Here is a 71240-nt window from a genome sequence, read left to right as displayed (position 1 = left end):
GGATGTGTGGTTCGATGAGACTAACGGCTCACAAAGAGAGCACCTGTCAAATGTGCTAGATGAAGTTCCGTCCAGTGAATCAATCAGACTTATGGGAACTGGAGAAATCATACCATCTGAATCTCAGCCTGAAGAGGAACTTATCATCTCCGCACCTGATCAAACTGAAGACAATGCTCAGCCTGAAGACAATCCTTCTAACGATGACAATGATCAGCAAGAGCAAAATCTTCGTCCTGTACATCCTCGTGTTGCAAATGAAGTACAGATTGAGAGAATAATTGATAGCATCAATGCACCAGGTCCACTCACTTGTTCAAGGGCAACACAGCTAGCAAATTTCTGTGAGCACTTCGCATTTGTCTCAATATCTGAACCCAAGAAAGTTGAAGAAGCCTTCATGGAACCCGAATGGATTCAAGCTATGCAAGAAGAGCTTCAACAGTTTGAGCTGAATAATGTATGGGAACTGGTTAAGTGTCCTGATCCTCGCAAGCACAATATAATAGGCACCAAATGGATATATCGCAACAAGCAAGATGAGCATGGTCAAGTTGTCAGAAACAAAGCTCGTCTCGTTGCTCAAGGGTACACTCAAGTTGAAGGGATTGACTTCGATGAAACATTTGCTCATGTGGCTAGACTTGAAGCCATACGCATACTGCTGGCCTATGCAAATCATCATAACATTCTTCTGTATCAAATGGATGTGAAGAGCGCTTTTCTCAATGGCAAGATTGAAGAAGAAGTGTATGTTGCACAACCGCCTGGCTTTGAAGATTCAAAACATCCTGACATGGTGTACAAGCTCAACAACGCACTGTATGGCCTCAAACAAGCCCCTCGGGCTTGGTATGACACACTCAAAGACTTCCTGAAGAGCAAAGGCTTCAAACTTGGTTCCCTCGACCCCACTCTCTTCACGAAGACATATGATGGTGAACTATTTGTGTGCCAAATATATGTGGATGACATTATCTTCGGCTGCACCAATTAGAAATACAGTGAAGAGTTTGGATATATGATGCAAGAGCAATATCAGATGTCCATGATGGGTGAGCTGAAGTTCTTCCTTGGTCTTCAAGTACGTCAGCAACGCAACGGCATCTTCATATCTCAAGAGAAGTACCTCAAAGATTGCCTGAAGAAATTTGGGATGCAAGATTGCAAAGGCTACACGACGCCAATGCCAGCCAAACATCATCTGGGTCCCAACGATAATGGTAAAGAGTTTGATCAAAAGGTATACCACTCCATGATTGGTTCTTTACTTTATCTATGTGCATCTAGGCCAGATATTATGCTTAGTGTTTGCATGTGTGCTCGATTCCAAGCGGCACCAAAGGAATCGCATCACTTAGCTGTGAAGCGAATTCTTCGATATTTGGCTTACACCCCAACATTAGGACTATGGTATCCAAAGGGCTCAGAGTTTGATCTGGTTGGATTCTCGAATGCTGATTATGCTGGTGACAAGGTGGATCGCAAGTCTACATCAGGCACATGTCATTTTCTGGGACGATCACTTGTATGTTGGTCTTCAAAGAAGCAGAACTATGTATCTCTCTCCATTGCTGAATCTGAATACATTGCTGCTGGATCTTGCTGCGCTCAACTTCTATGGATGAAGCAAACACTCAAAGACTATGGCATTCATCTGAAGCAAGTGCTGATGAAGCTATGTACCTGGGGTAGGAGCACGGACCCGTCCCAAAGAGTCCTACCCAAGGACATCCCTAGAAGAAATCACCCATCAATCGACTTGAAGGCACTCCACTCGACGGGTTCAAGACACTCGACCAAGAAGCTACCACTCGACCATGAAGCTATCCACTCGACTGCCAGGAGATCTACAGTCACTCCGTAGGCAAACGGTCAGTTGTTAAGTAGTCTTCATGGTCATTACAGCACTTTATTAGAGGTGTTACCAATAACGCCCCATCTTAAATGTACTTTAAAACCCTGCATTACTGAGGGCAGGAGGGGGTCGGCGAACTCTATATAAGCCACCCCCCTCCTCAGTAGGAAGGGTTCGCACCCCTGTAATCTATACACGCATAATCCAGTCGACCGCCTCCGGGCTCCGAGACGTAGGGCTATTACTTCCTCCGAGAAGGGCCTGAACTCGTAAACCTCGCGTGTAACAACTTCCCAATAGCTAGGATCTAGCCTCTCCATACTCACCCCCTACATCACTTTCAGAGTTAGAACCACGACAGTTGGCGCCCACCGTGGGGCAGGAATCTTAGCGCTTAGTTGGAGAAGTTGTGATTTTTCTCGATCCCTTTGATCATGTTTTCTTGCGGAGTTTTGGTGGAGGACCACGAGATCCGTCTCGGCGCGCTCACCTTCATCGTCGACGACTCCGCCTGGCTTCAGGAGGCACCGCTCGACATCGACGCGCTCCCCGCCCGCGGTGCGACACATTTCCGCGCATGCGTTCGTGGCGTCCTCCTGCGGCAACCGTCGACCCAATATGGGTCGGCCCCCGTATCGTCTCCCCGCCCTGTCTCCCACCAGCGCAAGCGCTCCGGTCGGTCAAGACTTCAGCGGTGGGTGAGGCACGCCGTGGCCCGCCAATCGGCAGCCCCGCAAGTCGCGGCCATCGAGCCCGTCGAATCCCTCTACGGCCTGTTCGACCTGTCGACTGGCTCCGTGGAGACCGCATCCGAGTGCGACAGCAGCGATCCAGCGGCTGAGGTTCTAGCGGTCGATGGAACACACAGTCCCCCTGGTTTCCCTCGCACTGATGGAGGCGCGGGTGGGGGCGATCCGTCGCATCCCCACGACGAGTATCTCCCCGAACCTCTCACGTCATTGCAGCGAGAGGAGCTTCGCCGCTGGAACATGGACGCGCTCCGCACTCCTATCGTCGGAGAGACCCCCGAGGCCCGGGCCTTGGAGGACGCGCGTTTGGCCAACTTGGCCGAGCGCACTCGACTGGAGAATCTCCAGCGAGCACTCGACGAGCAAGCGCGTCAGCGGGCTCCCGAGTCTAGTCGATGCCAGCTCTTCCCGCCGACGCAGGTATATCGAACCCCAGTTCAGAATCTGGCCGCCGCGGCCCGTATAGCAGAATCGATTCAGCCCTCCCAGTCGGAGGCTGGCAGGGGCTTGTTACAGATCAGAGCATTGCTCCGGGCGGCGGGAGACCAGAATTCCGCTGTCTCACAGTCGCGGAATAGGATCCACAGTCGGTCTGTCGCAACAGATACAGTCGAGTCAGCTCACAGCCCGAGATCATCCCCGAGGCGTGAGGGACATGGTGGCCAGCATGATCAGTACAGGAGGAATGAGCAGTATGATCACCGATTCGACCATGATGATCGACGTCGAGTGCCAACCCCTCCCCCGAGGAGTGGGTCGTATGCGCCTCGACGGCAAGATGACAGACGCCCTCATAGTGTTGGGCAGAGGATTCCAGTCGACCCCAGAGACCCAGGCTTTGATGCGAGATCCATCCTCGTTCAAGGTTTGGTTGACAGGAACAGAGCTCATCGAGAAGGCCACAACAGAGATGCGCCTGCCAGCAGCAGAGTACGCGCTTCAGGGCCAGAGTGTTTCAGTCGAGCCATCAGAGCCGCAGTGATACCTCCCAATTTCAGGTTGGCGACTGGAATCGGCAAGTTCACTGGTGAATCTAAGCCTGACACCTGGCTCGAAGATTACCGAGTGGCTGTACAGATTGGCGGTGGCAATGACGAGGTGGCCATGAAGCATTTGCCTCTCATGTTAGAGGGCTCGGCCAGAGCATGGCTAAATCAGTTGGCACCCAGCAGCATTTACACTTGGGAGGACCTCTCCCGAGTGTTTATCAAAACCTTTGAAGGAACATGCAAGCGACCTGCAGGCCTAACCGAGCTGCGGTCTTGCGTGCAGAAGCCGAATGAAACTCTGAGGGAATACATCCAGAGGTGGATCACGCTGCATCACTCGGTTGAGAACGTGCCAGACCATCAAGCAGTTTGTGCCTTCAAGGAAGGTGTTAAATACAGAGAGTTGAATCTGAAGTTCGGTCGAACTGGAGAGATGTCTCTGAATCGGATGATGGAGATTGCCACCAAGTATGCTAACGGAGAAGACGAAGATCGACTCCGGAGTGGCAAGCAGAAAGCAATCGCCCAGGAAACTGGAGGCAATTCCAGTCGGAAGCAGAAGCGGAAGGCCGAGCCAGCCGCTCCTGGAGAGGCCCTGGCCGTAGCCCAGGGAAACTTCAAGGGAAAACCCAAGGGCACCTGGAAGCCCAAAAAAGTCAAGGATCAAGACGGAAATGATGTTTTGGATCTGCCATGTCACATCCACACCAAGAAGGATGAAGAGGGTAATTTTATTTACCCAAAGCATACCACTCGACAGTGCCGGCTCCTGATCCAGCAGTTCCAAGGAAAACAGTCCAAGGATAAGGAAAAAGAGTCGGACAGAGTCGAGGACAAGGAAGACAGTGACGATGGATACCCCCAAGTCAATTCCACCCTGATGATTTTTGCCGATGTCGAAAGCAAAAGTCGACTGAAAGTCATTAACCGAGAGGTGAACATGGTTGCCCCGGCAACACCCAGTTACCTGAAGTGGTCTCAGACTGCCATCACATTCGACCAGTCTGATCACCCGACGCACATTGCCACCCCTGGGAGGCAAGCTTTGGTGGTCGACCCAATTGTTGAAGGCACTCGACTGACTAAAGTCCTGATGGATGGAGGCAGTGGCCTGAACATACTGTATGCTGAAACATTGAAAGGAATGGGCATTCCGATGTCCAGACTCAGCACCAGTAACATGAGTTTCCATGGAGTCATTCCTGGGAAGAAAGCCCAATCACTCGGCCAGATCGCTCTTGATGTGGTTTTCGGTGATTCAAAGAATTACCGCAAGGAAAAGTTGACATTCGAGGTCGTGGACTTCCAAAGTGCTTATCACGCCATTTTGGGCAGGCCAGCTTACGCACGCTTCATGGCCCGGCCATGTTACGTGTACCTCAAACTGAAGATGCCTGGCCCCAAAGGTGTGATCACTGTCACAGGCAATCGGAAGAAGGCGGAAGAGTGCTTTCAGAAGGGCTCAAAGATTGCAGATGCTCAGATGGCAGTGGTCGAGCTGCAAGAGTACCAAAAGACTGCCGACCCAAGCGAGTTGCTACGAGCCAAGAAGCCTGCTCCAGAATCAGCTTTTCAGTCGTCCGCCGAAACAAAAACAGTCGACATTCACCCGACCGACCCCGACGCTGCCCCGACTCACATCTCAATGACGCTTGACTCCAAATAGGAAGAAGCGCTCATCCAGCTCCTCCGTGAGAACTGGGACATCTTCGCATGGAAACCCTCTGACATGCCTGGAGTTCCCAGGGGGCTGGCTGAGCACCGTCTACGGGTCGACCCAAAATTCAAGCCTGTGAAGGAACATCTTCGACGGTCCGCCGTCCAGAAGAAGCAAGCCATTGGCGAGGAGGTGGCTTGGCTCCTAGCAGCAGAGTTCATCCGAGAAATTTACCACTCCGAGTGGCTCGCCAATGTCGTCATGGTCCCCAAGAAGGACAAGTCACTTCGCATGTGCATTGATTTCAAACATATCAATCGGGCCTGCCCGAAAGATCATTTTCCTCTCCCTCGCATCGACCAAATAGTCGACTCGACTGCGGGGTGCGAGAGATTGTCTTTTCTAGATGCTTATTCCGGGTACCATCAGATCCGTCTGTATGGACCCGACGAAATCAAAACAGCTTTCATCACCCCATTCGGATGCTTCTGTTATGTCACTATGCCGTTCGGCCTCAAGAACGCCGGAGCCACATTCATGAGAATGATTCAGAAGTGTTTACTCACTCAGATCAGTCAGAATGTGGAGGCATACATGGATGATATTGTGGTCAAGTCACGCAAAGGTTCCGACCTGCGAGCTGACCTTGCCGAAACTTTTGCCAACCTCAGGAGGTATGATATCAAGCTCAATCCATCAAAATGCACATTCGGAGTTCCAGGCGGAAAGTTACTCAGTTTTCTCGTTTTCGAACGAGGGATCGACGCCAATCCTGAGAAAATTGGCACCATACTCCGGATGAAGCGTCCTGTACGCGTGCACGATGTCCAAAAGCTTACAGGCTGCTTGGCCGCTTTGAGTCGATTCATTTCTCGCCTCGGTGAAAAGGCGTTGCCTCTCTACCGACTGATGAAGAAGTCTGACAAGTTCGAGTGGACTCCAGAAGCTGACGCAGCGTTTGCAGAACTCAAAGCTCTGCTCTCCACCCAGCCGGTGCTTGCTGCCCCAATCAGCAAAGAGCCTCTGCTGCTGTACATTGCGGCCACGGGACAAGTTGTCAGTATAGTACTCACGGTCGAGCAGGAAGAAGAAGGAAAGGCCTCCAGAGTTCAGCGCCCAGTCTATTATCTGTCTGAAGTTTTGACCCCTTCAAAACAAAGATACCCTCACTACCAGAAGCTTGTATATGGGATTTACATGACCACGAAGAAGGTTGCACATTACTTCTCTGACCACTCCATTACAGTCGTCAGCGACGCCCCACTGTCAGAGATACTGCATAACAGAGATGCAACTGGTCGAGTGGCCAAGTGGGCGATTGAACTCCTTCCCTTAGATATCAGGTTTGAAGCAAAGAAGGCTATTAAGTCCCAAGCAATCGCAGATTTCGTCGCCGAGTGGATTGAACAGCAGCTTCCGACTCAAGTTCACTCGGAGCACTGGACCATGTTCTTCGATGGATCTAAGATGCTGAATGGTTCCGGTGCTGGGGTAGTTCTAGTCTCCCCCCGAGGAGAAAAGCTCAGATACGTCCTCCAGATTCACTTCGATTCCTCCAACAATGAAGCAGAGTATGAAGCACTTCTGTATGGGTTGCGCATGGCCATTTCACTCGGCGTCCGTCGCCTCATGGTCTACGGCGACTCAGATTTGGTGGTTAATCAGGTAATGAAGGAGTGGGACGTCAGAAGCCCGGCTATGACTGGTTATTGCAACGCAGTGAGAAAGCTAGAAAAGAAATTCGAGGGGTTAGAGCTTCATCACATCCCCCGACTCAAAAATCAAGCAGCCGATGATCTGGCAAATATAGGCTCCAAGAGAGAAGCCATTCCCAGCAATGTGTTTTTGGAGCACATCCGCTCGCCGTCAGTCCAGGAGGATCCTTTCACAGAAGAAGCCCCACAACCGAAAAGTGCCACAGATCCGACTGAAGTCGAAGTTCCTGCTGTGGTCAACCTGATCATGGAAGTCTTGGCCATCACTCCCGACTGGACGATACCATACATCGCGTATATCCTAAGGAAAGAGCTCCCAGAGGACGAGGAAGAGGCTCGACAGATCGTCCGCCGATCCAAGGCCTTCACAGTCATAAAGGGGCAGTTGTACAGAGAAAGCGCGACTGGAATCGGTCAGAAGTGCATAACTCCGGAAGAAGGTCAGATGATCCTTGATGAGATCCATTCGGGAACCTGCGGTCACCATGCGTCCTCCCGGACCATTGTGGCCAAAGCATACCGAGTGGGATTTTACTGGCCAAAAGCAAATGAGATGGCAAAGGAGATAGTTGACAAGTGTGAGGGGTGTCAGTTCTACTCCAACATGTCCCACAAGCCCGCATCAGCCCTGAAGACCATTCCACTTGTCTGGCCCTTCGCTGTCTGGGGACTGGACATGGTCGGTCCTCTGAGAACAGGCAGGAGCGGTTTCACCCATGTGCTTGTGGCAATCGACAAGTTTACCAAGTGGATTAAAGCTAAACCCATCAAGAACCTCGATGCTGGCACTGCTATTAGTTTCGTCAGAGGACTAACATTCAGATATGGAGTCCCTCACAGCATCATCACTGACAATGGGTCAAACTTCGATTCAGACCAGTTCAGAGCCTTTTGCGCCTCTCAAGGCACTCGTGTCGACTATGCGTCAGTCGCCCATCCCCAGTCGAATGGACAAGCTGAAAGATCAAATGGTCTGATCCTCAAAGGACTAAAGCCTCGGCTAATGCGTGATCTCAAGCATGCAGCAGGTGCCTGGGTCGACGAGCTTCCGTCAGTTTTGTGGGGATTAAGGACCACCCCTAACCGGTCGACTGGAAGAACCCCGTTCTTTCTTGTTTATGGAGCCGAAGCCGTTCTGCCAAGTGATCTCCTTCACAACGCTCCCCGAGTCGAGCTTTACACCAAAGATGAAGCAGAACAGGCTCAGCAAGATGCAGTAGACCTCCTGGAAGAAGAAAGAGAGATGGCCATGATCAGATCGACCATTTATCAGCAAGACTTGCGTCGATTCCATGCCCGACATGTGAAGAGTCGAGCCTTCCAAGAAGGAGATTTGGTCCTCCGAGTGGATCAACAGAAACCACACAAGCTTGCTCCTACTTGGGAAGGCCCCTTCATCATCACCAGAGTCCTCCACAACGGAGCGTATCACCTCTACAATGTTGATCGCCAGATTGACGAGCCGCGAGCTTGGAATGCGGAACTACTCCGCCCCTTTTACACTTAAGTTCCTTCCCATAAAGATGTAATAAGAGAAACTTCCGCAGTTCATTTTTATCAAAGTCAAGAGTGTTCCAATGATTGCTGTCACTTCTGTTTACATACGAGAACCCCCAGTGGGTGACTTAGCCGCGAACCCGTTTCGCCTAAGTTCAAAAAAAATCCTACCGAGTGGAGAGCAAACCTCCCACTCGAAGGCTTAGCTGCAGTCCAGCACTCGCCTAAGTTCTCCTACGCAGAGACTTAGCTGCAGTCAGCACTCGCCTAAGTTTGAAAAATCCTACCGAGTGGAGAGCAAACCTCCCACTCAGAGGCTTAGCTGCAGTCCAGCACTCGCCTAAGTTCTCCTACGCAGAGACTTAGCTGCAGTCAGCACTCGCCTAAGTTTGAAAAATCCTACCGAGCGGAGAGCAAACCTCCCACTCGGAGGCTTAGCTGCAGTCCAGCACTCGCCTAAGTTCTCCTACGCAGAGACTTAGCTACAGTCAGCACTCACCTAAGTTTGAAAAATCCTACCGAGTGGAGAGCAAACCTCCCACTCGGAGGCTTAGCTGCAGTCCAGCACTCGCCTAAGTTCTCCTATGAAGAGACTTAGCTGCGGTCAGCACTCGCCTAAGTTTGAAAAATCCTACCGAGTGGAGAGCAAAACTCCCACTCGGGGGCTTAGCTGCAGTCCTGCACTCGCCTAAGTTCTCCTACGAAGAGACTTAGCTGCGGTCAGCACTCGCCTAAGTTTGAAAAATCCTACCGAGCGGAGAGCAAACCTCCCACTCGGAGGCTTAGCTGCAGTCCAGCACTCGCCTAAGTTCTCCTACAAAGAGACTTAGCTGCGGTCAGCACTCGCCTAAGTTTGAAAATCCTACCGAGTGGAGAGCAAACCTCCCACTCGGGGGCTTAGCTGCAGTCCAGCACTCGCCTAAGTTCTCCTACGAAGAGACTTAGCTGCGGTCAGCACTCGCCTAAGTTTGAAAAATCCTACCGAGCAGAGAGCAAACCTCCCACTCGGAGGGTTAGCTGCAGTCCAGCACTCGCCTAAGTTCTCCTACGAAGAGACTTAGCTGCGGTCAGCACTCGCCTAAGTTTGAAAATCCTACCGAGTGGAGAGCAAACCTCCCACTCGGGGGCTTAGCTGCAGTACAGCACTCGCCTAAGTTCTCTTACAAAGAGACTTAGCTGCGGTCAGCACTCGCCTAAGTTTGAAAAATCCTACCGAGTGGAGAGCAAACCTCCCACTCGGGGGCTTAGCTGCAGTCTCGCACTCACCTAAGTATGAAACACTTCTCATTTCCCAAGGACGACGAGGGGCAGGTCGACCGCCACCTTCTCCTTCGGAGCTGCACCACAGACACAAAGTTATTTCGAGTGAAGATCAAATCCCACTCGACGGGTCATCCACAAAGAGATTCAACGACAAATCAAGTTCAAATAAAGCCTAAAATATCCGAGAGACCTCAGATCAAAGTACTCGAGCCATAGCTCGGCAGAGTTTAACTGGTACACTTCCACTCGGCATTCCGAGGCAAATTTAAGGCAGAGTTTAACGGATTACAAAATACACTCGGCATCCCGAGGCAAGTTTTTTCATTCCTCAGGAGGAGGAGGACTGGCAGGGGCGACAAACTCATCCAAGTCGATCCCATCTGCGATGCGGGAAGCAGCAGCAATAAATGTCTCCATGAAGTCCTGGAAGTTGTGCTTCCTCGTGTTGGCAACTTGGATGGCGGCCAGCTTCTCCTCCCGCACCTCCTTGCAATGGACGCGGACCAGAGACAGAGCCACGTCGGCACCACACCGAGCTGAAGACTTCTTCCACTCTTGCACTCGGTCAGGGATTCCGTTGAGTCGAGTCATCAGAGACTCGAGATCGTTCTGGAGCGTGGACTCTGGCCAAAGCGTCGGGTCGATCCGCGTCATGGCGACCTTCAGTCGAGCCAAGTAATCCACGACGCCGTCAACGCGGGATTCCAGTCGGAGCAGGTTCATGGCAGCTTCGTCTTGCACCGGAGAGTTGATTGGATCCAAACCTGTTTCGATCCGCCCGGTCTCCTCTTCGAAGTTCTGGCAAAGTTCTGCATGCACGACCCAAAGATAAGTCAAATTTCATAAAACTGAGTCGACACAAAAAGAACCAGTCGGAACTGATTGTGCACCTTCGAGCTTGATGTACAGCTTCTTGGCAAAGCTCCTCAAGTAGCTCTCCAGGTCGTCTCTCCTGCGAGCGATGCTTTCCATCTTCTCGCTCAGGGTGAGGTGCTCCTTCTTCCAACGCGAACACTCCCTGTTGGCTTCCTTCAGAGCGGTCTTCAACTTGGTGTTCTCCCCTTCTAATTGGTCGACCGAAGCCAGCTTCTGCGCGGCCAGAGCGGTCTTGTCATCAGCCTCCTTACGGGCAGCAGCCAAGTCCTGATCCTTCTTCGCCAGAGCTTCTTTCAGTTTTTCTGCAAAAATGATGATTGAGTCGGAGAAAGCGAAGAGATACTCAAGCCTGAAAACTAACCAGTCGACAAAGGCGTCTTACCTGCGGCGCCGTCTCTGACCTTCTGCAGCTCCGTCCTGGCCAGCTCCAGATCGAGGTTCATTTGAATTTGCTGCTTCTCCAGGTCAGCCAAGCGGGTTCCAAGATCAAAGACTTCTGAAGTCGAAGGGGAGGAGTTGCAATCTCAGTAAAAAAAGAAGAAGAGCAACAAAGACAATAAATACTAAGACTACGGTCGACTGCCAACAGTCCACCATAGTCTCGGGGACTACACCCAGTGGGTGCACTTAGCGTGCCCCCACCGGTTCCTATCCCACCCGACCGACCCCCGAAGTCGAGTCAAAGACCACCCGACCGACCCCTGAAGTCGAGTCAAAGACAAGTTGCTTCCGAGCAGCTGAGAGACAATAAGCCTACACCCAGTAAAAAAAAGAGAGAAAGGCGTCGACTTCCCGCAGTCGACTTCCATTCGACATGGCCCGATCAGACAGAGCGAAGAAACTCAACTACGACTCAATTTAAAGACTACAGCCGACCGCCAGAAATCGACCGTAGTCTCGGGGACTACACCCAGTGGGTGCACTTAGCGTGCCCCCACTCGTCCAAAAAAAAACACCCAGTGGGTGTACAAACTTAAAGATCTTCGGAAAAGAGATTCTTCAAAGAACATACCAAAACAGACCAAGTGTTGAAGTCGACTGACCTGGACATTGCTCTGAAGAGCCGAGCTTGCGTCGTAAGCCACCTGGCAAGCCTCCCGAGCCACTTTTACCTGCTCCATCATGACTCCAGCCTGGCGTACAGCCTCCTTCGTAGCAGCCGCTTGGTCCTCAGGGACGGGGTACGCAGCAAAAAGCAAAGACGGATCTGCAGTCGACGCTGAAGGCTGCACACTCGTCAAAGGAACAGCGAAAGTCACGGAAGCCCGAGTGGGTTCGCCATCATCCCGAACTGCAGCCTCAGGCGCGGGAGTGGATTGTGGAGCCTTGCCAGCCAACACCTTCTTCTTCCTCTTCACCCTCAGTGGTGTGTTGTCGTCGTCGTCCGGGAGGTCGATAACATGAGGAGGAGCTGCAAGGAAAACATTCAATCGACCAACGCTTCAGTCGACTCGTAAGCAGGACGGCAGTGATCGTACCAGGGTTGGAGGTGACAGCGTCCTCCATCTCTTGGTTGTCGTTCCTGGCGAAGACCTCAGAAGTTGCACCACTGCAAATCTCGAAAGTTAGTCAGTTGGCCCAGTGAATCGACCAAGGATCCGTCCACAGTCGACAAAGGAAAGCAAGTGTTGTTGTTACCCCGAAATGGTGGGAACAGCTATCTTCATTTTGGGCAAGGCCTTGGGCGGCTTAGATGGCGCCGTTCGTGGGTGCTTGGGAGCCTTCCCGGTCGGCGGAGGAGAAGAAGTCCGAGGGCGTTTCGACGACTGCCCAACAGGAGCGGCCGCCTTGCCACGTTCCTGCGCTGGATCGTGCGCGAGCTTGGACCGTCCCTCCGGGCGGGAGGGTTCAGCCTCCTCCTCCTCCTCACTGGAGAAGATGTCGTCGCCCTCCTCTCCCTCACCGTCGGACTCCCACTCGACCTGGTCGTCCCCGCTCTCGCCTCCGCTCCCCTCACCTTCCTCGGTCGGCCCTTGTGCCCTGTTGGGCGTCGAGTACATCTCAGTGGTAGCCTGGAGGACAACGGACAGGACGAAAGTCAGTCGACTTACACAAAGAAGACTAATACAGAAGGCCAGATATCCGACACAAAGACATACCTGATCCACTTCATATGAGTTGTCGAGTGGAATCACCCTTCTGGCTCCTCGGGGGTTGTCTTTGTTCCCCGTGATGCTTGACAGCCACCCCTCCAGCATCTCATCGGTGACCTCCTCCGGGTGGATCCGAGTGGTGTCGTCAAGACCATAATACAGCCACATCGGATGGTCTCGCGCCTGGAGCGGTTGGATGCGCCTCTGGAGAAAGACCTCTAACAGGTCCATCCCAGTCACCCCCTCACGGACAAGTTCAACCACTCGACCCGCCAATACCTTGACTTGGGCACTTTCCTCCGGCGTGACCTTCAGAGAGATAGGCTTCTCGGCTCGGTCGAGTGAAAAAGGAGGAAGACCGGTCGACTGCCCGGGGGTCGCCTGGTCCTGGCAGTAGAACCAGGTCGACTGCTAGCCGCGGACCGACTCCGGGAAGGTGATAGAGGGGAAACAGCTCTTCCCCCTCGTCTGGATCGCCAGACCCCCGCACAACTGGATGACTTGCGTCTTCTCGTCACTCGACTTGGCCTTCTTCACCGACTGGGAGCGGCAAGTAAAGATATGCTTGAAAAGCCCCCAATGCGGACGGCAACCCAGGAAGGCCTCGCACATGGAAATGAACGCGGCAAGGTAGACTATGGAATTGGGGGTAAAGTGATGGAGCTGCGCTCCGAAGAAATTCAAGAAGCTCCGGAAGAATGGATGGGGAGGCAGAGAAAACCCTCGGTCGATGTGGGTGGCGAGGAGCACGCACTCACCATCGCGGGGTTGCGGCTCAATCTCCCTCCCCGGGAGACGCGCGGCCTCGTGGGGAATGGCTCCTCCCTCGACTATGTCATCGAGATCTTCCTGCCGGAGCACCGATGGCATCCAATCGCCCTGAATCCAACCCTTGGGCAGGGTGGTCCGGGAGGAAGATCCACCTCGCGAAGACTTCTTTCCTTTCCCCGCCGCCGCCTTCTTCGCGCGCTCCAAAGCAGTGGTCTTGCCCTTCCCCATCGTCGCCGGCGAGGTCTCGCACGGGCTAACGGCGCTAGGGTACGGCCGAGGGTCGCAGGAGAGCTGGCGAAGGGAGAGAGGAAGAAAGAAAGAAGGAAGCAGAAGAGAAGCGCGCGGCTAGGAAACCCCGAGCCGGCAACTTATAAGGGGCTGCTCCCGAGTGACTGATCGGTAGGCCCAGGCAGCCCAGTCAAATCCCGCAACAGACGCGCGCGCATTACGTGGCAAAAAAGGCAACGCGAGGATCGAGGAGTTTCCGCTTTTTCACTTCCGATTACTGCGGCCACTCCCGTCCCGCGCGCTTCCCAAAATCCAAATCCCGTGAGATCCGCGGGCCGCAGAACCGCTTGCCAAAAACAGAGTATCCCGCTTGTACCAACACTCGGCATGTCGCGAGCAAGGATATTCACTCGACGAAGGGCCTGGAATGGATCAAGGCGACTGAAAGAGGTTGGTGACGTCGTCCGCGACAACTGACCCTAAGCGAGGCACTCTTACAACCTTGAAGAACCGGTCGGAAAGGATCCCCAACTCTTCCCCCACTCTAACCTAGATCCATTCGGGGGCTAATGATGAAGCTATGTACCTGGGGTAGGAGCACGGACCCGTCCCAAAGAGTCCTACCCAAGGACATCCCTAGAAGAAATCACCCATCAATCGACTTGAAGGCACTCCACTCGACGGGTTCAAGACACTCGACCAAGAAGCTACCACTCAACCATGAAGCTATCCACTCGACTGCCAGGAGATCTACAGTCACTCCGTAGGCAAAGGGTCAGCTGTTAAGTAGTCTTCATGGTCATTACAGCACTTTATTAGAGGCGTTACCAATAACGCCCCATCTTAAATGTACTTTAAAACCCTGCATTACTGAGGGCAGGAGGGGGTCGGCGAACTCTATATAAGCCACCCCCTCCTCAGTAGGAAGGGTTCGCACCCCTGTAATCTATACACGCATAATCCAGTCGACCGCCTCCGGGCTCCGAGACGTAGGGCTATTACTTCCTCCGAGAAGGGCCTGAACTCGTAAACCTCGCGTGTAACAACTTCCCAATAGCTAGGATCTAGCCTCTCCATACTCACCCCCCTACATCACTGTCAGAGTTAGAACCACGACAAGTGCCACTCTATTGCGACAACGAAAGCGCCATCAAGATTGCCAACAACCCAGTTCAGCACTCGAAGACAAAGCACATTGAAATTCGTCATCACTTTCTCAAAGATCATGTTGTGAAGGAAGATATTGATATCATACACGTCAACACTGAAGAGCAATTGGCAGATATCTTCACCAAGCCCTTGGATGAGAAGAGGTTTTGCAAGTTACGGTGTGAGCTAAATATCTTGGAATCCTCAAATGTCCTATGATCAGGCACACATCCTAACACTTATGCATATTGATGACTTAGATGTGCAACACATGAAGTAAAGTATATCTTCAATCAATGAAGACTTACATTCTAAGTGTGAATACATTAATGTGGAATTTGACTTTGGAGCGCCACGATAATTGTGCGTAGTGTCTGGGTCTAATACTTCCTATACGGTGGGTAACGCCACCACCAAATTTTTCTGTTTGAAGTGTTTCACTCATGGCGTTACGTTTGGTATGTCTTCACATTTGGTTTGGCTTCAATCTCAACTTGTCTTCATGATTATCTTCACTATGTTGATTTGATTGTCTTTCTCATATATATATATACTAGTGTTCTATCCTCTACAGCATTCACTTATAGCTATGTCTTCTTGTTGAATCTTTTGAACTAAGTGAATGTGATCGGACCCTAACCTCTCTATGCTTTCTATCTCAAACTCTATCTCTCCAAATCATACGCATTCTATTGAAACTGTCGAATATCTTCTCTGCGTCCTTGTCAGAAGAAGATACAGAGACAAACATTAAGTCTGTTTTCAATGCTAAATCCTTTCACCTGAAACCCGGAGAAGTGGGAACGACCACCCGACAATCCAGGCGTGCGTGGGAACGTGGAACAACCTCCGATATGTTGCATGATAGCCACGTGCCCTTCAGATGTGAATCGCCAGGGGCACCTGTGTAATAACACTGTGCCGTCCCTGTCCCTATAAATACACGCCTCACCACAGTCATTATCCTTTCTTCCACTCTCGCACAAACCCTAGCGCCACCGCTAGCCCTCGACGACGCCGGCGACGAAGCGCTTAGCTGTCGCGACCTCACCGACGCCGTATTCACGCCGGCCGCGGACATCGTCCTCTCCGCCGTCGCCGTAGGTGTCCTCCGTCGCCAAGTTAGAGCATGGACGATCGAACTGCTCGGCCTCCTCTCCCACTCCGTCTAGCAGTTCTTTGTGTGGTAAATAAAACTTCCTTTTTACGGCCCCTTTGATCCTATAGATTCATCACTTTCTACCACAAGCAGTTTCTGCTCACACAAGTTGGATCTATTTCATATTGCATCTCATAATATGCCTAGCATGTTCACTTATGCTTCACAAAGTAGTTAGATTCCTCACTTGTACTTATTCGTGGATTCGTGCAAATCTGGAACCAACTCTCTATCTATGAGTGAATGTCTTCGCACTATGAGGTCAATGTCTTCTAAACTGATTTATCTTCAAAATCTTCTAAGAATGCATATGACCTCTTCCCCTTCCCTCGCACCTTAATGCTGTCACAGGTACATGTCCGTGGGAGAATCCCTTGGTTCTCATAGTCTGCATTCATTTGCAGAATTCTTACAGAATCATATAAATTCTCCCGAAGCCAGTTCCTGTTTGACCAGCAAGCGGAAGCCTTTGAAACATTTGAACGTGTTGAAGCCATTCAGTTTGAAGTTCATGGCTACAGAGAAATCAGCAAGGAAGGGTGGCAGACAGCGTCGAGGGGGAACATCAAGAGATCTGCCTGATGACCTCTCAGAGCTGTACAAGACAGATCCAGAAGAGGATTACAATCAGCGCAAGACACGAATCCAATGGGTTCGAAGATACTGGGCCGAGCAATGGTTCAAGTACAAGTTTGTGACTCAGGAATATGCTAAGAAGAATGCCATCAAGCGACCATGGGGAGACATCCTATACAGAAATCTTCAACCCAGGTCCAGAGATGAAGCCATTGAACAAGGCTTCTATCCCTGCATGGTCTGTGGACCACAGCCTGCGGATGCAGACCCATCGTCATTGCTATGGTGTCGTGACGACAATCTGTTCAAGCGCAACTTCCAGTTTGCCAAGAATTCGGCTAAGCAAAACAAGAAGTCATTGGGACTAGACTTCAACCCTGGTCCTTCTGCTCCCCGTGCCGATGGCACCCGCGAAGCTGAACCCAATCTTGTTGGGCCCTTCTACAACCTGGAAGGTGTCATCACTCATATCATGGTTCAAGGGACAGCCGTGGATGAGCCTGCAGATGACGCTGAATCTGATGAAGCGCCTGCACCGCCGAAGCCAAAGAAACTGAAGAAGCCTAAAGCTTCAAAGTCTACCTCAGCACCAAAAATCTCACATGCGAAGCCTCTGGCCACTGCACCTCCTGAACACAGTGTGCAGTCTGAAGATTTGTCACGCATCTCCAAGCCCTCGAGAGTAAAGATGCCCTTGCAACCCGCCAGCCAAGAACTGACTGCTGCTGCTATTCTGCACAACGACGCCATTGATCTGTCCAGCGATGAAGATCTTGCAGATGACGCTCTTGAGCAACTGATTAAGAGCAAGGAAGAAGCAGAAATCTTCAATGATTTGCCTCTCTTTGACGTGGCAATCATCCACAACTTCATTGATGAGTGGTTTGACACGCCCAACCTCAGCTTTGAAGATCTGCAACTTCCAATTGGCCTCAGTGTCGCATTCACTGACGCCATTGCTTCTGAGCTAGCTCTAGCTCAGCGCATCGTTGAACTAAAGCAAAAGATCGACTATGAGAAAGCTCAGTTCAAGAAGCACATGGCCAAGCTCAGTGTGCAAGATGTGGAAAACTTCAAGATTATGTTGCACGAACTCAAGGAGGCCTTTCTCAAGAAGCGTGAAGAAGCTAAAGGTTCTCGTGAGCGCATGAAGAGCCTGGCTGACAAGTGTGTGCAAGCCTACAATGAGGCTGAGAAGCGCAAGGCTCTTGGACGTCCTGGCATCGATCCCAGGATGGCTGCAAAGAAGAAGAAGAAGCCAACTGTGGCCGAACCCGAAGCAACAAGGCAGGAAGCACATCCCATTGTCTTCCCAGCCAGTATGATAGGCTCGAAGCCTAAGGTCCCCACAGTGGCTTCAGAATTAAAGAAGACAAGGGCTACTGAGGCTGAAGCTAGAAAGAGGAAGAATCCTGAAGCTTCTGATGTCGCTCCCTCTAAGAAGAAGCGCAAAACCAAGAAGGATCGGGCTGCTCCCACAGAGCCCTTAGTTGTTGAACCTATCTCAATGGTTCGCCCTACGTCTAAACACCACGAGCACCAACTAATTGTTCATGAGCCTGCTTCCACAGAGGTTCCTGAAGATGAAGACATTCCAGCAGCTGACCCCACCACTGCTGAAGACATTGGTCACCATGACAATGTTGAAGATGATGAAGTCCTTCCTCAGATCGAGCACCAATTGGTATCATCGCCTGTGCTTACGCACATCGAACTCATCAGCATTGGTCGTCCTCTGACGCCAACTGCTCAGGATGCATCATGGGCTGATCACCCACAACAACAAGACACCCCGAGTACTCCCCAACAACAAGTCACACCACCCGTGCAAGAAGAAGAAGATGACCTTGAGGCCCAGCCAACTCCATCTCCAACGGCGTCGCCAGCGTTACGCAGGCTTCACAAAGGACCAAGGCCTCAAGTCCCTCTTTCGAGCGTTCCAGAAGGAGAAGTGCACCACCAATCTGTTGCACGTCAAGTGTTTCCAGATGCCACTCCTACTGTGACTGTCTCTGAATTCGAAGCCAAAATGGCTGAAGATGTTCCGGCTGCATTAACCGATGAAGAAAAAGCCCCAAGAGTTGCTACACCCCCATCTCACCAAGATGTTGTTCTCGAGGAGAACGTGACCGACCCTCTAGCTTCTGAAGTGGAGGTTAACAACCCTGAGGTGGCCACCAACATCACCGCTGACGCCAATGACGTTGTCATGGCTGAAGCCAATGAGGCGCCCGAAGCCAATGAGGCGCCAGAAGTCAATGCCAATGCCCCTGTTCCCCCTTCAAGACCTCACACAATGGAGCTGGCATTTGATCGTGGTCAGCCAGTTATGGTTCGATGGCCCATTCTGACTCCTCCGCCTGCTGCTGGTCCACAATTTGAGTACCATGTTGAGCACAGGCCTCAAGTCCAAAAGCCCAAGCCAAGACTTCCACGATTCCCAGGCACTGCCACTTCACCTAGGGTCTTCAATGCGAATGGCTTCGTGACACATAATACCTTCTTCAACAGCTCCAAGAACCCCTATACAAGACAGCGCATTTCCTCAGATCGGTTCTGGAGCTATCAGCAGCGCAGCTACTATTCATGTGTCCTATACAATCAGGGGCACATATTTCCACATATGCGCCTCGACTCTGAAGCTATAGCTGGTCTGCCCTGCCTCGAAGAAGCACTGGACTATTTCAGAGATGCTGGTCTGTTGCAGTTCGTCACTGACAAGGAGCACTGGAACGAAGAATTGTTGCTTCAATTCTATGCCACTCTTCATATTCGAGGCTACAACAGGGATCCGAAGACTTGGGTCCTTGAGTGGATGACAGGCAATGTCCATCATGAAGCTAAAGCTCTTGATATCATTGAGCTCACAGGACTGCACACTCCTGGTGAATACTATGAACCATGTTGTCAACAACATCAAAATGCCTTGGAAAGCATCTTTCAGAAGCCAGAACCCAACATGAGTCAAATGCTGAGCATGATGAAGCCTTTGCCTCATGACGCTGAATACCCATCTGAGTTCTTTATTGAAGACCTAGAGTACTTGCCTCGCACCATTTACCACATCATCAGGAAGACTCTATGGCCTGTCAAAGGACACTCATCTGCAGCGAAGCTTGAAGGAGCAATGAAGACTTTGGTTTTCTATATCTTCAATGGCATCAGCTTCAATGCTCAAGACTTCTTCATCAGGCAGTTGGCTGCGTCTGGCTCTGACATCTTCGGGTTGAAATTCTATGCTCCATGGGTCATGCGTCTAATCAAGCGTCACTCAGCTTTCAACTATCAGCCGTCTGCGCGCAATCATCTTATATTCTTGCCCGAGGTTGATCTGTCAGTTGAAGCCATTTACCCAGAGCCTGCTAAGGATCCCATTTATCTTCACAATGCTGATCACCAAAGCTTCACCCAGCCCATTGAAGGAATTCCAGCAGTGTCTCGTGTTTATCCCCTTGCTGGAAACACACGTGCCCCTCGTGCTCAAACTGATGCCACTGGTAGCACCATTGCGCAAAGGCCTCAAAGACAATCTCGTGTCCTCAATGACCGAGAGCTTCTCGTCGCGCTGCAGCAGAAACAGGATAAACATCACGACTGGCTTAAGCGTCAGATGCAAAGCCTCTTGGTGGATGTCAACCGCATTCGCAATCTGGCCACCAAGAATGCCTTTGTCACTCATGAAACCTGTCGGAGGTCATGGAAGAGTTTGACCCTACTCGGTGCTGAAGCTGATCTGCATGACGATGGCTTCACCGAACGCTTCAAGTTTGACTCAACTCCTCCCAGAAATGCTCACTTGCGTCGGACTCCCTCACTTGAAGACTCTGAATACTCGTCCTTAGCTGCGACCGTAAATGCCAGAGTCATCGATGACCAAGATGATGCAACTTCACCTCCTCCAACTTCAGCGCGTGTCGACACTGCACCAAGTTCCTCTGCACCACCCGATCTCAACGATGACCCTGCTGCTTCGCCTGCACCTCATGGGAACGAGTAGGCGCTCTATGTCTTCAAACCTTTTTGGTCCTCACTGACAAAAGGGGGAGAAGCATATGGGTTGATAGTCTTCAAGCGGGTCCATATGGGTGGTTAATTTACTTTTTGCTACTTTTGCCAAGTGCTTACAACTCTCGTTTTCGATACATTTGGTTCTTTGAGTTGTAACACTTAAACTCGATGGTCGTCTGCTACTTATTTGCTATTCTGTGATGCGATGATAAATTCCGCATGTGCGACGATAAATTCCGCACTTAGATCATGTTGCAGACGTCCATTTTTCATTATGCATGTCATTATCTTTGTTACATCATATCTTGCATAATGACTTGTCATCATAAGTTGAAGAGGATCTCCACAAGTACAACCTGCCATGTGCATTTGCATTCCAAAAGCAAATTACTTATATGCACATCTTCAGGGGGAGCCCTTGCAACTTATGAAGACAATACCCTATCCTTTACGATTTCACACATTTTATTCCCCGTTGAAAACTTCAACCACTTTGTCATCAATCACCAAAAAGGGGGAGATTGTAAGTGCATCTAGTGCCACCCCTAGTTGGTTTTGGAGTATTAACGACAAACCTGGTTGAGGGACTAATGTGTTTGTGAGAATTGCAGGATAACACAGGTAGAAGTCCCTCATTGATTCGGTTTTCCTACCAGAGATGACCCCTAAAAATGAATGAAGACATTGAAGTCAAAGGTGGTATGTGAAGACATTCACATTGAAGACTATGACAAGAGAAGACATCGCATGAAGACTATGGAGCGCGAAGACTTAGTTGTTTCATCGTTCTTTTTCTTCTTTGTTGAGTCATAGGAACCACCGTACTGTTAAGTGGGGTCCAAGTGAACCAGTCAGAATGACTGAAGTGATGCTTAACCAAAATCCTATGTCTTCGAGTGAAGACTATGAGAGCAAATCTTGTCCAGAGTTGGATAAGCCAGCTTTGCTTGTAGCCCAAGTAAAGTTGCCGTGTGTGTTTGAAATCTGACCGTTGGAACACGTGTCAGTTCCTTAGTGACCAAGGGTCATTTCGGACAAATCAAGTCGGGTTGCCTAGTGGCTATAAATAGCCCACCCCCTACAACCATAAATGGTTGGCTGCTCAAAGTTAGAGTACGACTTTTGTCGTTTGAGAGCAACCCACCTCGAAGCCTTTGAGAGAGAATTCCTTGCGAGGATAAAGCCCTAAACACCCAGAGCCAAAGAGTGTTAGGCATCACTTAAGTCTTCCTGTCTGTGTGATCTGAAGACTTATTACACTTGAGGACTGTGAATCCTCTAGCCGGTTAGGCATCGTGTTCTGAGCATCCAAGAGTCATTGTGGATCGCCGGTGAACGAAGTCTGTGAAGGTTTGGAAGTCTACCTTGAAGACTTACCAGAGTGATTGGGCGAGGACTGGGTGTCCTTAGCTCAAGGGGAATAAGGTGAAGACGAGGTCTTCTGAGTTGAATCTCAGCCTCCCTAACCAGACGTACAGTTGTCACAGCAACTGGAACTGGTCCAACAAATCATTGTCTTCAACGAGTCACTGGTTTCATCCTTCCCTTCCCTTTACTTATTGTTGGTCCTGTGAAGTCATTGTATGAGTGCATTATCTTTTGTCTTCACTGAGTGAATGCTTGTTCTGATTGGCTTCACATTATCTTCCTACCTGATCCTTACTGCCTAGCTGCTATTGGTCATTGTGCTTTCACTTCATTGAATACTTGACTATGGTTTGCCTAGTGTAGTCTACCTTCCACTGCATGGTAATACGTTTATTTCTATCGTTTGTCTTCGAAACTTCCATGTTTTGAAGACTTTCATAAAAATCGCCTGTTCACCCCCCCCCCCTCTAGTCGATCACTAGCACTTTCAGTATGAATGGTTACATTAGTGTAGAATATATCCAATGCCAATGTTTTTTAGCTCTACATTGTTCTTGTAAGTACATGTTGTCCTTTATCAGTGTACTTATAATGACAGGTAGTTGTTCATGTACCATCACTCTGCAGCTTATTTTCCTTTGCCCTCCATTTTCTACACGTCAGATCTATATTTACTCTTACCATAAGGTTGGTACTGAAGAAGTTTAGCTGTGCATTGCTCTTGGTTGTACCTTTTGCCTGTATCGCTGCACTTACATTTATAGCTACTTGGTTATGTAGCATCACTCTTCATCTTATCTTAAATATTCTCCATTTTTTCGTATATTATCACATCTATATTTACTCTTAACAAAATGTAGAATAAAGGCAATGCTTTTGAAGAAGATTCTGTGGTAAACTTTTTGAATTGCCCCCCCCCCATCAGCATGGACAAGGCCTTTATAGAGCCTGTCTTCACCAATAATGTAAGTTTGTCCATCTCAAGCCTTCAAACTTTGTTGTATATATTTGGTTAGGCATGACTGCAACAGCTGTTTATTTTTGGTGTTTGCATCAAATTGCTTGTTTAAAGTTTATTATATGTAGTTCATAAACAAAAGTTCATCCTTTCTCAATTTAAGTTTTCAGTTGTACAACCAAGTTCCTTCTTCATACCATGTAAATTAAACTATACAGAGCAAGTGATCTTATTTTGCACTGCATGTATGCTTCTGTTCTTCATCTGTAATCCAGTGGTGTGGTGAACCTACCCACTACAACACAATGTCATATTCTGCAATGTCTTAACTATGAAAAATGTCATATCATTCTACTATTATTTAAACTGTCTCTTTATTTGCCAATCTGAAATGGTATAAATTGACAGCACACTAACCATTGATACTTATGAGTTCTTGATCTGCAATCCAGTGGTGTCGTGAAGCTGCCAACTCCTTCACAATGTCATTTCATGTCATGTCTTGACCTGAACAATACCATATTGTGTTAATGAAATTTTAAACTGTGTCACTTTATTCGTCAGTAAGAAATGTGATAAATTGTCAGCACTGATACTTTTATGTGCAAAACCTGTCATCTGTCTGCTTGTTTATCTTCCATAGTGAGGAAGATATAAGTGTTGAACAAGCGCAGTCTTATCATCTTGCTCAGTTGCTTGTGTTGCAGCTCCCCAGCAGGGCTAACCTTTCTTGAACTCTATTGAAGTGATCTCAGTTTTGTATATTATTTTGTCGGCGTGTTTATTTGCACTGGTGGCGATCTTTGATGCCCAGTGTATGTAATCTGTTGTCTGCTTGTGCTTTATTATCATAGTGGCGAACTTTGATGCCCAGTGGATGTAATATGTCGTAATTTCTTTATTGTATAGTATAGGTTTTTTCTTATTCACGATGCTGCAGTTATTTTACTGTATATATATCTTGTCTTCGCAATAAACCGGCCAACCCGTAAAATTACGATACATAATCGGGCCGTCATGCAATCACGATGTAGGTTGGGCCTGAAACGTGTCGATCAGCTCACGGGCCGGCAGCAGCCCGAAATGAACCCCGGCCCATGATTGTGCGAATCAAATCACGGGCTTTTAACAGGCCGAAAAATTGTCTCGGTCCTTGTTTGGCCCAATCAGATATTAGCTGCGAGCAGGCTGGATGCAAACCGGGCCATAGTTAGGCCCAACTATATGACGGGATTTTAACATGCTGAAATTAATATAGGGCCGAAATGTTAAACAGGCCATTAACAGGCCAAAACTAATATGAGGCCGAATTACTAAGTGGGCCTTTAGCAAGTGGGCCCAAAAGCATAGTGTCCAGTGGACGGGCCGAATCTGATATGGGCCATAATTAGGCCTAAAACCTCTTAAAGGGTCGGACCTGATCTGGGCCGTAATTTGGCCCGGAACGTGGTAGGCTTTTAACGGGCCGGATCTCATATGGGCCACTATTAGGCCCGGAGCATGGCAGGCCATTAATAGACCGTATCAAATATGGGTCGGCATTTGGCCCAAAACATGGCAGCCAGTTAAGGGCCGACCTACTAAGGTCCTCAAAATCTTGTGGGCCTATAGTTGGGCCGGCCCATTAATGTCGACGAAATCTCGTGGGCCTTTAGCTGGGCCGGCCCATTATGATCCGCAAGAATTTTGTGGGCCTTTACCTGGGCCGGCCTATTATGGCACACAAAAATCTTGTGGGCCTTTACCTGGGCCGGCCCATTATGGCCCATGAAATCTTGTGGGCTTTTAGCTGGGCCAGCCCATTATGGTCCACAAAATCTCATGGGCCTTTAGCTGGGCCGGCCCATTATGGTCCACAAAATCTTGTGGGCCTTTAGTTGGGCCGGCCCATTTAAACTTGTTGGGCCGTGCCATGTGTCGACGTATCATAGGCGCCTTCTGTCCAGTGAGTGGATGACATCTGTCCCGACAATGAGCCAACATGTGTTTCCTCTAGTCAATGATGATTTTACACGTGGAAAATCCCCATTGGTCGGGGCTATTAACGGGTTATCGGATCCAAAACCCGACCCGATAGCTTAACAGCGTTCCGTTACGGTGGATTCCACGTGTCGGTCACCCTTGACGAAAGCACTTCTGTGACGCGCGATTTATCGTCATGGAAGTGGACACTTCCGTGATGATAATTTTGGTAATGTCATGGAACACTTCTATGACAGCACATGTATGACTATCTTGATTCTGTCATAAATTTGTCATGGATGTACATGCATGACAAAAAAAGCGACCTACTGTGACAAACACGTATCATCACGGAAGTGTATTTTTTTGTAGTGCCCCCCAAGGAAGGAGGCCGAGTGGGAGAAGGGAAAGAGGGGGTTCGCCCCCCCCCCCCTTCCTTCTCTCCTTCCTCTTCCCTTCCCCCCCCCCTCCAAAAATATGGAAGGGGGAGGCCGAATTCGGGAGGACCCCAAGTAGGATTCCTCCTACTTGGGGCGCACCCTTGCCGCTCCCCTCCCCCTCCCACCTATATATATGTGGGGAGGGGGCACCTAGAACACATAACATCAATTGTTAGCTGTGTGTGGCGCCTCCCTCCACAGTTTACACTCCCGGTCATATTCTCGCGGTGCTTAGGGGAAGCCCTGCGTGGATCACTTCACCATCACCATCACCATGTCGTCATGTTGACGGACCTCATCTACTTCCTCGGCACCTTGCTGGATCAATAAGGTGAGGGACTTCATCGCGCTGAACGTGTACAGAACTCGGAGGTGACGTATGTTCGCTACTTGATCAGTCGGAGCTAGGAGTTCGACTACATCAACCGCGTTGTCAAACGCTCCTGCCTTCAGTCTATGAGGGTACATAGACACACACTCTCCCTCGTTGCTATGCATCTCCTAGATAGATCTTGCATGAGCGTAGGAAATTTTTTGAATTTCTACGTTTCCCAACAGGTGGTGCCGCTGGGGTCGATCCTTGACGGGTCAATTATCATTTTCCTTACTGTATCTTCATAGATCAGGTTGAGGCTACTGTCGCCATCCATAAGGACTCTGGTAAGGTGGTAGCCACCAATAATTAGGTCGAGAACCAAAGCCGCTGATCCACCATGACGGATATTGGTTGGGTGGTCCTTGCGATTGAAGGTGATCGGACATCCCGACCATCAACTGAATTTCGGGGCCACCAACTCTATGGCGTAGACATCCTGAAGTGCACGCTTCCTCTCCTTCTTGGGTATATGAGTGGCATAGATCATATTTACTGTTTTAACCTCAGGAGGGAATTGTTTCTGTCCTCCATTGTTCGGCCTGCGAGGTTCCTCGTCATCCTCACCGCAGGAGCTTTTGCCCGCGTCTTCGGCTGTTGCTTTACTGGGCTGCTTAATTACCCAACAATTATGGTTGATGTGATTGGCGGGCTTCTCTGCGGTGTCGTGTATCTGGCATGGCCTGTCCAAGATAACGTCCAACTTGGTGGGTCCATCCTGATTTCCTTTAGAGGGCTTTTTTCTCGGGCCTGACTTGGAGTTACGGAATCCGGCATTTACTGTCGTGTCATTGGCCTTGGTGCCATTGTGTTGCCGCTTATTTTTTGTTGCGGCATGGTTTTCCATTGCTGTCCCGGACTTCCAAAGTGGCAGGATCTTCTGGGTTGGTGCTTCTATGAGCCAACCAACGATCTTCACCGGCATAGAAGCGGGTCATAAGGGAGGTAAGAGCCGCCATTGTCTTTGGCTTATCTTGGTCGAGCTGGCGGGAGCCATTCATCCCGGATATTGTGCCTGAGCGCAGCTATGGCTTCGGCATCCGGGTAGTCAACTATCTGATTCTTTTTAGTAAGGAACCGATTCCAGAATTATCGAGCTGACTCCCCGGGCTGTTGGATCACATGGCTCAAGTCATCGACGTCCGGAGGCCAGACATAGGTGCCTTGAAAGTTGGCTCGAAAGGCATCCTCTAGCTCTTCCCAGCTCCCTATGGAGTCTTCGGGGAGGTTGCTCAACCAATGTCGGGCTGGTCCTTTGAGATTTAATGGCAGATATTTGATAGCGTGAAGGTCGTCTCCTCGTGCCATATGAATGTGGAGAAGAAAGTCCTCGATCCACACGGCCGGGTCTGTAGTGCCATCGTATGGCTCGATATTCATGGGTTTAAACCCTTTTGGGAATTGGTGCTGCATCACCTCATCCGTGAAGCACACTGGGTGAGTGGCGCCCCTTATTCGTGCCACGTCGCGTCGAACCTAAGAATCCATCCGTGCCCAGCGTTGATCGGAGCTCTATCGTTTCGGTCAAGCCATGCTTGGTATCCGTTTCTTCTTTCGTGAGGGTAGTCTCTTGATCCGTAAATGGACATTGACTAACCCACTCTAGCGGTCAGATCATGTCGCAAATTGTATTGATATGCTAGTTGTGTCGCCTCCTTGCCTTTATGGTGAGGGGGAGCAGGTGAGTATTCGGGCTCTCCAGATGGCATGTCCCTTCCTCAAGGGGGGCGGTCGGGCTGGTCACCTTGAGTCCGTCTAGGCGGTATGGGCTCGAAGGCCTCGTCGTCGAATTGTGGCAACAGTTTGCGCTTGGGGTAGCTCGTTGTCTGTTGTTCATAGCCATACCCGTCTTCAGCTTCTAGGACTTTCGTCCAACTGTCGTTGAGGGTGTCTTGCTCGGCTTTTATCTGTTGCTGCTTCTTCTTCAAGATTCGCGTGGTAGCCATTAGTTGTTGCTTCAATCGCTTTTGCCCCAATGGATCTTCTGGGACGATAAAGTCCTCAGGTCCAAGGCTGACCTCCTCTTCGGAGAGGGGCATATAATTGCTATTTTCGGAATCATTGGGGTCATCGGGAGTATGCTGACCCTCATGCCCCTCTAAGCCATCAGATTGGTGTTTGGGGGCAGGGTCACCGAGGTCTTCCGCATTGTCCAGGGTGTCATCGCCTGCGGTGCCCGTGTTACTTTCCCTGCTTCGTCGCCCCTTGGAGCGTCATCGTTGCCTCCGGCGCTTGGGGGGCTCCTCCCCTAGTTTATTATCCCTTCTGGGGGTGTCGTCACCATTGGTGCCGTCACATTCGTCCTTGGGGGTGTCCACCATGTAAATGTTGTGGGTGGATGTGGCCGTCCATCGGCCAGTGGCGGGAGGGGCCGTGGCCTCGCCATCATCGTCCATCTCGTCATCCTCCTCGGAGGCATAATCCAGCGTGTCGGTTAAGTCCTTGACAGTGGCTATGAGGTGGGTGGTGGGTGGGACGTAAAATTCCCTATGGCCTGCCTCAAGGCTCCGTTGAGCGTGAGTCGAGGACTGGCCGTCAACAATAGTCATCATCTGGGTCTGATCCAGCGCCTCATTTAGTAAGGCAAGGCTGGCCTGGTCGGTGTATGAGGCCTCTTCGAGGTTGACCCCTGTCGTGATAGTGGAGTGGGGCACGAGTTCGGCCAGGGCCAGACCCTGATCTTCGGACACCATGCCAGTGTCGGGGCTCAAAGCCGCATCCATAATTAAGAAGCTGAGTTCGGCTGGGGTTGGATCCCCATCTTCGGACGCCGAAATCCCCTGAAGGTTCGAGGCCGACTCCACAATAGGGAGGGAGAGTCCGGATAGGATTGATTCCTGGTCTTCAGATGTGGGTAGTGTTTCTGAGCTCGAGGCCGATAGCACGGCAGGGGCCGATCCGGAGATCAGACCAGGGAGAGGTCCCAAAGTCAATGCTTAGGAGGTCGTTTTTGTTGAAGGTACGGCCAAAAAGCCCGTGAAGATCAGATCTCCCCGAGCGTCGGTGACATACTCAAGGTTGCCAAACCTGACTTGCTGCTCGGGGGCGAAGATGTCGACCTAGTTGAGATGACCAGTCGAGTCAGCGTGCAGGAAGTTGCTGCCGAACGCGAAAAGTTGCCCGGGATGAAGATGTCCCTAGTGTTTGATGCCGTCTCCGATGATCAGGAGAGCCATCGACCCTTTGACGATCTGGCAGCGGAACTCTCAATGAAAGCACCAATGTCAGTGTCAAAATTGGCGGATCTCGGGTAGGGGGTCCCGAACTGTGGATCTTGGATCGATGGGGAACAAGGGACGTAGAACACGATATTTATCCAAGTTAGGGCCCTCTCTGAGAGGTAATACCCTACATCCAGCTTAATTATATTGCTTGTGCATATGGGGATTACAGAGTTGATCTACCTCGAGATCGGAGGAACTAAACCCAATTAGTAGGATGGCAATTGTTCTCCTAGCCTCTACAGACTAAACCCCCTGGTTTATATAGACACCAGGGGTACTAGGGTTTATAGATAATCGGTTACATCAAGGAAACACCGGATCTTCCATCTTGACTTGGGGTACACACCAAGGTACAAGTGTCTTTGGTCCGGACATGGTGCGGCCCAACAATCCGACCCACGTGAGATGAGCCGGCACCCCGAGGACCCCCTAGTCCAGGACTCCCTCACCCCCCACAACCACTTGTTGGTTGGCTGCTCCAAGAGAACTTGACACTTGTTATTTGAGAGCAACCCATCCTCTAACGACTTTGAGAGAATCCTAAGTGAGGAAAAACCCAGAGCCAAAGTGATTGAGCATCACTGAAGAGATTGATCTGTGTGATCCGACGCCTGTTACCTTCGAAGATTGTTATTCTTCCAGACGGTTAGGCGTCAAGTTCTGAGTACACCAAGAGTCATTGCAGTGTGCCGGTGAACAAGTCTGTGAAGGTTTTGGAAGTCTACCTTGAAGACTTACAACGAGTGATTGGGCGAGGTATGCTTAGCTCAAGAGGAATATGGTAAGGACTGTGTGTCCTCTGAGTTGCGACTCAGCCACCTCAACCAGACGTACAGTTGATGCAGCAACTGGAACTAGTCTACCAAATTGCATTGTCTTCACCGAGCCAACCTGATTTCAAATTCCTCACCCTCTTTTACATTATTCCGCCGCTGAAGAATTTGTGATCTATGCTCTGACGAATTTGAACTGAAGAATTTCATCACTCTATCTTTCATTTCCTCAGTTCATATTCTTCATGATTGTATGATTGCATGTTCTTCACTCTTACGTATCCTGATTGCATGTACTCTGATTCTGTGATGACTTAGTTTCCCTTGTGTTTCTATTTCTTCACTCTGATCTTCGTCAAATTCTTCAGAGTTTGACGAATTTCTAAAAATCTCCCATTCACCCCCCTCTGCTCTTCGTCAAATTCTTCAGAGTTTGACGAATTTCTAAAAATCTCTCATTCACACCACCCCCCCCCCCCCCATCTGGGAGATAACGTGCGCTTTCAGGCATGTACTTCGGGATGCTCCTTCTGCTTGTTACACTTGTCTTCAGGAGGAGGACACCGTGGACCATACATATATTGGCACAACGTGTTTACGCGAGGCGGGTGTGGCATGGTTGTTTTGACAGCTTGCGGGTTAACATACACATCCCGAAGGAAGATGACTCCTTCATGGAATGGTGGGAGAGGACCCGTGCAAACTTTCGCGAGATGGACAAGAGGGGTTTTGACTCGTTTGTCATTGCAACCGCTTGGCATCTCTGGAAGCAAAGGTACGCAAGAGTGTTCAATTGAGTTGAGCAAGTTAGAACACCCACTAGTTTGGTGCAGCAAATTTTGGAATAGATCAAAATATGAAAATTTGGCGGAGTTAGAGTAGCGGGGTTAACTAGATTCGTGGGAGAGTAGGCCTTTTCTTTTTTGGTTGGTGTTGATGTACCTGTTGCGATGTTTGCATCCTACCATGGGTTTTTATAAACAATGCTTTCTTCTTTTTATAAAAATACGGTACGTCATTGGCATATCTCGAAAAAAGAAGTTAATGACTAAGAATAAATTGGCTATACTATTAACCATGCTCTAATAGCTCGTTTCGCTCACATTATTCAGCTACCGATGACTCTTATTCAGCCAAAGCAAATCTCACTAGTTCTTGCAAGTGGCTAAGAGGGGAAATGGCCCGTGTGGGTATCTAGCCGTCTACGTCCCGGTATAAATCTGAGTGTAACAAATCACTGCAATGTAATATCCGGCAATAAAATGGTACTCCCCTGTCCCATAATATAAGTAGTGTTGAAAACGCTCTTAGCACGGAGTGAGCAGATGAATGCAGCAGTCACAGCACGATGGGGTCAGAGGCTTGGGACCCTTTCCCTCCCCGGTTCTTGAACCTCTTGGCCTGCACGCAGCTTCGATTGCTCCTCCGAAGCGGCGGTCGCTTCCGCCCCTTATGGCTTCCGTCCTCCTCACTGTCCTCGCTCCCTTCCGATGCCTCCTCTTCCCCCGCCTTGCCGTCTCGATCGCTGCCGTTCTGCACCGCTTCATCAGGCACAGGCCCATGCGGTGGAATGGCAGGAGGGTGCGGTGCAGTCAACTCAGAGGTCCCCTCGCCCCCAGCATCCACTGCGGCATTTCCTTCCTTCAAGTGAGAATCCTCCAGTAGTTCATGGATCCGAGCAAACGACGTGGCTACCTCGACGGGAAGTGACCGTTGCTCCAGAAATCGCGTGATGGTTGGGAGCTCCTTCTTGATGCTTTCCACCTACAATTATATGAATGAATGATAGGTCACTTAGACTGTGGACAAAGCTTGCCCTCATAAGCATTACCTTTATGGACCAGAGTTTACCACTGCAAGCAATTTGAGACCAGGAAATTCTCGTGCCGTGCTCGCTGGCGTAAAAACATCCTCAGTCGTTTTACAAGTGGCAGCAACTGCTGTATGATCAGGACGAGTAGCATTGATCAACTGCTCGAAATGTTTGATCTCTGATGCATACTCCAGGCTCCAATCCACTGACGCGTTCCACTGATGTCGCTGGAACCCACCAACATCGCCGACCGGATGCTGTTCTTGACCAAACTGACGAGCAAATCGATCTGGGAGATATACTTCCCTCACGTTAAAGTTGATCAGCCATGTTCTGGAGAAGCAGATGCTATCGGGTGCCGAGCAGATGTTGGGAATAGATGCAGGATCCATACCCTTGTAAGGTTCCCAGTTCACCTAAGATAAAATACTTGCATTATCAGAAATAAATTCATATATCCAAATGCCAAGTAATAAATAATAACTAACAAAGGATAAAGTATGGCTACGAATTACCGAAAGGGAAACTCACATCTGAAACTCGAAGCTGACTGAAAGCTTTTCTGATATCTGAAGCTTCCTTTGCTGGTTGGGATATTGCGTGCCCGGCCCACCTGCATACTCGTGGGACGACAAGTGCTGGATCATCCTCCATTTCAGGGCGCATCGCTGGAATATATTCATATATCCACCCCTTTGCACAGAAACTCAAAAGATACATTAGAACACTTCCATACTGAAGCAGTGTCACAACTTAGAACAACTTGATTTTAAAAAGAATACTCGAAAAAAAGGAAACATTTTATTCTTTCCAATCATCCAATGTTTTTTTTTACCAATTGTCATTCTCCTGTTGAAATTCTTTCTCGTTTTAAGAAGTGTCAAGTGTCAACCATGAGCAGCTCTGTAAATTCTTAGACAACATCCAATTGTGAAAACTTTATACATGTTCTGTATATCAAATACATGCAATTAGATCACATTTTCCTTTTCCTGTTCATATTTCTCTGTGAATGTAGCATCATCGATATTCTCAAAAACATATTATAATATTTCTTCATAATGCTAAGAGCTAAAAAAAATACATTGTAATCTTTTTTCACAATGTAACAGTAGAGCGAGAACCCAGAAGGCCAAAACAACTTTATTTGCAAAGAGTCTATGAAGGACAAAAGGCATTTCATTCTTTCCTAACATCCAATTCCTTTTTTCAATTGTATGAATGTATCATCTCACTTGTGCCTTTTCAGCTCTTATTCCACTGTGCATGCATACATAGTTATTTTCTGTTTGCAGTAACATTAGAGAACCGAGCATCACTCGGTGTGGGGTGCAGGCTCAGCACACCCGCTGGTGAGGCTTGCCATCCATTAATGATCAAAATGCCATGGGTGCTACCGTGCTAGTGCCCATTGTTTGAAAATAAATTAGTCTACAGTAACATTATCACTGTTTCACACAAACCTAAGGCGAAAATTTTATTCAACAAAGAAGAAGGGTTTGCGAAGTTAAATAGAACTGGAAGAAAATGACCGAAGTAAGATTTGACCCTGATAAATGAGAGTTCACATACCATGAGCAGAGTGGCGCTGCCGAATAGTCTTTTTCTGGCAATAGAGTGAGAAGACGCTAATGCAGAGAGAGCCTTGTAAAGATGAGCAAGAGCAGCAGTGCCCCATGCGTACTCTCGTACCTTGTCAAAGTCCGACAAGAGTGGTAAGTACTTTGGAGAGACATAGCCCTTGTCTTTGTCTGAAAACAGGGTTGCTCCAATCAAGTACAAGAGATATGCTCTTGTTTTGCACGCAATTTCTTTATCAGTGGGATGCTCCGAGAGCTGACTAAACTTGGAGTGTAACCAAGAGAGCTTCACACGGCTACCCCTGCAGTCCTTTGAACCAGGAACTCGGCCAAGGTATTGGAGGAGCAGCTCTTCTGACGACATGTTGAGCACAGCCCCGGTGGTCACCGCACGGCCTATGATCGGAATTCCCAGTATGTAGGCAGTGTCCCTGAGTGATGGTGCCATTTCAAAGTCATGGAACCTTGCTGTGTTTGTTTCTTTGCTCCAAAGCTCGCAAAATACCCTGAGCATAGTGCGGTTGATGGCCAGATCTCCCATGTATTTCAGATTTCCGAGCCCACTGGCGTCGACTAACTGTTGCTGCCGTTCATTCAGATTCCATGTCTTGAGCTCCTCCGTCGTCTGGCACAGTGATAGTTCACGAGCTTCCTGCATGATTAAGCACCGCATGTTATACATGCAAGAACCAAAGGAAGGTTTGGCAAATTGGTGTCACTTGGTTTATGAAGATAACTACCTGATTGCGACCTTTGCCTGTTGGTACCGCCTCCGAGGATTCCATTTAGTTCTGCTGCATAGAGATAAAACACCATAGTTATTTCAAATGGAACAAAACACGGTAAGAAAAAATTCAAACCATGCACGAGGGCTGCATGTGTTATATTATGAGAGGATAAAAGCTTACAGGCCATAAAACAACCACAAAGTCCAAAAGAGAAAACATCAACAACGACAAAACTACAGTAAATGTTTGGAAGGGGGGCAGACTGAAGAGTTATGTAATAAGTGTATGCAAAATAAGAATCAGAGACATGATCTATTGTTAGAATAAAAAATTAATGGAAGGTCTGAACAGAGCATAGATGATGTGCGGTAACAGGAAGTTGGGAAGAATGTAGATTTCAGACTTTCAATGGTTTGGCCTTTAAATTGCATTTAATTATCAAAACCAATTGTTGAGAGTTTGAATGGTAAAAGGGCAAGCAAATACAGATTGTAATCAACAAGAATGTGAGACAAGACAATGGCATGGAAACCAGAATTCCATAAAAGCATAAACGACTGCAGTGAGTCAACTCCTTGAAATACGGCGTCAGCAAAATTATTCATGATGGTGTGTTCACAGTGATATGCCTTGCCTACATTGGCACAAGAATAAGATTCAGACCGGTTGACAGGCGACAGACACCCAAGGTAAAAGAAAAGGAGCGTACTATTACTAACCAACCAGCCAAAGAAGGCCATAGTTTTTTTGTTTTTTTGTTTTGCTCTCTTTTTGAAAAACGAGTTGGAAAGAAGGCCATAGTTGAAATAAACACAAAGATGCACTATTATGCAACTAGTGTAAGAAATTCACTACTCCTTTAAATTGACTATACACCGGAGGAAGAGAAGCAAGCCCTAAGTTGATACTTGCGCCAGATCAAGAAGATGATCCAGCCATTTAGTACACCGCAGCAAAATAAGATGAGAAACCGGTGTCACAAAATACCAGAGAAACGCATCTGGCCATTACGGATTTCGCCTTGTAAAGCCTTTTTTTTTCTCGAGTAGAGCGAAGATGCTGGACAAGCGTATCCTCCGGCTTCAAACCCCGCCACCATGGCAGCACGCAAGCTTGAGGGGGGAAAGAAGGGGGCCCAAAACCCCGAGAACCCTAATCAGCAGAAGTGAATGGGGGCTGGCGAAGGAGAGATCTACGACGAGAATTAGGAACTCTAGTCGAGTTAGTCAATCACGAGCAGATGATGATCCTAGACGAACCCTTTTATTCAAAAAGAAGAAAAGGACGATCCTAGACGGAAAAAGAAACTGAACTGAAACGCTAATACAATCGAGAGAGGGAGAGAGCAAACCAGGGTGAATCGCAGGAAGACGAAGGAAGTGCAGAGTGGAATGGGCAAGGGCAGCGGCCAGCGGGTTTTTGGCGACGAACGGACTGCTCTGCTCTGCTCTTCTCTTCTCTTGGCGGTCATATATTATTATGACTGGCCTGACTCTGGCTCCTTTGGGAAAGGAAAGGCTCGCGCTGACATGGGGTTCCAGTGGACGCCCGTGAAGCCGAAACGTGGCAACCAGGACAACATGCATTGCAAGCTCGCTCCCTCTTTTTCTGTAGAGCAGTCCAAATTTATGGCAATTCCTGAATGGTGCTACCAGCCCTACTTGACAACCAACCGCGTCCCTCGCCCACTCACGGCTGCCTCGCCACTTTCTCCTTCAGATCGCTTCTTGTTGATGAGTAGGAGTAGGGGGCATGCCAAAGCCATCCGGCACACGGTAATTTCCCTGCATTCTCACCCGGCCATGACTGCGACATTTTTTCCTCTCAAAATTCAAGATTGGGCGTGCCCCCAACATGAAATTCTGAGAGACCACCGCACGTGATACTGCTCTATCTACTTGGTGCAACATCCTATCCTGGCATTCTGTCATGGCCTGCACTTGTGCATATCTACCGCGCAAAGAAAACACAGAGGGCCACAAAGCACACCACCACCAAAACGCAAGTACCGCAGATTAACTGGAGAGGATAGATAGCACATCCAATCCGGCGCATACGCCACAAAGGTTGCGCAGCATCCACCTAGCCCTACCAGCCTACACGACTCATGTGTGCACACACGCATGCCAAAGGCTAGGTTTTCACTCACCACGACCAAAGGCCTGCAAACGCTACATAAAACAGTAAACTGTCTGCGGCAGCGCAACAACAGGTCCGCTACTTTGTACAATGCCCAAGACCAAACGACGGGCAGCGTCACTCCCTTATCAGAGGAAGATCGGGTTGGTCTCCTCGGCCCCAACCCCGTCCCTGTGCTTGAACATCTTGAGCTGCACGCACATCCTTCCACTCCTTCGGACCCCCTGGTTGCTCCTCGGGGTTCCGGATTCCTCACACCCCCGCCTCCTTGATTCCGGCAAGCTCGAGTCTCCAGACGAAGACGACTCTGCTGTCAAATGCGACATTTGCCAGGGATCCATCACCTCGTTTTCCTTCAACACTTCCCCTCTGTTTAGCAGAGGCACGGTGCCATCCAACACCCTGTCACACTTGCTAGCCTGATAAGGCACCAGCGCACCTGCATACCGGTCTACCACAGAATCCTGAGGGCTTGAAGGATCTTCAGAGAGCAAAGGTTTTCTCGCCCTCTTTCTTGGATTCTTTGCTCTGACATTCTTGCTCTGAGCTGCTTCGTCTTTCCTTTCATTGCTCTGCGGTGGGAAGTAAGTTTTGATCATCGTACTCACCCTCTCTAGGAAGCTTGCAACCTCCACGGGGAGCACCTGTCCCTCCAGATAACGATCAATTACCGGGAGATCATTCTTTAAATCTTCAACCTACACCCCACAACCGATGATCGCATCAAGGATCACCTCATATACTAAAAATGTACAAAGAAAATAGATTCCTATTGGGGCCTTACCATCATAGAGAAGTTTTGAGATGCATTCCGGCTGCATCTGGTAGTACTCTGTCCAGCTATAGACTCATTCAGGAGGGAGTTTATGTTAGCTTCCGTAGAAGGGATAAAACGACAACCAACCAATTGATGGAAGTCCTCAATCTCATGAGCATACTCAACCCTCCAGTCTTTCCCCTTACTCCAAGTTCTTCTTGCCCACATTGGCACCTGATAGAGGCGACCTTGCTCCCTCCCAAACTGCCTATTGAACCGGTCAGGTACATACACCTCTTTTATGTTAAAGCTGATTAGCCATGTCCGAGAGTGGCAAATGTTATCTGCTGCGATGCAATATCCTGGAACAATCGCTGGATTTATGTCCTTGTAAGGATTCCAGTTGACCTGAAGAAATGATTAAGAAATTAATTCAACAGCAGTTCATTTGTAGGAATAAATTATAAAATAGGTAATTTGCACTTGCATCGGACAACTGAAGCTGCTCGAAATCCTTTCTCCATTCCATAACTTTCTTTCTCTGCCCACGTGTTGTTCCTCCAAAGTTCCATCGGCATGCCCGGGGCAGCAACGTGTTCTGATTCTTTTGTTGGGGTTGAGTCAAAGGAATATACTCATAAATCCAAGCCTTGTAGGAACAAGGGGAATCTCTAATTAGTGAACAAGATGGCACAAAACTAGAGATAACAAGGGAAATCTCTAATTATTGAACAAGATGGCACAAAGCTAGAGATAACAAGGCAAATCTCTAGTTAGTGATCAAGATGGCACAAAGCTACACATATAACACTAAATACACAAGAGACAATACCATGAGCAAAGTTGCACTGCCGAGAAACTGGGTAGTAGCATTTGGTGTTACTGCGACAGACAATCCTCTGTACAAATGAGCAAGGGCTGCAGCCCCCCAAGCATACTCATGTATCTTCCTGAAATCCCCCAAAAGTGGTAGGTATCTTGGGGATACAAATCCCCTCATTGTGTCGGGAAATAAGGTGGAGCCAACCAAATATAGAAGGTACGCCCGGGTGCTGAATGCAATGTCATTGATGGTGGGGTTTTCTGGCAGTTGATGGAATTTCCTGTACAACCAGGTTAATCTGATCAATCCACATAGTTGCTCTCCGCTTCCAGGGCTCTCTCCTAAGTAATGCAAGCACATGCGATTCACAGCTTCATCACCGATGGGTTCTGCCGTCACCACATGACCAGTCACTGGGATTCCTAGAATATATGATACATCACGGAGAGACGGTGCCATTTCAAATCCCATGAAATGTGCAGTATTTGTTTCGTTGTTCCATCTCTCACAGAAGGCTGTAAGCAAGGAACGGTCAATGGTAAATCCTGTCGTAAGAGCAAGATGTCCAAGACCACTAGCATTGACTACTTGTTGTTGTTCATCAGTTAGAATCCATTCTTTTAGCTTCCGTGTCTGCTGGCTTGGTAGCAGAACACCATACCGCTGTAGAAAATAGAGCTTGTCAGTACATATTTTTGCTCATGACAACCGAGTGAAATGGAGGAGGAAAGAGCCACATACTGTCCAGGTTTGCGAGCTACCAACTGCTCTTCGGCCATTTGGTTTTTGTTGCTGTGTTGTCTGATCATGAGCTGTGGGATTCATCTTATCCTGGAAAACATGGTAAAAAATTGAAGGTAAATGTTCCACATCCACTATGGTTAAGCAAAAAGGTGGCCGAACAGGGATGTTGTTATTTGTGCAGATCCAGTTGATACAAATGATGTGTAAAAAAAACTAAAAAGGAAACAACATATTGGAAGCAATACACTAGAGTGCATATTCCAGAATAATGACAAGCGACACCATTTCTTATAACTGTTGAAAGTGATGCCCAGCAATCACTAGATTCAATTACACACCATTTCTAACGGAATATTTTGAGCAGTAAAATAACACACAGGGTCTGATAAGTTAAGGGATGCTTGTGCAACATAAATATAGTCAAGCACACAATAATTCAAAATTTCAGATAGACAACGTCTATGGGAAATACATTTTTTAGTTAAAGTATGTTTTGAACATTTTCCTGTCCTATAATTTGCCGACTACCCACCACTCCCACTGGTAGGATGATTCATGGATAGTGGGAAAGCACAAGTAAAGTGCATTACATACACATGCACAAAAGGTCCATCCATGGCCACTATTTGTTCCAAAATCTAAACAGTGGCAGATGTTGAATTTGTTTTTACTGTTTTTTTGGCAGAAATATCAGTGAGGTCGGTCTGAGTAATAATAATGTTTTTTCCTTAAGTAATCAGCTGTGGAGATGAGCATGATACATCTTTAGATGCCACCAGTATGTTGCAACTTTTCAAGGTCCACAAACAGATGTCTAACAAAACAAAATAAGAGGGCAACTATTTGCGACACTCAAAATAACTTTCAACCTTTTGTAGTAAATGATCCAGGTACAAGATTTGGCACCAAATCATGCCAAGTTTTGGGGGCAGCCCGGTGCATGTAGCTCCCGCTTGCGTAGGGTCCGGGGAAGGGTCCGACCACTTTGGGTCTTTGGCATGCAGCCTTTCCCTGCATTTCTGCAAGAGGCTGTTTCCAGGACTTGAACCCATAACCTCATGGTCACAAGGTAAATATTCATAGATACTAATTTCCTTTCTCCAAGCAAGTTAGCTCTATAGCCTCTGATGATAAATCGTTGTGTAAAGCACAGTTACCAGGACCTGGGTTTGACCAGGCCAAGGAAAAGGGTCGTGAGACGAGAATCACGGCATCTCTAAGAGTAAGGCTCCAAGGGGGTTGTTGTTCTTCGGGGTGGCAGCTTGGGGTGCGGGACGTGATCCCGATGAAACCGGATAAGTGACCTAATTACAATCTATTTCATGCAATATAAAGTCTAAGCACGTGACAAACGGAGAAACGGAAAATGGAACCTTTGCTGGTGTGTGTACGTTATCACCCACCCCCTAGGTAGATCCAGCTTTTAATGAGGCGATATAGCATGAATTTTCAAATGTTCTCACAGCAGATCCAGCAAATGGGCACAACATGGCAAACAATAAACAGACTGATTTTGTTTTGTCAAATATAAGTTTTTTCTAGAAAAGCCTTACAATAAATAAGTGCCGCGAAAACCTGCCGGGTCAGCAAATCATGCAGGGTGACTGTGCTGTGTGTCAATCATCGCAATAGCTAGAGATGAAACACATGCAAGACAGCAAGATTCACCCATCCAAAAGAAAATTTATCATAATTAAGATTTAAGACTGATCCAGAATTATTACACTTTAGAAGTTAGTACAATCTTGTCCTCAAAATTAAATCCAGCTGCATGATTTTTGTTTTGTACTCTTCTCATATTGAACTAGGGGAGTAAAGGCTCCGTTTGGCGTTGTGGTGGGTGGTGGCATTCCCCCTAGTTTGTACAGCACTGCACCTGCAAACTACCACTAAATAGAGTCTTGGAAATTCAGAATATAAAATATTTGACTTGATTGCCATATTTAATTTGACCAAGAACAGAACTTGGTTAGCTTGAAGTTAGGTCCATATATGCAGATCTTGCCCTAAACGTAGAACGATATCCTCCAAGGCGCTACCAGATATCAGCATTATTCAATCCACGAGATGAATCTCAGCTCTCTCGCCCCTTGGGCTCCATCCCGCCATGTCATTGTTTGTCAATGAACTGGAATCTCAGAACCAAACTCAACTTATTCCATCACAGTTGATCTTTCATGTATCATAAGATGTAAGATTAATCCTTTTCAAAGCTGGGTCGTAATTGAAACGAATGAGAAAAGGAAACAATATCCATAATATCTATCGGTATACGGAGAAGTGTGTGATTTATTTATTGTGCATCCATCAGTGCCTTGTTGATCCAAGTAAAATGGCAACTCTGGAAAAGAAAAGCAGTCAACCATCTAAATGAGGCCTTTTACAATGCACCAACAGAATGCAGAACAGTCCATGCGTCTACCATGGTCCATGGGAAGTCACAAGAATCAGGCAAGTCAGCGGAAGAACCAACCAAACCCACACGCTGCTCTTGTTATCACCACCACACGCTCGATGATTCGAACAAACCGCAAGGCGGACCCGCGGCGAACGCAGCAATCACCACTACTTTGGCAAATGGTAAGTCAGGCGGCGCAATCAGTTCAGTTGCCACCAGGGAACACGCATGCATGGAACAACTACACAATGCATTAAACCTACGCTGACTACTTTTTGCATAGCATTCCAATCACGATTCACGAACACCCGAGGATGAGATACTGAGATTACGGAGAAGTGACATCGATGGATCTAAGAACGAGGGCTCCGTCTAGCCGAGCCCGATAGTGATAGGGATGTTGAGAATGACGAGGAGTCGGAGAGTACCTGCTCGCCGGGGAGGGGCGGTAGGTGACGCGCCGCTCGCCTCCGCCTCCGGAGGCTGTTAGGGCACCTCTTCCTTACCTGGGGCTTGGGCGGAGGTGGAGGCGGAGTAGGGAAAGTGGAGAATGGAGCAGGCGGGGCCCACGAGGAGAAAAGCTCATCGAGCGAGCAGCACCTTTGTATTGATGTTATAAAGACTTTCAGGCTTACATGTACACAAATGTGGCTGTAGTTTAGTGGTGAGAATTCCACGTTGTGGCCGTGGAGACCTGGGCTCGAATCCCAGCAGCCACACAATTTATGCTTTTTTTAGCCATGCACAAACTCGTTTATCTCTTAAATCCTCACAGAAATCATACCAAGCGGATGCACCAGAGGAATTGTTCACTTCAGAACCGAGTAATTAAGATGGTGGACTTCATGTCAATCAATCTAAAAATATGAGCCAAGTCAGTCAAGTACCGAGAATTAAAATTTAATAAGTACTGACATACAAACAAGCACCAAGAAGAATGCTTTGCCATCGTGACAAGTGCTTAACAGTGCCGTCTCCTCTCTCAAGTGATGTAAATGTTACATTCATGTGTGTTGTACATGCTGCAGAGTGCAGGCTTGAACTACACTACATTCCTTCAGGCGTGAGTGAATCACCAACATATAACTATTGTACAAGTTTCCCTCGGCCTACAAAAAACAAAATACACTGCAAAAGCTTCTTCCAGCTTTGTTATCTACAAACCCATCTTCTTGGGCCTCAGATATGTCGAACCTTTCTTCAGACCCGGCATAGAGATCTGCTGCTGCTGCTTGGCTCTCTTCCGTCGCTCCCTCTCCTTCTCCACGAGTGCTGCCTCCGCCTGTTCCTGCCTCAGCTTCTCCATCTCCTCTTCCATGGCCGTCTTCTCCTCCTTCTGTCTCTTCTTGTGGTCCAGAAGGGAGGTGTCCGTGTCTTTCACAGAGAAGAACATAGGACCCAGCTCCGCCAGCCATTGCGGATCCACTGCGCTCACACACTGCATATACTCCTTGGTTGTCAGGACAAGCTCGTGGTACACCACATAGTCAGGGGTGTACCCGAGACCATACAGAGCACTGCTCGGATGCAGGTGGCACGGCATCCCATTCCGGCAGTTGACATACTCTCCTATGCCCTTCAACCTTGCCGAGTTATGGAAGTACGCCGAGCAGATAGCTTTCCTCACCACGTCCCATTCCATATGGCATGATGTCAGTGGGATCTTCAGGGCTTTCAGTATGTCTAGCAGTTGAGATCTCACTTCCCGAGCCTTACGGAGACCCTTAACATGGAGGAAATGGTCATTACACCAGTCTCCTCGATATTGGTTTGACTTCCACTGCAGGTATACATTCAGGAGTGTTAGGTGGTCAGACTCTGGGACAAAGAATTTTTCCCTTGCGGCATCGCTCTCCTCTGCTCGATCTTTTGGCCGGAAGAAAACTGAGGGTACTGAGAGCATGGATACAATGGTCAATACTTCATCAAGGCATTCCAGCTTCTCCCCCATGAGAAGCATCTTTGCTAGAGTCGGGTCCAATGGGAACTCCACCATCTTCCAACCTATTTCTGTAAGTCCACCAACATTGTTCAAGGCGCCCAACACCCAGAGCTGGTACATGGAGTTGAGGATATTCTCCTGGGGGGGTGGGTCCATGAAGTCAAAATCAAGCAAGTTTTCGACTTTGAGGGACTTCAGTAAGAGAACCACGTTTCCCAGGTTAGTCCTTTGAATCTCTGGCACGGGGTTAGGGAGCATCTCGTTCTGGTAAGCTGATTCTGTGAACAGCCTGTAGCATGTGCCAGGACCGGTTCTTCCAGCACGTCCTGCACGCTGGTCTGCAGCTGCTCGACTACACGGAAAAACCTGAAGAGCATCCATGCCCATCCGTGGATTGTATACCTTCATCTTTCCATACCCGGTATCAATGACATAGAAGATACCATCCACTGTGAGGGACGTCTCAGCAATATTGGTAGCAACAATGCATTTGCGAGTGCCCTCTTCTGCCTTCTGAAAGATCTTGGCCTGCAAGTCAGCAGGCAACTGCGAGTAAATCGGCAAGATGGAGAGCTTGGGTACATTCTTCGTGGATGACGATATTAGCTGCTCCATGCGCTCAGCAAGAGCATAGCAAGTAGCCTCGATCTCTTCCTGCCCGGTCATGAAGATGAGGATGTCTCCAGGGCCACTCGTTATGTGAATTGTCATGGCCTGCTTCACTGCCGCTTCCACATAATCTTCACATGGTGTTTTGCTAAACAAGATATTTACTGGAAATGTCCTGCCTGGAATGTTAAATACAGGCACACTGCAGACAAAGAAAATAATTATAGGGTTTGCAGACAGTGGATTCAAATCTTTATAATGGAGAAAAAGATATAGCAAGTTCTCTTACCCTCCAAAGAACTTTGAGAATTTGTCTGCATTTAGGGTTGCAGATGTGACAATTAGCTTAAAATCCCGCCGACGTGCAACAACCTTCTTCAATATGCCAAACAAAACATCAGTATTGAGGGATCTTTCGTGTGCTTCATCCATGACGATAACACTACATAAAAGAGGGGGGAAAGCATTAATACAGCAAGCAATATTCCAAAACTGAGGTATATGAATATCACAAGATTTATCAGCACTACGAGAGAACAAGGGCAGGTTAACAGCATACCGATATTTATCAAGGTCAGCATCTTTCAAGGTTTCACGAAGAAGCACTCCATCTGTCATATACTGCAAAACAAACAGAAGGGAAAATATAATATGCGTTAGGAATTCTATGCTAAACAACTGAAAGTCAACCAAAATTAATTGTTGAACTTAAGAATGTTAACCTAAAGAGTTCTCGGAATGTGGCCAATTATATCTAATCAGAAATCATAAGGCTAAGAATGTTAACCTAAAGAGTTCTCGGAATGTGGCCAATTATATCTAATCAGAAATCATAAGGCTAACACAACAATGAGGTTACCAGCCTATGAATTGAACCTTTCTATAATCAAGTTTTTCTAACACTGCAAATATACACAAGACATGTTGATGTGAACTAAAGCACAAGCAGAATTGTACCTTTATTATAGTGCTAGAACAAGTGACGTCCTCAAATCGGATAGCATATCCAACTTTATCACCCAGTTCGGTTTCCATTTCTTCACTGACCCGCTTGGCAACACTCATGGCAGCCACACGTCTCGGTTGAGTACAGCCAACAACACCAGTTGTGGTATATCCATCCTCATGCAGATACTGAGTAAGTTGAGTGGTCTTCCCAGAACCAGTTTCACCAACGACCACAACTACTTGATTTTCACGCACAACCTGCTCCATAGCAGCAGCATAACACTGGTTATTAGCAATAATCATTTGAGAGAAACTAAATACAAGAAGATACAGAAAGAAGTCCAGAATGGTGCATGAATATAGAAGGTGTTCTGAAAGGAAACTAGATTCCAAACTATTACTATCTGAATGAAGTAGTAGGGATTTGTATATATGTCCTTCCTAGGTGATCTAATGGTCTTCACTCAACCATATTCCAAATTTGCAACCGTTTCGGATTTTGCGTAAATCACAATTCACGGTATATAGAAGTAATCATACAGCTTCGAGATGTGTCTTGTAGTAGAGGAAAGTAAGACAAAAATAATTAAACAAACAGAACACTCATAATAAGTCTATAAAACCAAGTACAAACCTGTAGCAGGTCATCTCGAACAGTATATATGGGAAGATATTGTCTTTGCTGAGAAAGAGATTTAGATTTTGCAAAATCACTGACAGCTTCTGCTTTTTCCTTCAAGTGTTGCGAAAACTTTGCTTCCTCCTTGAAATCAATCTCCCCTTGATCACCAACAACAGCAGTATCTGCATCAACCTGATTTTGCAGAAGTGAGTAAAACATATGGACAAGTCACAACATTTTTTAAGACATACACATGAAATGTGGAAATAGTTTACCTGTTCAGACGTTTTCTCAACGCCCAATATATTTCCAAGATTAGATCCAGCAAGCTCCCAGAAGCGTTGCCGCGACTTGTTCTGGCTCTGCTTTTCACGAATTTCCCTAACCAAAACAGAACCTTTTCGTGCAATGATAGCCATATCAGATGTTGGATCCTTCAGTGGCATTACAGGCTCTGCTTGCTTTGTGTATACAACTCGCCCATCCAGGAAGGGAGGTTTTGTATCTGCCAAAAATTAAGCCATCGACTGGTTTTAGTTCAAGTGCATGAATGTACTGTAAACAAGCAGAAAAAAATGTTATCAAGAAAAAACATCAAGGGCATGCCAGGGCCAAGCCATGTTCTATTCGCTTCAAACCTAGCTACTATGTACTATTATGTAAAACAAAGAAACATAGAAGAATCGCAAATATATGTCCAAATTGACATATGAAGGATGGAAACATGTGAGCAGTTTGATGCTTGCTATCGTCATATACTTCCTCTGTTCCAAATTATAAGATGTTTTTGGTAGGCTATAAAATAGCCTAACAAAACGTCTTATAATTTGGGATGGAGGTAGTAGAAGCTTTTGAGAGTGAATGATCAGAAAGATCGCAGGCTCACATTGAACACTCATGTCCACCAGCTACTTAGTCAGCACATATACTAGCAATGGAGATGGGAGCACTTAGCCAGCACATATACCAGCGAATGGAGATGGGAAAGCAGACAAATACTCCCTCCATTCACAAATATAAGATGCTCCAACTTTTTTGTTAATCGGATGTATATAGACACGTTTTAGTGTGTTTTTCACCATTTCAGTCCGTGTATAGTCCATACTGAAATATCCAAAAGATCTTATATTTGTGAATGGAGGGAGTAGCTATTAGCACTGTGCTGGTTAATTTATACATTACAAACATATTTAATGTTTCCATCACTTCACAAGAAGGAATATTCTTGAAACTCTAATGCAAGAGAAATGGGGGATGGTTCACAAAAGGTTTGGTATGATGCTTGTTTTAGTCACAACTAACGCTGCAAGCAGAACATCGCCAAAATGAACTTCTGAAGGGAAAGAACATACCATGAACAAGAAGTATTACTTTACGCTCGTCCTCATCATCAAATTCTGTCTGCACCTCCGTTCCTCTAACAGCTCCAGACCTCAACAATTGTCTGTCCTCCCACTGAGCATTATCAGCAGTCATCTGTGATAATTTCTTGCTCTGAGAAAGGGTCATCAGACTACCATCTTTACGAGTCTGCAAGCAATAAAAATAGTTAGAAAACCAGAGTGTAACATGTTAAATCGACGAGTAAATGATAAACTAACATATTCGCTGAAATGCAATTGAAATATGTGAATGTGATACTCTTGAATTAGCATCCTAATTTTTGCTGTACGAATATTATAATAAGATTAATAGAAGTTCCTGCTGATGAAGCATTTAATTCATTATGTCCAGCCCACCAGGATCCGGAACTTAACAGAGGAAAATATTACGCCCTCCGATCCATAATAAGTGTCATGGTTTTAGTTCATTATTATGGATCGGGGGGAGTACAATAGATGTCTCACAACTTGACTTTTTACAATGCATTTTGACATGTATGAGTACTATATCAGATGGTTACAGGAAAACTGAAGCCACAATACATGACACTTCACTAGAACAAATTTGTGCTTAGAAGATAAAGTACTAGACCCAACATGCAAGTCATTTACCATATACACTGACATAGTTTTCTACTATGGGGTCGCAATAATATGTGCTACTCCTACTCCTATGAATAGCGCTAGTGAATGTTAGAATGGAGTACTTCAAAGTGTGATTAAACATTAAAAAAAATACCAATTTCTTAGGCAATTGTGCTTCCTTCTTTTTGTAGGAGCTATCATCTGCAGCATAATTATCACCATCGAACACAGTGTTGTGTTCTTCACAATCATACCTGAAGAATTTGTGAAGGTTAGAAGAATGACTAGCTAAACTTGGTTTTCTGACAATATAAGAATGTTGAGTTGCTATATTCATTTATAAACACTAGGACATAAGGAATTCCTAAAAGGATAAGTACCAAGCACGGTCAGCATTATAATCCATCTCTTGCATCATTTCCTCGGTAATCTCATAGTTCCTATCAGCAGCTGAGGGGCTTCTATCAGCTTCAGCATCCTGAAATAAGAGGGTAATGATTATAGGTACAATGACCACGGATCGAAGAAACAAAATCAGAGTTTAGAAGAACCTATAAAGTGATCCGAAAAGAATCATGACTTACATTTGAAAAGGTAAGCTGATGAGATCTTCCACTGGAACTTGAATACGAAGACCCTTTTGATGAACCTGAAGCCCTCACAGGAGCAGGTGAGGGAGAAACATGATCCCAAGGGGATGCTGGACATTTAAAAGAGCATAGATAATATGAGTATGAGTAAATTATAGTCAGGTCAGTGAAATATGAAGTAACATGTTTACTTCCACAGAAACAAAGTTAAATATCACAAAATATAGAGCTGAACTGCCTTTACCTGCGGAACGGGGTGTATTCCCACCTAGCCAAGGAGACACCAATCGTGCATCAGGAGATGCAGCAGCCAGCATAGGAGATCGTGTTGGATAATGTCTTTGGGAGCCAGGACGATCATCACGGTACTCCCGGCGAGGTGTATCTTCCCATTCCCATCGGCCACTGTCCCAGTCAGATCTTGCTGTAATTGCAACCACACTCCTGTCAGCTTGCATGTTAAGCCAGTCGAGAACCAAAAATGACAAAGAATACTATACCAACAAAGTACCAGGTGTTCTTGAGCTTCTCGAGCTATAGTCATCCCGACTTCTTTTGTTTGTGTAGTCGATAGATGTAGATCTGCTCCGTTCATTACGCCTACTATTCGATTCCCTGTCATCACGGTATCCTTGCCTTCCACTGCTACTATAACCAATGGATGCAGATGTCTCGCGTTCACCACGTTTGTCACGGGATCCTCTGTCATCATTCAGTTCGTACCTAGAGGCGGGGGTCTGTAAGCAACAAGGAAATAAATGCTGAGTTTAGTAAGGTGAACATAAAGTAATAAAACTCTTGACAGAGTAAGCCCTAAACCAAGCGAGAGAATGTTGTTATTACTGACCTGTTGCCGATGGGATTCATCTCGATGTCTGGGTGTAAGACCCCTTTCATTCTCATCAGTGACTGTAGATTCTGAAACAGAGTATAAAGCTTTAGTTTGACTAAGTTACATCACTGAAAATGAATAGTCGGCATACAGCCGTAACACAGTGAGGGTATATATCTCAGTAGATATTTTACGACTGAGCTGTATATATGGTCAATGGATCAAGAGAAGAAGAGGCACCTTTCGACAATGTTTTCTCACTGGAATTGGTTCCTCGATAACGGCGAGCCACGCTGCCACGGTCACCACCGGACAGGCTGCTTGCATCATTTTCTGTAGATCCTGGCCTCTCATCTTCATCCATAGAAGAAGCAGCCGTCACTACCTTCTCAGGAGGCCGCTTAAATGAATTGTTACCTTCCTTTTCTCTTTTCTTGTGTGCGAGCAGGTCCAAACCTGCAAGACAGACGAGCGATTAGCTCACTCTAAATCTCTAAGCTCCTGGCATGGCTACACGTGTTAAATACGAAGTGGGATCAGTTCATTAAGTCTACAAATCGCAAGTGGCGCCGTGTTTGACTGGCAGATAGCTCTAGATTAGAAGATGCACAGCCTAAGCATCATACCTAGCGCGGATCTCCCCGGCGGAGGCCGGTACATGACCTTATCCTTGGTCGGCAGTATCAGACCCTGCGCCGTGTCATCCTCCGGGCCGAGGGTGCTTGTCGTCGCGTCGAGGTCCAGCCTGCCGTCGGAACTCATCGTGGGGAGGCGCCGTTGGAGCCGGAGAGGGAGGTGGCCGGGGTGAGGAGTGAGGACGCTGGCTCAATAGCGGGCGTGGCCCCAGTGGCCGCGTCGGGAGGGCGGCAGTGTCTCGCTCGCCGGCGTTGGGGGCGGCTGGCCGATGGAGGAGCTGCGGCGGCGGGATAGAGAGGAGGAGGCGCGGGTTAGCGGGGTCGGTTTGGGGAATCAGATGTAGAACCAGAGAGAAGGCGGTACGGGAGGGACGTGTTGGGTCGATTCGGGACTGATTGATCTGAAGGCGGTATGTGGGTCCTTTTTTTGTTTTTCAAAGCTTTATGTGGGTCGAACAGGTCTATTTTGTTTGGTTTTGATGAAGGATATAAATCATGGTTGGGTTTGGGTACCCCTGACTTCCTAGTCCGTTTTCCCCTCCAACTGCTGCAGCCTGCACAAAGAAGCACATACATCAGTGCACCACGCACACAGCACTACACCACACACGCGCTCGACCGGCAAGCACGCGCGCGCGCAGCAGGCACGCCAGGCAAGCACACGCCCACACGCCCATCGCCCAGCACGCAGCGCGCGCGGCACGCCCGGCCGGAGAGATCCGCCACCATCTGCGTGAAGAAATGAAGAGGAAGGAGAAGAGGGCACTGCAATTAGAAGATAGGGAAGGGGGATCCATGCCCCCGCGAAATCACCTCCGTAGCCGTGCTTTGATTTATGCCGCCGCCGGCACAGCCCACATGAGAGAACAGAGATAGAAAGAGGAGGGGAGGGGGGGGGGGGGGTGAAACGATGGAATTGATGCACCGACCGATTCTGGGCCACAAGATGGAGAATAGATGGACTGGATGACATCATAGGGTGGCCGATGGTACATTTTATAGAATAGACCCTGCGTCTTTCTGAAATCCTATCGTCCCCTTCACTTTCCTCTTTCCCCTTGTGTGCATCTCTTCGTGAGATCCCCTCTCTGGCGATCTATGATGATGTGAGCCCTCTTCAGTATAACTCCCACCCTAATGGCTGTTGCAATCCTCTTTCCTCTGTCCCTTCCCACAATCTATCCCTGTGCATGATGGGGCTGGCTATGGCTTGGCGCGGCCGAGGACATGCTTTTGGTTTGGCACCGCCGCTACCGTTGTAGGCTATGATTCAGCGATGCCTCAAAATTCCTAACAACATGATGTGCTTTTTTATTCAGATCGTGAGTCACATATTTTATTCTGTAGAAGCAGCGGGAAACGGGTATTTTTGGTATATGCGGACCTTCCCCATGTTGATGCTTGTGCATTCGCTATGCCCAGTTCAAATTCTACTTCGGCCTTCTATCCTAAATTTTGTGCTGAATTAAGGACACAAGGAAATAACGTGTAAAAGATGTGTCTGAACTACAACACATCTTTAGTGATTTCTCTCAGAACCTGAGAAATCATTCGACCATTCCCCTGGCGGATTTGGCCACAAAGTAATTGTTAAGCTGCATGAGCATATATATAGACACGGTCCAATTAACGTCATGTCACAGCACAACTAGTGGAGGCACCATTTTGCATTGGAACAGAGAGCGGAATTTGCACATCACTTGAAAGAACCAGTCTTTACCTATGTTATCTATACCTACTAATAAAGGGGCTATTGTTTCTTACCACCGTAATTTCGTCCGTCCTTGGTTTCAATTTCATCTGTCACGCTGCTGGTACACTTCATCCTCGATACAACTTCGCATACATCACTTGAAAGAACCAGTCTTTACCTATGTTATCTATACCTACTAATAAAGGGGCTATTGTTTCTTACCACCGTAATTTCGTCCGTCCTTGATTTGGTACGTCAATTTCATCCGTCACGTTGTTGGTACGCTTCATCCTCGATACAACTTCGCATACAGGCTGGGCTAATCGCCTTACTAGGCCTTGGCCCGAAATCGGCCCAGGCAAAAATATGACGCAAAACCGAGATCACACAGAAAATAAATGTCTTCACGTGGAATCAAACTCCCAACGTTGTACGTCTAGGCCCAAGGCTCCAAGCAACAAAACTAAAGCATCTAGATGTGAACAAAAGGTTTGTTTCTTTATAAATTAGTACCACCTCGCTGCTTTACGATCTGTTCGACCGATTTATATATGTTTCCTATTCAAAATCAATAAGCAGCATGGAGAATTAATGGCAACAAAGATGGCTGGCACATGGCTTAGATTTCATGAGATGTGTGGCATGATCAGCGGGCACAAATAAGGAAAAAGAGTGGCGTGATTAGCAAGCATAATATGGAAAGTGAATTTGGCAAAAAGAAAAGGAAGGAGAGGATAATAACCATATAATACCAGCGTGAGATCCTTGGGCGAAAATAAGGAAGGTGAGCTCCCAAAAAAAGGAGAGAACAACCTTGCAAAGATATTACATGAGCTTAAATAAGGAAGGAGAGTTCCTTTAAAAAAGAAGGAGATAATAATATGTTGCAAAGGAATTATAATACGAGGGCATGATCAATATATATAAATAAGGAAGGAGAGTTTGACAAGAAAGAAATGCCTTTAAGATTTGAAAATTAGGGGGGTCCTTTAGGGTCAGAATTGTCATAGAAAAATTGTATCAAAAAGTATTGTATGTGTAACTAACTAGGGATTGTCGGTTCAAATGCGAAGGAATTATAATTCATTATTTCTAATATACTGGAGATGGTCTAACAGAACCCTTTTAGTGAGATTTTTTTTTATAACAACTTACAAATAATGCCTTTAAGATTTGAAAATTAGAGGGCCTTTTAAGATCAGAATCGTCGTACAAAAATCGTATCAAAAGCATTGTATCTGTAGCATGCTTCTTAATGTAGAATTGGTAAAAGACTTCCTCGCCTGCGAGCGTTGCAACGCTCTGCAACGCATCTGGGGACGAAGCAACATAAATCTCTCCTCACCCTAATTAATCTCTCTCCCCCGGTGAATTTAAGGATGGGCCCACTAACTAATCACCCCACGTGAATTAGCCACGCCCATTGCGCGCCCTCCTGACGTCGCCGGATGGCATCATTCGGATGTTGTTGGGCCTTTCGATGGATACACCATTATATCTCCCGTTGCAACGCACGAGCATATGCGCTAGTACATATAAATGGAGAGAATTAGTCTTGATCCGACTCCTCAGTTGTGCCTGGAGCAGAACATAAATTTCTGAAACTTTACAACACTAACCTGATTCAACGGTCTCTCAGGTTTAATAATATAGGATTATGCACAACATAAATAGTTACACAGAGCCACTTGAACCATGGTAATACATAAAATTGTTCCATTATGTTGGCATCCCGAACTACTTACACACATCACCTTTGTACTGGAAGCATCCAAGTGCATAAATGACACAGAAGTACATATAGACTAGTACAAATTTGTTTCCTTTATGTACCAGGTTTACACAAAAGGAACTGAAATAAAACTTGGCAGCGGCATATAGTAGACATACTTCACAAGGAGAGCATTTCAGGCGATAGAGTACAAAACAGTCACCGGTCCAACTAGCATGAACACAGAAAATTCATTTTGATAGTAGGTGCCAGACTTCAAGATTGATGTTATGCATAATGCATGTCGAAATGACTCCAGAGCCTCATCCTGCAAGAATACACCTAGGGATTAAATTACTGTGTTAAATGGTTCACCATAATAATTATGTAATACAAGTGGAGGAAGCATTATAGACCATTTGAGCTGTGAACGAACATTTTTAACTTGGTAGCCACCACATCTACTTATCATGGGCCTTTTGGACGTTATTTACCTGTAACGGGTAACAAAACCACATATGTAAAACCTTCGAGGACATATTTTTTAAAAGATTATTAATTTACCTCTTCCACACCAGTACATCATTTTCATCTTTGTGTGTTGTCCATGAGCGAACTGATAACTCAACCTCCTGAGCATATGATCTGTAGAATGCCACACCATCCTCTCATGTATCAAATTGCATACCATTTTTGGGATGTAAGGCATCATCAAACTCGGGCTCATATGTTGAACCCTACATAGGCACATTAATGAATTGGTTTGGTTCATACAATGGGTTTCATGAAGTGAATGAAAAAAAACTTACACAGAATGGAAGATTTTGTTGTTGTTTTGGCTTGCTATAGTTATTCCATGATTTGTGAAAACTAAATTGCGTCCTTGCAATTTAAGAAAAAATCAGTCAAATGATATGAATGTGCATGGCAAACATGATGAATACAACAAGGGAATTGCCACAGAAAAGCTATTGGCGTCATCTTCAACTCCTATTTCTGTGATTGAACCAACACTTAGAGCAACACTTTCCACTAACTCCATGACAGACTAGTTGGGGAGATATAATGTAACACCCCGGATGTAACTTTCCCAATTTGTACTCCAACTCTTGCCGTTTTCGGCGTTAAGTTATATTTATTTCCTCGGGTTCGGGTTTTGTCTCCGTGTGTTGTTGTCGTTGCCATGCATCTCATATCATGTCATCATGTGCATTGCATTTGCATACGTGTTCATCTCATGCATTCAAGCATTTTCCCCGTTGTCCATTTTGCATCCCGGCGCTTCGTTCTCCTCCGGTGGTCATTTCTAGCTTTCTTTCGTGTGTGGGGATTAAACATTTCTGGATTGGACCGAGACTTGCCAAGCGGCCCTGGTTTACTACCGGTAGACCGCCTGTCAAGTTTCGTATCATTTGGACTTCGTTTGATACTCCAACGGTTAACCGAGGGACCGAAAAGGCCTTGTGTGTGTTGCAGCCCAACACCCCTACAATTTGGCCCAAAAAACCACCTAACTCTGCTCCATCATCTAGAGCATTTGATCATAATCGCGTGGCCGAAAACCGCACCCCATTTGGACTCTCCTAGCTCCCTCTATGCCTATTTAAACACACACCCCCTCCCGAAATTCGGATCTCCGTCTCCCCCGTAACCCTAAAACCTGCTCATGCCGCCGCCGGACATGTCCGCCTCCTAGCGGACACATCGCCGCCGCCACCTGTCGCGCCGCGCCCACTTCCACGCCTCCCGCGCCGGCCCGAGGCCGGCCCTCCCTGCCGACCGCTCGGGCCAGAGCCCCGCGCCGCCGCCCGCCTCTTCTTCCCGCGGTCCGGCGACCGGCGCCCGCCGCTCCACCACTCCGACTCGACGCCGGCAGCCGCCGCTCCGCTCCGCCTCGACCCGGTCCGCGCCGCCCCGCGCCGCATCGACCTTGCAGCCGTTCTCCTCCGCAACCGCCGCCTCCCCGTCAAGCTCCGGCCACCGCGGCCATCGGCTCCGGCGAGCTGCCCCGGTCAACCTCGAACGGCGCGCTGCCCGATCTGGATCCGGCTCGCGATGAACAGTAAACCCTAATCCGGAGGTTGTTTTTTTCGTCTAAGTCCCGAAATTTTTAGTCCATGTGCACATGTTCATGACCCCGTAACTTTGCATCCGTAGCTCCGATTTGGGCATATAGCATATCAAAATGTTCATCTCAGAGAGTACATCATTTCATTCCATTGCATCATTTTCATTTAAGCTCATCTTGATGCCCGAAATGCTGTTAGAAGAGGGCTACTTGAGTTAATTGTCAGATCTGTTACTCCATTTAGGTTTTTGTCATTTTTGCCATGATTAATGTGTGCATGATATGCCCTGATGCTCTACATGTGTTTTGTTAAGGGTTTTGTCATCTCTCCAGAGGTGCAACCCATGTATTTTTAGGATGTGTGTGGTGACTAGTGCAAGCTTCAAAGTGGTGCACTTGCTAATTCTGTTTTCATGGACTTAGCATTTCACTAAGTCCTGGAGCTGTTTATCTCATATGGCCATATGTTTTTGTTGTTTCCTAGTGATTCATGCCTCTTTCGAGGATGATCAGTAAGGATGTTTTGTTAATATTGTAGTGCTCTATCCATCCATGTCTTTGTTTGCAATTATGGGGCACCCTAACTTGAGTCAATCGAGCTCTACTTTTGCTACTTTGTGAATCTGGGCAGATTGTCAACTTGTTTGCAATTTTGCCGATGATGTTGTAGTTGATCCGTGCATGCTATGCCATTGTTCTTGCCATGTCTAGCTTGCATTTTGTGCCTTCTTCATGGATGTATGCTTGTATTGCCATGACTTGCCCCGTGGTGAGTGCATCGAGCTCGTAAACATGCCTACTTGAGTTATGTTTCAGCATGTGTCAGTTTTTCACTAAGTCTGAAAACTGATTATGTTTTTGCTATGTTCACATGCTTGCAATTGTATTTTCTGATCCCTTTTGGCTCAAGGTCACTAAGGGACTTTTGTTAAGCTCTTTGAGTAGCTCCATTCCATGCTTTACTTTGCCATGTTCAGATTCTGTAGCATGTAGTTTTGTGGCTCCGAAGAGGGCTACCTGATCTGAAATTCCAGACAAGTGTTAATTTCACTAAGTCTGAGATTTGTTTGTCATATGCATTTTTGCCATGCTTGTTTGAACCTGTTAATGAATGATTTGGCCGTAGCTCAGTGCTAGACTTTTGTTAAGCATCTTGTGTGCATCCCTGTCATGTATTTTTTTGTCATGTTTGGGTGCTGTAGCATGTTCATTTCATTGCATTTAGATGCCTACTTGCTGTAAATCGCAAACCGGTGTCATTTTTGTATCGCTTGCCATTTCCAAACCGTAACTCCGATTCCGGCGTTCTTTATATCGTTTTCAAGCGATTTCATCTCATCTTTCCAGTGGCACACTTGGATTTCCAAGTTGAGGCCAGGTTCTTGCATTTCCTGTCACATCTTGCATTTTGCATCCCGCATCGCATCCCGCATAGCATATCATCATTGCATCATATTGCTTGATCCTTGCATGTGGTTGATTGTATCCTTGTTGCTTATTTGTCTTGTTTGGGTAGAGCCGGGAGACGAGTTCGCTAATGAGGAGCCCGTTGGGTTTGCTTTCGAGGATCCAGTCAACTCTGACAACTGTGCAGGCAAGATGATCATACCCTCGAAATCACTACTATCTTTGCTATGCTAGTTTGCTCGCTCTTTTGCTATGCCAATGCTACGATGCCTACCACTTGCTTTCAAGCCTCCCAAATTGCCATGTCAAACCTCTAACCCACCATATCCTAGCAAACCGTTGATTGGCTATGTTACCGCTTTGCTCAGCCCCTCTTATAGCGTTGCTAGTTGCAGGTGAAGATTGAAGGTTGTTCCTTGTTGGAACATTTATTTACTTGTTGGGATATCATTATATTGCTATGTTATCTTAATGCATCTATATACTTGGTAAAGGGTGGAAGGCTCGGCCTCTCGCCTAGTGTTTTGTTCCACTCTTGCCGCCCTAGTTTCCGTCATATCGGTGTTATGTTCCCAGATTTTGCGTTCCTTACGCGGTTGGGTTATAATGGGAACCCCTTGATAGTTCGCCTTGATTAAAGCTTTTTCAGCAGTGCCCAACCTTGGTTTTACCATTTGCCACCTAGCCTTTTCTTTCCCTTGGGTTCTGCAGACTCAAGGGTCATCATTATTTTAACCCCCCCGGGCTAGTGCTCCTCTGAGTGTTTGTCCAAACTGTCAGCCGCCGGTGGCTACCAGGGGCAACTCTGGGCTGGCCTATCGGAAGTTTAGACAATCTGAGTGTGCCCTGAGAAAGAGATATGTGCAGCTCCTATCGGGATTTGTCGGCACATTCGGGCGGTGTTGCTGATCTTGTTTTAACCTGTCGAAGTGTCTTGAATTACCGAGATACCGAGTCTGATCGGAACATCTTGGGAGGAGGTCTATTCCTTCGTTGACCGTGAGAGCTTGTCATGGGCTAAGTTGGGACTCCCCTGCAGGGATTGAACTTTCGAAAGCCGTTCGTGCGGTTATGGGCAGATGGGAATTTGTTAATGTCCGGTTGTAGATAACTTGAACCTTAACTTAATTAAAATGAATCAACTGAGTGTGTTACCGTGATGGCCTCTTCTCGGCGGAGTCCGGGAAGTGGACACGGTGTTGGAGTAATGTTTGCACAGGTTGCTCTCTAGTTCTCGCTCGCGCTTTGCCTCCTCTTCTCGCTCTCTTTTGCAAATAAGTTAGCCACCATACTTGCTAGTCGCTTGCTGTAGCTCCACATATATATATACCTTGCCTTACCTATAAGCTTAAATAGTCTTGATCGCGAGGGTGTGAGATTGCTGAGTCCCTATGGCTCACATATTACTATTACACCAGATGCAGGGCCTGATGATTCCGCTCCAGGAGACGCGTTTGAGCTCAAGTGGGAGTTCGACGAAGACTCTCAATGTTACTATGTTTCCTTTCCCGATGATCAGTAGTGGTGCACAGTTGGGGGTGATTGGGACCGTGTCGCATGTTGGGTTATCTTTTATTTTGGCGCCGTAGTCGGGCCATGAGTGTTTGGATGATGTAATGTTATTTATGTACTTGATTGACGTGGCGAGTGTAAGCCAACTATGTTATCTCCCCTTTATTATTTATATTACATGGGATGTTGTGAAGATTGCCTAACTTGCGACATATGCCTTCAATGCGATTATGTCTCTAAGTCGTGCCTCGACACGTGGGAGCTATAGTCGCATCGAGGGTGTTACATATAACAATGGAACAATTCATTGTATCTGCAATTGGTAATAAGACGACTGACATACTAACAAGTGACACATATCAATATCGTTAATTCCAAAACATTGTTAGAATGTGGAGTGCAACAAGGAAAATCATGAATAAGAAGAACAAGTAATGCTTTCAGAGAATTCAGCTGGACATTAAAGTGCAGTTTAAATCAACAAAGTGAATCAAAAGAATACAGAGAAAATACAATCTACTCCAGTCATGCAAATTAACTCCTTGTTAGCCATTTTCACATAAAATTCATAATATTCATGCACAACTCTTACTGTATTTTACAGCATGCGAGATGCATGGACACTTTGCAAATTAAGGATGAGAACAACATCTGTTTACCTGTTTTGTACTGCAATGTTGCCGTTGGGGCAAATTGACAAACGGGAAGAAACATGTATCGAATAGGGGATCATACTCTGGATCTTTAAGCCTCAAAAGATGGTCTGCTCCTTTTTGATGGCTGAACAGACGTACATGCTCCCTGACAGCGATGATGGTGGCTGCTGGCCGTGCTGGGTGAGGCCATTTGATAGGATGAGAGGGCTAATGGCGCTAGAACTAGGTACGGTGGTCCAACAGATGGGGAGAGAGAGGCGACGGAGCAAATTGCTAACCTAGCTCGCAGATCGCCCGCTACATGTACAGAAGGGAATAGAGGACAGAGGAAGGAGCAAATTGCTAACCTAGCGGCTTCTCTGACTTATACCGATTGGTTGCCTCAACGAGAGGGAGAGACAAGCGAATGACTTGGCTAGGTTTCGGGGCAATCGCATGGGCGTTGTGGACCACTAGGAACAAAGCGCTAATAGAGGGGAAAATAATTCGACATCCGACTGACCTTCTATATAAAATTGTGTCTTTCCTACAATTGTGGAAGCTCCTAACAAGAACTCAGGATAGAGGAGATGTGGAGGAGCTCGAATCAAGGATACGGGCAAGGTGCACTGAGTTACGTCGATCGACATAGGGAGGCCACCGGCTGGGAGCCGCCCTCTGCTACCTTGATAGCTTTGTTAGCCAGTTCGCTGGTTATGTTTCGATGCTGCATCGCCCATGTTGCCTTTGGCATGTATCCCTTTACTTTTTTGTAGACCTAGACCTTGAAGTTGTGCACTGTAAGGTGAAAGTGCAACTAATCCCCGGGTGGTTTTGGTAATTCATAACAACATCTACATCATTTAACTAATATTCATTTAAGTTGTATATTTTAGAAAGTTTAATGATTGACATGGCATGGACTAGAGATGTGGACCCCTCAAAATGCTAAGGACAAAGATTGGCAAAAGCTCAAGGCTCTTCATTTTCTATGTTAGTGATCCAAGATCACATTGAGTCCATAGGAAAGCTGTGACGCCCGGATAGTTAAGCTACAGTAACCCTCTGCTAACGATGCCACGTCACCCCGGTTACTGTTGTTAATCTCGCGGTGAATCAAGTCCCGTTCAAATTCAAGTTCAAATAACAAGTGAAATTCTAAACTTCTCAAACATGGACACTAAAGTGTTCAAAATGTAGCAAATAAATCATGGGTAATATTGGTGGAGAAATCACACTTTTATAAAGTAGCTAAATGCTATAAAATAAATAAACGATGGCTTAAACTATTAATTTAATGCTTTTAAAATAGTAGATGTGTTCTAACTAAAATTATTTGGGTACCAAACTTTTGCTGGCAGCAGTATATTTAGAAGGACTAATTTATATTCTAATTATATAATTTATAAAATTAAAGTAAATTGGAAAATAGGATAAAATAGAAAAGAAAGACAAACATAAAAGAAATGTAAACAAAGTAAAAATATATGAACCCCTCCCCCTCGACTGGGCCATGGCCCATTGGCCAAGTGACCGGCCGGCCCAGCCGGCCCACCCCGCATGCCCCCTGGCCTACTAGGCCAACCCCCTCCCACCGCTAAACCTAACTCCCCACGTCCCGATCCCCATCTCTCCCTCGTCTCCCTCCTAGCGCCGCCACACACGCAAGACCCCCCAGCGCCAGGGCAGACAGGCCCTGTGCCCCATCCCATCCCCTGCCGCGCCGGAGCCCCACCATCGCCGCCGCGCCCGCGCCCGAGGATCCGCCGCCTATCGTCGTCCTCGCGCCACCGCCATGCAAAAGTTCCTGTCATGGCCGCACCTGCCTGGTCCTCCACGTCTGTGTCGCGCCAAGCCGCCTCCTCGCCGGAGAAGGACGGATCCCGGAGGCCCCGTCGTGGATCCGGCCCTCCTCGCCTTGCTCCCCTCGCTGGAGTCCCCTCGTCGACCGGCGCCCCTCCTCCGACACCGTCGGACGCCACCGCTAACCTCATCATCGATCCGCTTGGCCCCGACCTCCTCCGGCTCCATCGAGCACACTGCCCGCTTCCGTTGTGAGCCTCCGGCCCTCCACGGCCTTCTAAACAGTGGGTTGACCCACTGACGTGTGGGCCTGCCCGGTTTAACCATTCCCCTAACCACCAAATTAAAACCTAATAAAATGTTTTAGTTGAATAATTGATAATGACATGTGCCCCCCATCTAATCTGTTAGATTAATTAGGCTTTTAAACACTATGCTGCAGATTGCTGGGCCCCACAGCTAATAACACTAATTAACATAACAAAAATTTGTTAATTGAAATGTCTCACTGACACATGGGTCCCATTGGTCTTTTGACTAGTAAAACCGCTGACTGGGCAGTCCCAGTCAGTGACAGGTGGGACCCCAGCGCCCCCTTGACCAGTCAATGTTGACCCAGTCAACGGCTGATTGGGCAGTTGACTGGGCCCACATGCCAGTCTCATGCACACACTTCTGGGTACACTTATGTGTACCCATAGCAATTACTCTTCTATTTTCGAATTAAAATAAATCTTGGAAATTCAGAAGATCATTCAAACTTTGGAAAATCATATTAATTAATCCATAACTCGGATGAAATATTTTGTACATGAAAGTTGCTCAGAATGACGAGACGAATCCGAATATGCAGTCTGTTCGTCCGCCACATGTCCATAGCATATCGAACATGCAACTTTCTCCATCTGGTTCATCTGTCCGAAAACGCGAAACATCGGGAATACTTTCCCGGATATTTCCCCCCTTCGTTGGTATCACCTATCCCTGCGTTAGATCACCTCTAGCACCACGTAATGCCATGTTACACTTTGTGATGCTTTGATTGCTTTGTTATTTATCGTGTTCCCCCTCCGTTACTTCTTTCTGGTAGACCCTGAGACTGTCGGCAACCCCAGTTCGACTATGGTGTTGACGACCCCTCCTTCTTGCCAGAGCAACTAGGCAAGCCCCCATTCTTCTCTCTACTGCTTGCATTAGAGTAGTGTAGCATGTTACTGCTTTCGGTTAATCCTATTCTATTGCATAACCTGTCATTGTTGCTACAGTTGTTACCCTTATCTGCAATCCTAAATGTTTAGTATAGGATGCTAGTATTTCATCAGTGGCCCTACATTCTTCTCCGTTTGCTATGCTATATTATCGGGTCGTGGTCACTTCGGGAGGTGATCACGGGTTTATACATACTACATATTATATGATACATGGTGGTGACTAAAGTCGGGTCGGCTTGTAGAGTACTCGCAAGTGATTCCGATGTGGGGGCTGAAAGGACAGGTGGTTCCATCCCGGTAGTGGTGGGCTTGGGTTCCTGACGGCCCCTGACTGTTACTTTGTGGCGGAGCGACAGGGCAGGTTGAGACCACCGAGGAGACAGGTGGGCCTGGCCCTGGTCGGCGTCCGCGGTTACATCAATTAACACGCTTAACGAGATCTTGGTATTTGATCTGAGTCTGGCCACTGGCCTATACACACTAACCAACTACACGGGAACAGTTATGGGCACTCGACGTCGTGGTATCGGCCGAAGACTTCTTGACGTCAGCGACTGAGCGGCGCGCGCCGGATTGGACTGGAACGCCTGCTCTTGTATTAGGCGAAGGAAATATGCCCTAGAGGAAATAATAAAGTTGTTATTTATATTTTCTTATATCATGATAAATGTTTATTATTCATGCTAGAATTGTATTAACCGGAAACTTAGTACATGTGTGAATACATAGACAAACAGAGTGTCACTAGTTTGCCTCTACTTGACTAGCTTGTTGAATCAATGATGGTTATTTTTCCTAACCATAGACATGAGTTGTCATTTGATTAACGGGATCACATCATTAGAGAATGATGTGATTGACTTGACCCATCCGTTAGCTTAGCATGATGATCTTTTAGTTTGTTGCTATTGCTTTCTCCATAACTTATACATGATCCTATGACTATGAGATCATGCAACTCTCGAATACCGGAGGAACACTTTGTGTGCTACCAAACGTCACAACGTAACCGGGTGATTATAAAGGTGATCTACAGGTGTCTCTGATGGTATTTGTTGAGTTGACATAGATCAAGATTAGAATTTGTCACTCTGATTGTCGGAGAGGTATCTATGGGCCCTCTCGGTAATGTACATCACTATAAGCCTTGCAAGCAATGTAGCTAATGAGTTAGTTACGGGATGTAGCATTACTGAACGAGTAAAGAGACTTGCCGGTAACGAGATTGAACTAGGTATTGAGATACCGACGATCAAATCTCGGGCAAGTAACATACCAATGACAAATGGAACAACGTATATCGTTATGCGGTTTTACCGATAAAGATCTTCGTAGAATATGTAGGAACCAATATGAGCATCCAGGTTCCGCTATTGGTTATGGACCGGAGACGTGTCTCGGTCATGTCTATATAGTTCTCGAACCTGTAGGGTCCGCACGCTTAATGTTCGGTGACGATCGCATTATGAGTTTATGTGTTTTGATGTACCGAAGGTAGTTCAGAATCCCGGATATGATCAAGGACATGACGAGGAGTATCGAGATGGTCGAGACATAAAGATCGATATATTGGACGACTATATTTGGACATCGGAATGATTCCGGGTGAGATCAGGCATTTACCAATGTACCGGGAGGTTACTAGACCCCCCCGGGAGGTATATGGGCCTTATTGGGCCATAGTGGGAGAGAGGAGAAGGGAGCAAAGGAGGGGGCACCCCCCAAGCCCAATCCGAATTGGGAGGGGGGTCGCCCCCCTTTCCTTCTCTCCTAATCCAACTAGGGAAAGGGGGAATCCTACTCCCGGCGGGAGTAGGACTCCCCTTGGGGCGTGCCTAGGAGGCCGGCCCCCTCCCCCTCCTCCACTCCTTTACATATAGGGGAGGGGGCACCCCATAGACACACAAGTTGATCATTGATTTCTTAGCCGTGTGCGGTGCCCCCCTCCACCATAATCCACCTCGTTCATATCGTAGCGGTGCTTAGGCGAAGCCCTGTTCCGGTAGCATCATCATCACCGTCATCATGTCGTCGTGCTGACGAAGCTCTCCCTCGACACTCAACTGGATCATGAGTTCGTGGGACGTCACCGAGCCGAACGTGTGTAGATCGCGGAGGTGTCGTACCTTCGGTGCTAGGATCGGTCGATCATGAAGACATACGACTACATCAACCGCGTTGTCATAACGCTTTCGCTTACGGTCTACGAGGGTACATGGACAACACTCTTCCCTCTCGTTGCTATGCATCACCATGATCTTGCGTGTGCGTAGGAAAATTTTGAAATTACTGCGTTCCCCAATAGTGGTATCAGAGCCATCTTTATGCGTAGATGTTATATGCACGAGTAGAACACACATGAGTTGTGGGCGTGGGTATATACATATTGCTTGCCGTCACTAGTTGATTCTTGATTCGGCGACATTGTTGGATGAAGCGGCCCAGACCGACATTATGCGTACGCTTACGCGAGACTGGTTCTACCGACGTGCTTCACACACAGGTGGCTGGCGGGTGTCAGTTTCTCCAACTTTAGTTAAATCGGATTCAATGAACAGGGTTCTTTCTGAAGATCAAAAAGTAATCACTATACCGCGTTGTAGTTTTTGATGCGTAGGTAAGAACGGTTCTTGCTCAGCCCATAACAGCCACGTAAAGCTTGCAACAACAAAGTAGAGGACGTCTAACTTGTTTTTGCAGGGCATGTTGTGATGTGATATGGTCAAGACATGATGCTAAATTTTATTGTATGAGATGACCATGTTTTGTGACACAGTTATCGGCAACTGGCAGGAGCCATATGGTTGTCACTTTATTGTATGAAATGCAATCGTCATGTAATTGCTTTACTTTATCACTAAGCGGTGGCGATAGTCGTAGAAGCAATAGTTGGCGAGACAACAACGATGCTTCGATGGAGATCAAGGTGTCAAGCCGGTGACGATGGTGATCATGATAGTGCTTTGGAGATAGAGACCAAAGGCACAAGATGATGATGGCCATATCATATCACTTATATTGATTGCATGTGATGTTTATCCTTTATGCATCTTATTTTGCTTAGTTCGGCGATAGCATTATAAGATGACCTCTCACTAAATTTCAAGGTATAAGTGTTCTCCCTGAGTATGCACCGTTGCTACAGTTCGTCGTGCCGAGACACCACGTGATGATCGGGTGTGATAAGCTTTACGTTCACATACAACGGGTGCAAGCTAGTTTGCACACGCGGAATACTCGGGTTAAACTTGACGAGCATAACATATGCAAATATGGCCTCAAAACACTGAAACTGAAAGGTTGATCGTGAATCATATAGTAGATATGATCAACATAGTGATGTTCACCATTGAAAAGAACACCATCTCACGTGATGATCGGACTGGTTTAGTTGATATGGATCACGTGATCACTTAGATGATTAGAGAGATGTCTATCTAAGTGGGAGTTCTTAAGTAATTTGATTAATTGAACTTTAATTTATCATGAACTTAGTACCTGATAGTATTTTGCATGTCTATGTTGTTGTAGATAGATGGCCCGTGCTGTTGTTCTGTTGAATTCTAATGCGTTCCTAGAGAAAGCTAAGTTGAAAGATGATGGTAGCAACTACACGGACTGGGTTCGTAACTTGAGGACTCCTCATTGCTGCACAGAAGAATTACGTCCTGCACCGCTGGGTGCCAGGCCTACTGCAGGAGCAACGCCAGATGTTGTGAACACCTGGCAGAGCAAAGCTGATGACTACTCGATAGTTAGGTGTGACATGCTTTACGGCTTAGAACCTGGACTTCAACGACGTTTTGAACGCCATGGAGCATATGAGATGTTCTAGGAGTTGAAGTTAATATTTCAAGCAAATGCCCGGATTGAGAGATATGAAGTCTCCAATAAGTTCTACAGCTGCAAGATGGAGGAGAATAATTCTGTCAATGAACAGATACTCAGAATGTCTGGGTACCACAACCACTTGACTCAACTGGGAGTTAATCTTCTTGATGGTAGTGTCATTGACAGAGTTCTTCAATAACTGCCACCAAGATACAAGAGCTTTGTGATGAACTATAATATGCAAGGGATGGATAAGACGATTCCTGAGCTCTTCGCAATGCTAAAGGATGCGGAGGTAGAAATCAAGAAGGAGCATCAAGTGTTGATGGTCAACAAGACCACCAGTTTCAAGAAAAATGGTAAAGGGGAGAAGGAGAACTTCAAGAAGAACAGCAAGCCAGTTGCTGCTCAAGTGAAGAAACCCAAGTCTGGACCTAAGCCTGAGACTGAGTGCTTCTACTACAAAGGAACTAGTCACTGGAAGCGGAACTGCCCCAAGTATTTGGCGGAGAAGAAGGATGGCAAATTGAAAGGTATATTTGATATACATGTTATTGATGTGTACCTTACTAATGCTCGCTGTAGTGACTGGGTATTCGATACTGGTTCAGTTGCTAACATTTGCAACTCCAAACAGGGGATATGGATTAAGCGAAGATTGGCTAAGGACGAGGTGACGATGCGCGTGGGAAATGGTTCCAAAGTCGATGTGATTGGTGTCGGCACGCTACCTCTACATCTACCTTCGCGATTAGTTTTAAACCTAAATAATTATTATTTGGTGCCAGCGTTGAGCATGAACATTATATCTGGATCTTGTTTGATGCGAGACGGTTATTCATTTAAATCAGAGAATAATGGTTGTTCTATTTACACGAGTAATATCTTTTATGGTCATGCACCCTTGATGAGTGGTCTATTTTTACTAAATCTTGATAGTAGTGATACACATGTTCATAGTATTGAAGCCAAAAGATGCAGAGTTGATAATGATAGTGCAACTTATTTGTGACACTGCCGTTTACGTCATATTGGTGTAAAGCGCATGAAGAAACATCATTCTGATGGACTTCTAGAATCACTTGATTATGAATCACTTGGTACTTGCGAACCATGCCTCATGGGCAAGATGACTAAAACTCCGTTCTCTGGAACAATGGAGCGAGCAACAAAGTTATTGGAAATCATACATACTGATGTATGTGGTCCAATGAACATTGAAGCTCGCGGTGGATATCGTTATTTTCTCACCTTCACAGATGATTTGAGCAGATATGGGTATATCTACTTAATGAAACATAAGTCCGAAACATTTGAAAAGTTCAAAGAATTTCAGAGTGAAGTGGAAAATCATCGTAACAAGAAAATCAAGTTTCTACAATCTGATCGTGCATGTGAATATTTGAGTTATGAGTTTGGACTTCATTTGAAACAATGCGAAATAGTTTCGCAACTCACGCCACCTGAAACACCACAACGTAATGGTGTGTCCGAACGTCGTAACCGCACTTTATTAGATATGGTGCGATCTATGATGTCTCTCACTGATTTACCACTATCGTTTTGGGGTTATGCTTTAGAGACGACCGCATTCACGTTAAACAGGGCACCATCTAAATCCATTGAGACAACGCCTTATGAACTATGGTTTGGCAAGAAACCCAAGTTATCGTTTCTTAAAGTTTGGGGCTGCGATGCTTATGTGAAAAAGCTTCAACCTGATAAACTTGAACCCAAATCGGAGAAATGTGTCTTCATAGGATACCCAAAGGAGACTGTTGGGTACACCTTCTATCATAGATCCGAAGGCAAGATATTCGTTGCTAAGAATGGATCCTTTCTAGAGAAGGAGTTTCTCTCGAAAGAAGTGAGTGGGAGGAAACTAGAACTTGACGAGGTAATTGTACCTTCTCCCTTATTGGAAAGTAGTTCATCACTGAAATCAGTTCCAATGATTCCTACACTAGTAAGTGAGGAAGCTAATGATGATGATCATGAAACTTCTGATCAAGTTACTACCGAACCTCGTAGGTCAACCAGAGTAAGATCCGCACCAGAGTGGTACGGTAATCCTATTCTGGAAGTCATGTTACTTGACCATGACGAACCTACAAACTATGAGGAAGCTATGATGAGCCCAGATTCCGCAAAATGGCTTGAGGCCATGAAATCTAAGATGGGATCCATGTATGAGAACAAAGTGTAGACTTTGGTTGACTTGTCCGATGATCGACAGGCCATAGAGAATAAATGGATCTTCAAGAAGAAGACTGATGCTGACGGTAATATTACTGTCTACAAAGCTCGACTTATTGCAAAAGGTTTTCGACAAGTTCAAGGAGTTGACTACGATGAGACCTTCTCACCCGTAGCGATGCTTAAGTCCGTCCGAATCATGTTAGCAATTGCCGCATTTTATGATTATGAAATTTGGCAAATGGATGTCAAAACTGCATTCCTTAATGGATATCTTAAAGAAGAGTTGTATATGATGCAACCAGAAGGTTTTGTCGATCCAAAAGGTGCTAACAAAGTGTGCAAGCTCCAGCGATCCATTTATGGACTGGTGCAAGCCTCTCGGAGTTGGAATATACGCTTTGATAGTGTGATCAAAGCATATGGTTTTATACAGACTTTTGGAGAAGCCTGTATTTACAAGAAAGTGAGTGGGATCTCCGTAGCATTTCTGATATTATATGTAGATGACATATTGTTTATCGAAAATGATACTGAATTTCTGAATAGCATAAAAGGATACTTGAATAAGAATTTTTCAGTGAAAGACCTCGGTGAAGCTGCTTATATATTAGGCATCAAGATCTATAGAGATAGATCAAGACGCTTAATTGGACTTTCACAAAGCACATACATTGATAAAGTTTTGAAGAAGTTCAAAATGGATCAGGCAAAGAAAGGGTTCTTTCCTATATTACAAGGTGTGAAGTTGAGTCAGACTCAATGCCCGACCACCTCAGAAGATAGAGAGAAAATGAAAGGTGTTCCCTATGCTTCAGCCATAGGCTCTATCATGTATGCAATGTTGTGTACCAGACCTGATGTGTGCCTTGCTACCAGTTTAGCAGGGAGGTACCAAAGTGATCCAGGAGTGGATCACTGGTTAGCGGTCAAGAATACCCTGAAATACCTGAAAAGGACTAAGGATATGTTTCTCGTATATGGTGGTGACAAAGAGCTCATCGTAAACGTTTACGTCGATGCAAGCTTTGACACTGATCCGGATGACTCTAAGTCACAAACCGGATACGTATTTTTATTAAATGGTGGAGCTGTCAGTTGGTGTAGTTCCAAGCAGAGCATCGTGGCGAGATCTACCTGTGAAGCTTAATACATAGCTGCTTCGGAAGCAGCAAATGAAGGAGCCTGGATGAAGGAGTTCATATCCAATCTAGGTGTCATACCTAGTGCATCAGGTCCAATTAAAATCTTTTGTGACAATACTGGTGCAATTACCTTGGCAAAGGAATACGGTTTTCACAAGAGAACCAAGCACAACAAGAGACACTCCAATTCCATCCGCGATCTAGTCAAGGAGGGAGACATAGAGATTTACAAGATACATACGGATCTGAATGTTGCAGACCTGTTGACTAAGCCTTTCTCATGAGCAAAACATGATCAGCACCAAGACTCCATGGGTGTTAGAATCATTACAATGTAATCTAGATTATTGACTCTAGTGCAAGTGGGAGACTGAAGGAAATATGCCCTAGAGGTAATAATAAATTTGTTATTTATATTTCCTTATATCATGTTAAATGTTTATTATTCATGCTAGAATTGTATTAACCGAAAACTTAGTACACGTGTGAATACATAGACAAACAGAGTGTCACTAGTTTGCCTCTACTTGACTAGCTTGTTGAATCAATGATGGTTATGTTTCCTAACCATAGACATGAGTTGTCATTTGATTAATGGGATCACATCATTAGAGAATGATGTGATTGACTTGACACATCCATTATCTTAACACGATGATCGTTTTAGTTTGTTGTTATTGCTTTCTCCATAACTTATACATGTTCCTATGACTATGAGATCATGCAACTCCTGAATATCGGAGGAACACTTTGTGTGCTACCAAACGTCACAACGTAACTAGGTGATTATAAAGGTGCTCTACAGGTGCCTCCGATGGTGTTTGTTGAGTTGGCATAGATCGAGATTAGGATTTGTCACTTTGATTGTCGGAGAGGTATCTCTGGGCCCTCTCAATAATGCACATAAATATAAGCCTTGCAAGCAATGTAGCTAATGAGTTAGTTACGGGATGTAGCATTACAGAACGAGTAAAGACACTTGCCGGTAATGAGATTGAACTAGGTATTGAGATACCGAAGATCGAATCTCGGGCAAGTAACATACCGATGACAAAGGGAACAACGTATGTTGTTATGCGGTTTGACCGATGAAGATCTTCATAGAATATGTAAGAACCAATATGAGCATCCAGGTTCCGTTATTGGTTATTGGCCAGAGACGTTTCCCGGTCATGTCTACATAGTTCTCGAACCCGTAGGGTCCGCACGCTTAACGTTCGGTGACGATCGTATTATGAGTTTATGTGGTTTGATGTACCGAAGGTAGTTCCGAGTCCCGAATATGATCACGGACATGATGAGGAGTCTCGAAATGGTCGAGAGATAAAGATCAATATATTGGACGACTATATTTGGACATCGGAATGGTTCCGGGTGAGATCGAGCATTTACCAATGTACCGGGAGGTTACCGGAACCCCCCGGGAGGTATATGGGCCTTATTGGGCCATAGTGGGAGAGAGGAGAAGGGAGCAAAGGAGGGGGCGCACCCCCCATTCCCAATCCAAATTGGGAGGGGGGTCGCCCCCCTTTCCTTCCTCCTTCGACCCCCTCCTTCTCTCCTAATCCAACTAGGGAAGGGGGGGATCCTACTCCCGGTGGGGGTAGGACTCCCCTTGGGGCGCGCCTAGGAGGACGTCCCCCTCCCCCTCCTCCACTCCTTTATATACGGGGGAGGGGGGCACCCCATAGACACGCAAGTTGATCATTGATCTCTTAGCCGTGTGCGGTGCCCCCCTCCACCATAATCCACCCCGGTCATATCGTAGCGGTGCTTAGGCGAAGCCCTGTTCCGGTAGCATCATCATCACCATCATCACGCCGTCGTGCTGACGAAGCTCTCCCTCGACACTCTACTGGATCGTGAGTTCATGGGATGTCACCGAGCCGAATGTGTGCAGATCACGGAGGTGTCGTACCTTCGGTGCTAGGATCGGTCGATCATGAAGACATACGACTACATCAACCATGTTGTCATAACGCTTCCGCTTACGGTCTACGAGGGTACGTGGACAACACTCTTCCCTCTCGTTTCTATGCATCACCATGATCTTGCGTTGCGTAGGAAATTTTTGAAATTACTGTGCTCCCCATCATTAGGGAGGCCAGGTTTGCTTCCGGCCGCCCTCGCAACGTGCAGGTGTGCAATGGGCGATGGGCCCACACCCCTACGCCTTAGGATTTAGATCGGCGTGCTGACCTCTCTGTTGAGCCTAGGTAGGGCTTGATACTTCTCCAACGTATCTCTAATTTTTTATTGTTCCATGCTATTATATTATCTGTTTTAGATGTTTAATGGTCTTTATTATGCACTTTTATATTATTTTTGGGACTAACCTATTAACCGAAGGCCGAGTGCAAATTGCTATTTTTTGCCTATTTCAGTGTTTCGCAGAAAAGGAATATCAAACGAAATCCAAACAGAATGAAACCTTCGCGAGGATCTTTTTTGGAACAAACGCAGTCCAGGAGACTTGGAGTGGATGTCAAGGAAGCAGCGAGGCAGCCACGAAGTAGGGCAGCGCGCCCCCACCCTCGTGGGCCCCTCGTAGCTCCACCGACCTACTTCTTTCGCCTATATATACTCTTATACCCTGAAAACATCCAGGGGAGCCACGAAACCACTTTTCCATTGCCGCAACCTTCTGTACCCGTGAGATCCCATCTGAGGACCTTTTCCGGCAATCTGCAGGAGGGGGACTCTATCACGGAGGGCTTCTACATCAACACCATAGCCTCTTCGATGATGTGTGAGTAGTTTACCGCAGACCTTTGGGTCCATAGTTATTAGCTAGATGGCTTCTTCTCTCCTTTTGGATCTCAATACAAAGTTCTCCTCGATGTTCTTGGAGATCTGTTTGATGTAATTCTTTTTGCGGTGTGTTTGCCGAGATCCGATGAATTGTGGGTTTATGATCAAGTTTATCTATGAACAATATTTGATTCTTCTCTGAATTCTTATATGCATGATTTTATATTGATGACCCACAAGTATAGGGGATCTATCATAGTCCTTTTGATAAGTAAGAGTGTCAAACCCAACGAGGAGCAGAAGGAAATGATAAGCACTTTTCAGTAAGGTATTCTCTGCAAGCACTGAAATTATCGGTAACAGATAGTTTTGTGATAAGGTAATTTGTAACGGGTAACAAGTAATAAAAGTAAATAAGGTGCAGCAAGATGGCCCAATCCTTTTTGTAGCAAAGGACAAGCCTG

At 46.9% G+C, this 71240-nt stretch overlaps 3 protein-coding genes and 1 non-coding gene across 5 annotated transcripts; 1 reads left to right on the top strand and 3 right to left on the bottom strand.

The window, feature by feature from the left end:
• Positions 1 to 30901: 30901 nt before the first annotated feature.
• LOC125536886 (protein MAIN-LIKE 1) lies at positions 30902 to 35596 on the bottom strand. 2 transcript variants are annotated; one of them, XM_048700177.2, is made up of 6 exons: positions 35159 to 35596; positions 33820 to 33873; positions 33072 to 33731; positions 32031 to 32192; positions 31538 to 31915; positions 30902 to 31450 (listed from the first exon to the last, which is right to left on the bottom strand). In XM_048700177.2, the coding sequence occupies exons 2-6, from the start codon at positions 33862 to 33864 to the stop codon at positions 31025 to 31027; spliced, it is 1671 nt and encodes a 556-aa protein (XP_048556134.1). In that variant the 5' UTR covers positions 33865 to 33873; positions 35159 to 35596; the 3' UTR covers positions 30902 to 31024. The 2 variants fall into 2 exon arrangements, with proteins under 2 accessions (XP_048556134.1, XP_048556135.1); XM_048700178.2 differs by having other exon boundaries at positions 33820 to 33870.
• A 208-nt stretch (positions 35597 to 35804) lies between these two features.
• On the bottom strand, positions 35805 to 41243 carry LOC125536885 (protein MAIN-LIKE 1). Its single transcript, XM_048700176.2, has 6 exons — positions 41097 to 41243; positions 38268 to 38357; positions 37536 to 38189; positions 37191 to 37352; positions 36731 to 37111; positions 35805 to 36644 (listed from the first exon to the last, which is right to left on the bottom strand). The coding sequence occupies exons 2-6, from the start codon at positions 38349 to 38351 to the stop codon at positions 36075 to 36077; spliced, it is 1851 nt and encodes a 616-aa protein (XP_048556133.1). The 5' UTR covers positions 38352 to 38357; positions 41097 to 41243; the 3' UTR covers positions 35805 to 36074.
• Positions 41244 to 41315: 72 nt separating this feature from the next.
• On the top strand, positions 41316 to 41387 carry TRNAH-GUG (transfer RNA histidin (anticodon GUG)). The gene has a single exon. It is a non-coding gene; the product is annotated as a tRNA-His (tRNA).
• A 165-nt stretch (positions 41388 to 41552) lies between these two features.
• On the bottom strand, positions 41553 to 49503 carry EMB3011 (RNA helicase family protein). The gene is made up of 15 exons (XM_048700179.2): positions 48805 to 49503; positions 48419 to 48634; positions 48194 to 48264; positions 47858 to 48083; positions 47591 to 47770; positions 47341 to 47456; positions 47137 to 47234; positions 46911 to 47010; positions 46142 to 46319; positions 45065 to 45294; positions 44802 to 44981; positions 44177 to 44425; positions 43779 to 43840; positions 43509 to 43661; positions 41553 to 43421 (listed from the first exon to the last, which is right to left on the bottom strand). Exons 1-15 carry the CDS (start codon positions 48938 to 48940, stop codon positions 41825 to 41827), a joined length of 3792 nt encoding a protein of 1263 aa, XP_048556136.1. The 5' UTR covers positions 48941 to 49503; the 3' UTR covers positions 41553 to 41824.
• Between the last annotated feature and the right edge of the window lie 21737 nt (positions 49504 to 71240).

Source organism: Triticum urartu, chromosome 2A (genome assembly GCF_056163025.1).
Source record: "Triticum urartu cultivar PI428250 chromosome 2A, HENAU_Tu73, whole genome shotgun sequence".
In the NCBI taxonomy this organism is placed as follows: domain Eukaryota; kingdom Viridiplantae; phylum Streptophyta; class Magnoliopsida; order Poales; family Poaceae; genus Triticum; species Triticum urartu.
The sequence above is the reverse complement of the archived record's forward strand: the minus strand, read 5'-3'. Positions and strand labels throughout refer to the sequence as shown.

Excerpts from the sequence above, each read along its gene's own strand:
- EMB3011 (XM_048700179.2), bottom strand. The coding sequence starts at position 48,940 with ATGAGTTCCGACGGCAGGCTGGACCTCGACGCGACGACAAGCACCCTC. Across the intron at positions 48,265-48,418 it reads TGAGAAAACATTGTCGAAAG|AATCTACAGTCACTGATGAG; the intron begins GTGCCTCTTCTT and ends ACTCTGTTTCAG. Across the intron at positions 47,457-47,590 it reads GAATACACCCCGTTCCGCAG|CATCCCCTTGGGATCATGTT; the intron begins GTAAAGGCAGTT and ends TTAAATGTCCAG.
- LOC125536886 (XM_048700177.2), bottom strand. The coding sequence starts at position 33,864 with ATGGAATCCTCGGAGGCGGTACCAACAGGCAAAGGTCGCAATCAG. Across the intron at positions 33,732-33,819 it reads CAGGCAAAGGTCGCAATCAG|GAAGCTCGTGAACTATCACT; the intron begins GTAGTTATCTTC and ends TTAATCATGCAG. Across the intron at positions 32,193-33,071 it reads GCAGCGCCACTCTGCTCATG|GGGTGGATATATGAATATAT; the intron begins GTATGTGAACTC and ends TTCTGTGCAAAG.
- LOC125536885 (XM_048700176.2), bottom strand. The coding sequence starts at position 38,351 with ATGAATCCCACAGCTCATGATCAGACAACACAGCAACAAAAACCAAAT. Across the intron at positions 38,190-38,267 it reads GTAGCTCGCAAACCTGGACA|CGGTATGGTGTTCTGCTACC; the intron begins GTATGTGGCTCT and ends TATTTTCTACAG. Across the intron at positions 36,645-36,730 it reads CTCAAAACTTCTCTATGATG|GTTGAAGATTTAAAGAATGA; the intron begins GTAAGGCCCCAA and ends TGTGGGGTGTAG.